This window comes from Camarhynchus parvulus, chromosome 1A (genome assembly GCF_901933205.1).
Source record: "Camarhynchus parvulus chromosome 1A, STF_HiC, whole genome shotgun sequence".
Lineage (NCBI taxonomy): Eukaryota > Metazoa > Chordata > Aves > Passeriformes > Thraupidae > Camarhynchus > Camarhynchus parvulus.
This window is the reverse complement of record NC_044586.1, coordinates 18,400,625-18,462,350: the sequence shown is the minus strand read 5'-3', so window position 1 is coordinate 18,462,350 and position 61,726 is coordinate 18,400,625. Positions and strand designations below refer to the sequence as shown.

The 61,726-nt window shown below is 40.9% G+C and overlaps 4 protein-coding genes across 8 annotated transcripts; 2 read left to right on the top strand and 2 right to left on the bottom strand.

The window, feature by feature from the left end:
- Positions 1-1,081: 1,081 nt before the first annotated feature.
- Positions 1,082-26,371, top strand: GLT8D2 (glycosyltransferase 8 domain containing 2). Of its 2 annotated transcripts, XM_030960992.1 has the most exons (12): positions 1,082-1,366; positions 2,304-2,580; positions 4,476-4,530; positions 5,950-6,045; positions 7,636-7,804; positions 9,463-9,580; positions 10,954-11,038; positions 21,989-22,117; positions 23,859-23,971; positions 24,410-24,576; positions 25,011-25,123; positions 25,667-26,371. In XM_030960992.1, the coding sequence occupies exons 3-12, from the start codon at positions 4,512-4,514 to the stop codon at positions 25,837-25,839; spliced, it is 1,182 nt and encodes a 393-aa protein (XP_030816852.1). In that variant the 5' UTR covers positions 1,082-1,366; positions 2,304-2,580; positions 4,476-4,511; the 3' UTR covers positions 25,840-26,371. The 2 variants fall into 2 exon arrangements, with proteins under 2 accessions (XP_030816852.1, XP_030816853.1); XM_030960993.1 differs by lacking the exons at positions 1,082-1,366; positions 21,989-22,117 and having other exon boundaries at positions 1,977-2,580.
- Positions 26,372-28,266: 1,895 nt separating this feature from the next.
- Positions 28,267-35,995, bottom strand: TDG (thymine DNA glycosylase). Of its 4 annotated transcripts, none has more exons than XM_030960990.1 (10): positions 35,928-35,995; positions 33,329-33,477; positions 32,303-32,532; positions 31,760-31,829; positions 31,044-31,179; positions 30,882-30,964; positions 30,705-30,799; positions 29,048-29,219; positions 28,643-28,771; positions 28,267-28,543 (listed from the first exon to the last, which is right to left on the bottom strand). In XM_030960990.1, exons 2-10 carry the CDS (start codon positions 33,420-33,422, stop codon positions 28,404-28,406), a joined length of 1,149 nt encoding a protein of 382 aa, XP_030816850.1. In that variant the 5' UTR covers positions 33,423-33,477; positions 35,928-35,995; the 3' UTR covers positions 28,267-28,403. The 4 variants fall into 4 exon arrangements, with proteins under 4 accessions (XP_030816850.1, XP_030816848.1, XP_030816847.1 ...); XM_030960988.1 differs by lacking the exon at positions 35,928-35,995 and adding an exon at positions 35,699-35,843 and having other exon boundaries at positions 28,267-28,540; XM_030960987.1 differs by lacking the exon at positions 35,928-35,995 and adding an exon at positions 35,699-35,842.
- Positions 35,869-38,660, top strand: C1AH12orf73 (chromosome 1A C12orf73 homolog). The gene is made up of 2 exons (XM_030960994.1): positions 35,869-36,166; positions 37,794-38,660. The coding sequence occupies exons 1-2, from the start codon at positions 36,011-36,013 to the stop codon at positions 37,887-37,889; spliced, it is 252 nt and encodes an 83-aa protein (XP_030816854.1). The 5' UTR covers positions 35,869-36,010; the 3' UTR covers positions 37,890-38,660.
- A 2,589-nt stretch (positions 38,661-41,249) lies between these two features.
- Positions 41,250-51,205, bottom strand: HSP90B1 (heat shock protein 90 beta family member 1). The gene is made up of 18 exons (XM_030960986.1): positions 51,053-51,205; positions 50,495-50,594; positions 49,779-49,920; positions 49,574-49,690; positions 48,870-49,201; positions 47,810-47,921; positions 46,990-47,109; positions 46,286-46,402; positions 45,434-45,571; positions 45,275-45,352; positions 45,127-45,192; positions 44,607-44,876; positions 44,151-44,396; positions 43,729-43,865; positions 43,264-43,342; positions 43,013-43,168; positions 42,379-42,477; positions 41,250-41,519 (listed from the first exon to the last, which is right to left on the bottom strand). The coding sequence occupies exons 1-18, from the start codon at positions 51,099-51,101 to the stop codon at positions 41,490-41,492; spliced, it is 2,388 nt and encodes a 795-aa protein (XP_030816846.1). The 5' UTR covers positions 51,102-51,205; the 3' UTR covers positions 41,250-41,489.
- Positions 51,206-61,726: the final 10,521 nt, after the last annotated feature.

Below are 61,726 nucleotides of genomic sequence, written 5' to 3'. Positions count from 1 at the left end.
TGAGGGGAGTGTTTTGTGAGAATACAAACGTATGATGCTGAGGGGAATCCAAAGAAGGTGTATCTAGTGCTAAAAGTCTCTTCTCATTGTTCAGTTCTACATGGTAAAAGATGATGCTGAGATGTGTAATTGAGGTTGGATATTAGGAGGAATTTCCTCATGGAAAGAGTAATTAGACATTAGAATGGGCTGCCCAGGGATGTGGAGGAGGTGTTTAAGGAAGAACTGGATGTGGCACTTACTGCCATGGTCTAGTTGACAAGGTGGTGCTTGGTTGTAGTTTGGACTTGATGGTTTCAAAATGCTTTTCCAACCTGATTCTGTGAAGGTGTTACTGCATTGCCAGCAATCCCGAGGGTTCTGCCAGGTGAAGCAGCCAGTCCCAGTTCTGCAGGCTCATATGACTGCGTGCTGCTTAGCTCTGTTCAGATTCACGTAGAAATGGAAGGGAAGGTGAAAAAAACATGGGTGGATTTTGGTGAACATGAGCTTAATACAACTTAAATAGCACAACAAAATACTAATAGTTGTGGCCATCTGCACAAAGCATATATCTGTATGCATAACTCTTCATTTAATTTTTGTTCAAGCAGAAGATAACAAAATCAGACACAGATAATACAGTTTGGGCATGTTTGAGGCACATAGTTGAAATCCTACATTTTTTGCTCCTGCAAATGGAGCAATTGTCATTTAAAACAGTTAAGATTTTTAAGACCTTTATTGACTACTACTCATAAATCTGGCACTGTCTCACGATAAAAATACAAAAAAACAGTTTAGAGTTGAAGATGTTTGTTGTTATTCCTTTCAGTAGTCATGAAAGTCTTGATCCAAAACAGTGGTTTATCATTTAGAAAGTTCTTTCCTAGAAGAGAGGTACAGAATTCAAATAAAAGAAGTGCTGTAGAAAGAAAACTGCAAAAGCATTCCAGAAGAGCTTAGGAGGCAGGATATCACCATGTTCTGGTTACCTTGATCTGAGATCCTTTTGAATCTAAATCAAACTTGTGGATTAAATGCTAAAAGATTAGGAAATGAGATGATTCAAGTCAAAATGCATGTTTAGAGTTGACTTTTGCAAGTTTCCCTTAGCTTTTAACTCTCAAGAACTCTGCCAACAGTTGGCTGTGGCTCTCCTGCAGTCACGGAGCATTGGAATGCCGGCTAGGAAGCTCCCTAAGTGACCGGAGGGACACACAAGAGAGGCTGCCCCTGAGCTTCTGCCGAGGCCTTTCAGGTGGCAGTGGGTGTAGTGGCGTGGGTGACACTGCAACAGGATACCACTAGGATCTCGAGGTAAAGAGACGAAGGAGAGGATACTCGTATGCAGTCCAATGAAGCTTTTTTTCAGAGGACGGGTCAGGTACGAGTGACAAGGGAGTAGTGGTCTGGCGAGGCTTTTTAGAGGAGGCTATTTTAGGGGATGAGAGCATCACCTAACCAATGGGAGAACACTTGGGGAGGAGCATGGGATCTAACAAGATCAATTGTATTAACATAGGGGAGGGAGAAGCCTCTAGGACAAATCAACTTTTAGAACCAGGGTAATTGACATTGAACATTCGGGAACAAAAGGGGTGGATCTAGGTTGATGGATTGTCTCTGGCCCTCTGGGAGCCTATCAGGAACCCCCGGCCCGTCCCGAGTCGGCAGACACGGCGGGGGGGCAACCCCGACACGGCCGACAGCGGGGAGACACTCTCCCGTGCCCCGAGGGTACTGAGGGCACCTAGGCTAGTTGCCTTTGCAGCAGAAGAGACACTACAGACGTCGGTAGATGATAAAGGGCCGATTCTTAGCAGGGGTTAATACAAGGTTTTATTCAGGGGCGCTGGGGAGCTCCTGCACCTTAGGGGGCCTCCTGCTAAGAGCCCTGGAAGATGTGCCAAGGTTACATTTCAAGGGAGGTGGAAACCGAAAGTAGATAACATTTACACTAACCATGAATTAACATTGAACCACTAACTGTTGCAATTGAAATAACTATAGAACTCATAAAACACACTGCCACATTTGGCTTTCTGTTAGACTTCGGCATGTTGTAGTCTGGCTCTGGCACACTAGTTGCCTGTTCACATTTACCATAAATAATGACTAAAAACATAACTTGCAGCTGGATTTTGGAAGTGACTTCTGGAAGGGTTTGTTTCCTTCTCTTTCCCTCACTCCTTTAAGGCTTTTTGTCTTATGGAATTTGTTTGCAATCTGCTAGCTGAATCTCAGAGGCAAGTTTGTCAGATCTGGGGCTGTATCATCACTCTGCACATCTGGAAGTGGTTTATGTGCTCTCATTCCTTCAGCGCAGCGTCTGGACTCTGCACTATTCCTCAGCAGCAGAGAAAGGAAAGAAAACCAGCACAACTCCAAAGGAAACTTTGAAGAGCTTGAAAAAGGAATCAAATCGTAAAACTGTTACTGTGCCCTGTAAGGCCCTTGTGTGGGTGACTTCAAAGGAGGATGGTGGTCGAGGACGCTTTGGCAAGAGTGCTTACGGCTGTGGGCTATCTAGGATCCAAGTAAATAACTCCACAGCGCTTCAGGAGAGGAGACTCCCAAATACTGTGCTGCTTTGAAGAGGTAAAAAGACTAATTAAGCAGGAAATATCTGATCAGTAATGTCACTGTTTTTGAGCTTTCCCTTCTGCAGCCCCTCATTTTGTTGCAGGATTTGGCAGCTGAGTTAGGGACTGCCAGGTTCCAGGAAATAATGTCTACAGTAAATGAGTACATATTTGCAGGGGAACAAATATACCTCTCTCCTTAAAAATCAGTAGGTAATCAATTAGTGTTTCAGGGGCTTAGGAATGCTGTAGTTGTAGAACTCAGACTTGTGTGAGAGTCTGTCTTTGGATTTTAAAGTTTAAAACATGGTTCAGTTTATGTGGATTTAATAGTTTCTGGAGATAACATGAAGCTGTGGCTGTGCAGCTTTCATCTTGCAGTGATCATCAGGATTATTTGTGGCTATTGTTACAAATGCTAATTCAAAGATAGCTCCGTGGAAATCAGGGGAAGAGTGTGATTAGCTAAAGTGGGGTTAGAAAATTAGTCCAAGAGCATAGCAGGTTCTGTTGTCCCTCTGCTTACCTAAATGAATAAAGTTTTTAAGTGTAAAAGAAAGTAATACTTCTGTGTAATGCATGAGAGAAAGGCTTTCTCAGCTGCTTTTTTCTGACAGATAAACTTGATTTCCTCTGTGTAAATTAATGCCACATGAAGAGAATGGTCTCCTGGAATGTAGATAAGTAGCGCAGATGTGGAAGAAATTCCAGAGTACTCCTTTCTCACTGCAATTTAGCCATTAGCTGACTTAAATAAATTTGAATATAAGTGGTTTGTAAACAATGCCACATCTTAAATTTCATATATATATTTTTGTTGTTATTGTTGTTGTCATTTAACTTGTTGGTCAAAGTAAAGACTAATTTAATATTCTGCCTGAAGTTGCGCACTAACCAATGGGAGGTGGTCAGTTTTGTGACTCAGATTTCAAGAATTCTTGCTGTTCTGTCTGATTTGTCAAGGAGCTGGAATAAACTTCACTTTTGTGTGTGCCTAGAACCTATCTTATATCTTAATCTGTGCTGTAATGTGTCCATATCTCTAGGTGTGGAAGCAGGAAAAATTGTTTTCTGTTCTATCCCTACATAGTGTAAATGTTGGATCACACAATTGGATTTTTCTCTCCCATCCAACTTCTGGTGCTGTTTTTTACTGTTGGTTGTTGTTGTTTTGGTTATGTGCTTTGTGTTTTCTTTCATAAACAGTAGTTTTGGGTCCAGAATTCAAACGAATGTTGTATTTCTCATAATCCTGTACTTTAGGGATTATGTTCTGTCTTCTCAGACATGGCTGTTCTCAGGCCTGGACTAGAAGCACAGTTTTAGGGAAGGCTACCTCCTTTTCTTCAGTATCACAAAAAATGTGCATAAATACAAGCCCACTACACCCACTGGAAGAATACAGCTGTAAGAAATATTTCCACTATTGCTCTGAAATTTTTTGAGGGTCTAGAAGACACTGTCCTGGTATAAGGTTCCCATATGTTTGGGAATGCATACTCCAGCAAGACATTAGTATTTGCTATAGTTACTATGTTGGAGGTGAAATCAGAGATAAATATATTTATAAATTGCATTAGTGGATGTTTTAATACTTCTTTGCACAGTATCTTAAAATGTACTAAAAATCACCTACTGATGTAGATGATCAGATGGGATTTATGAAAATGTTTTTCAAAACGTATTAGTTGCTAAATTATTAATAAAAATATTTCAAACCCATAAAGCTAGTATTTGTTCAAAAACAAAAGGTATTTACAGAGATTAATTGCAGTTTTACTTTTACCAGTTCTGTAGTAAAATTTGATAATCCATACCCTAGACCTTTATATAACTAACAAGAATACGCTTCTGGCATTAATGATATTTCTTAGTTTTATTTTTTTTATTTTAATTTTTTTTTAATTTTAGTTTACCATAGATCACAGTTCTCATCCAACAGGACACATGGCTCTTTTAAAGAAAGGTAAGAGAGATTAAAAACATTTGAAAGATCTATTTTTTAAAAGAGGACGGAAATACCAAATCCAATTTCTCATGTAACTGTTTTCAGAGTTGCGTACAAATTTATAGTTCTGGTATTGCTAAATTATGCTTAACTTTAAGTATGCAGATAAGCCTTTTGCTGTTAACTGTGTCAGATAAGTACTGCCATAATTCACATTAATTTAAAATTAGTTACTGCTTTACTTCATGAGACTGGAGATTGTGAAATTTCCCACCAATACTGCAAGTAGCTGCTGTTTTCATGTGAATTGTGCCCAGGGCACTGAAGCTGAATTTTACAGAGTCTGCACATTAATGCTGTTCATACTCAATATTGAGGTGTGGCCCCAAGAATTTTGGGGTTCTTATCAGCTGTAAGGGTCAGTGATTGAAAATGGACTTCTGCATTTATTTATGTGCCTGAAATTTCTCAGAAGTCAGTGGGCTTTTTCCTCAGCTGGTTTAAATTAGTGCAGGTTTGGTTTACTAATTTCAATCTAGTCTTGTGCCCAGTTGTGGCCAGTTGGCCATTTTAATTAAAATAGATCAAAACTCTGTTTCCTTTGCTCTTTTGAACACCTTAAATACATTTTATGCTGGTACAAAAGTAACAAAGTAGTCTGAAACAAAGAACACCCATTTTGATGAGGGCAGTGTATTCCTTCCCTATTGTGCTTGGTGAACTGTCCCAACACCTACACATGCCTGGTTTGTGTTGAATGACTTAAACTTGTACAAGACAGTCTTCTAGAAACTATGAATCAGAATATACAGTCAGGTATTTGCCTTGCTTTGATTTTACTGATTTAAATTACCCTGTTGAAATAAGTATTTTCAAATATTTTGAAACATTCCTGGTTTCACTAGCATGGTGGTTTTTTTTTTTCTAGAATTTTTAGGGTTTTGCTCAAATACGCCTTCAGGATCTGAATATTGAAATAGATATAAAATTTCTCCTGTGTCTGAAGTTTCATCAGGGAAGCATAACAGAATGGAAGGGCTACGTAAAAAGAATTCACTCATCAAGTGAGCGTAAACAGACAACAGACTAGCCAGGAAAAAAAACTGTTCTGATCTCCTGGTTAAATTCAGAAATAGGTGAATTTTCTAGTATGGATAACCCAAATATATTGTGACTCTTATGATTTAGTGAGCAAATTAACCATGAAAATCAGATTGTTGGGGATTATTTTAATAAGGGAGAATTACTGTTATGTTTCTAATGTTTCAAGTTTTTAGGTTGATCAAATAACATGAGAAAAACACAACTGATACAGGTTATCAAAATTTTCTATCACCTGTACTGGGTCCAAATTGTTTGGTTTTTTTTTTTCCTTAGTCAGATACTTGGGAATTAGCTGTTATAGTGATTGTTAACACATTCTCCCTCTTGTTTCAGTTAACCAGATCTTACTGTTACTTCTTGTCTTAACCGTGTGTGCTATTCTGTATAGCAAAGTTCACCAAGTGCCCTTGGCATTAAGAAATGAAACAGGTAAGTGACTCTCACTTCAGTTTCATTTATGTTCCTGTTTTGTATTCCTCATGTGTCATAGACATTTCTTTTATGAAAAATCCTCTCTTAGGATTTTCCTGCTGAAGCTGAGAAGTTCAGCAACTAGACATAAACAATAAGTTATCTGCTGCTGTAGAATGTGGCAGGTCTGCCTAGACTGGCCCAGTTTAGATGTTTGAAGTTGGTAGCCAATGCAGGATGGAGCTCTCTTGGAGACAGTCTGAGAGAGCGAAGTTTGTTATCATTCTTTACTTTTCTTAGCTTAGCTTTAGCAGCTTCTGGAAACTCTCCTTTCTTTTTCTTTTTAGTATAGTATAGTATAGTATATGTATATATCATAAAATAATAAATCAAGCCTTCTGATCATAGAGCCCATCTCGTCTCTTCCTTCACCCCAAGACCCTTGTGACAACCGTCAACACTCATGTCTTAACTTGAACAGCACTTTTCACCTTACTGAATGTCCTGCAGTAGATGAACTACTCACACTGTTGCTTATAGTCTGTGATGAAAAGCATTTTGCTTCTGAATTACTTGAATAAAATTATAGGAGATTGATATTGATGACTAAGAGTTGTAATTCTGATTAGGTTTTTATCCAGATGTCACTGATGTAAATGGATGCTGGAGTATATCCTTACTTGAGCTGAACAGATTGGAGTTGTCAAGTGGTAATAAACTTTGATCATGACCTGCCTCCTTGGGAATGTTCTTGGCTTGATTATTCATTTCAGATAGGCCATAAAATCTTCATATTTACAGCAGAAGTTTTAGCTGAAATTTTTATAGTGACAGAAACCTGCTAGGTTAATTAGGTTGGACTAGTATTAAATGTAGTAAGCTATTTATATAGTATCTATATAAAGAGCTGACTCACTGCTGCCAAGGTAAACAAACTCTATCTTGATATAAATCATTTATTTTCAATGTATTTTTGTTGGGGTTGTTATGACTGTAATTGTTATGTTTTAACCAGTACAGTTATATCTGTTTTAGTTCTGTAAGTTAATCAGTGCTAATCAAGGATATAAATCTTTAGCAGGAATGTGACCTGATTCAGTGTAGTTTAGGGTTTTTTCCCTTATATCACTAGCAACTTCCTGCTGGTATAAATTTTTGCACTCCTCCTTTCAAGCCATCTTGCCAAAGAAGTGGAGCTCATGCAATTGAACTGTCTTTTTGACTTACCTCCTTCCTTTGATAATTTTGGAACCTATTGTTCAATTTGCACTAAATATAACTGGGAAGTAGAAGTCTCAAAGGTATTCAAACCTCTCCAGATTACATTTGAATAAGCAGCTACATAAGACAGGCTAAATTGTGCCCCTGCTGAGTAGAAGATTCTGAGAACTCTCTTATTTATTCTATTTGGAGGCATCCAACAGTCCAGTCAACCTGCAAGTAGTTCTGGATTAGCAACAGCTCAAGCTGTGTGCCTTGCGAGATGGGAATGTGTGTAGGATGTGGTAAGGAAAAATGGAGTGGTGATAGAATGATTCCACTGCTTATGGTAGTACTTACTCATTTTTGTGACCCAGATCTGATGTAAAATGGGTTTGTTTCTTGTAGTGGATTTGGAGAACCCTGAAGAAATGGAGGAAGAAATCCCAGTGGTGATCTGTGCTGCTGCGGGCAGGATGGGTGCAGCTGTAGCAGCAATCAGCAGCATCTACAGCAACACAGAGGCCAATGTTTTATTCTACATCATTGGGCTGAAGACAACCATCCCACACATTCGGTACACACCAGCCTTGCTTTGTTTTGGGCTGTAGTTAGAGCCATGTTGTTGTTCCTCCTAGCACAGGCATAACCACTTTTGGACTTCAGAGGACTTTTCAGGGAAATCTAGTAGTATTGGGAGCAATCCCCAGGATTCTGTATGTGATGGAAAAAGGACCACTTTGTCCTCCACAAGGCACTGACTCATGCAAAGAGGTGTGAAATAACCAGACCATGCCATGCCTGTTCTTACATTTTGATAGTTAGGCTGCAGAAGAATCTGTAATGAGGTAAGGATACACTGCCGGCTTGTCACAATCCCACTTTGTGCCACTGCACTTACCTCTCTTCTGGTGCTGAGTCTTCATCTTCAGAGTAGAAAAAACTTGCTGTTTAAAGCTAATTTCTATTGGTGATGTATTAAAGTTCTAAAAAGAGGCCCAAATGTGATTACTTTCTTTCCATTTCACCTCGTTCCTTAATTTCTCATGTCATTTCCTATAATGAAATAAGAATTCTTCATTTCATGACTGGAAATGAAATCTCAGTATTTCAATGAATATTCATCTCATTAAATTTCAGTTCATTTCACAGCACTTCATTCCATTCAATTTAATTGTTTTAGCTTAATTTCAGAATTTTCTTCTTCTCAATTTTACTGCAGTATATTTTCCTTTCCTTTCTATCCTTTTTGCTTTAATCCATCTTTTCTCATTTTATTTCCCTTCCTGAAATGAAAATTCCATGTTTCATGAAAGGAAATGAAATCTCAATATTTTAATGAATATAATTTCTTGAAGTTTCATCTCATTTCAATGCACTTCATTCTATTCCCTTTCACTTGTTTCACTTCATTACATAGTTTTCTTCTTTTTTAATTTCATTATATTTCATGTCTCTTCATTTCACTTCATTCCTTGATTTGTTATTTGTTTTCCTTCATGAATGAGAATTCTTCATTTCATAAAAGGAAATTATATCCTGACATTTCAATAAATGTAATTTCATGAAGTTTCAGTTCATTTTGTTTCAGTGTTCAAATTTGCAAACATTGTCTTGAAGAGGACCAAGTTATGAATGCAAACTAAAACATTTCTTAGCAGTTCTCACCTCTGGCTACTTCACTTCTGTAGCCTTTGTACCTGCAATTTGTGTCAGGAGAGAAAATAAACAGTGGTGATAAAAAATCTGACAAAAAGTTGAAAAGAAAATTAGTTTAGTCTAAAGAAAACATAATTAGGAGGTGATGTAGAAGTCATCTGGAAGAACATAAAGCTGTGAAAGGGTGAAGACTAACCTCAGCTTCAAAAGCACTGTAGATAGGGTAAGAAATTATAATCTTTAATTATAGCAAAAAAGCTTAAAAGAATATAGTTTATTGGAAGTAATGGGGAACGATTAGTTGTTTGGGCTACATATGGAGTCTCTGGTTTGGGTAGTGGTATGGGGTGTTTGTTTTATTGAGGTTTTGTGGGGATTTTTTGTATTTTAAGAACAAGTTTAACAAAGGACTATGTGCAATAGCTGTAGACATAAGGGATTCTGTCTTGGGACAGAATAGATCAAGTGAGATTTTAAGGTCTCTTATTATTCTCCTAAGTGTCTGTGAATTTCATGCTGGAAGTACTTGACATGTACTTGATATTTCTTTTATTACTTATTTTCTTTCCATCACAGAAAATGGATTGAAAATTCTAAACTGAAAGAAATAAAATTTAAGGTTGTGGAATTCAATCCTATGGTACTAAAAGGAAAAATCAGACAAGATGCATCACGTCCTGAGCTACTGCAGCCTGTGAGTCAATGAACACCACGTAATAAATTATTGAGGTTTTTAATACTTATTATGGGCTTAAAAATGTCCTAGATCTGTTCCATTTCATGGAGGAGGTGTGCATATATGTCTCTTCCAATGCCAGAGCCAATGACTATGAGATGAAATTAGTCAGAGTGACAGCATAAACAGGAGATGTTGCATACTTTTCATGCAATGAGTACTGCATCTCTAGAATTCCTTGCTGAAAGGTCTTGTGGATGTAAAAATGTACAGGGGTTCAGTTAGGATCGAAGTTCATATTTAGATCACATCTAGATCAGAAAATCCCTTGAGCTGAAAATAGTTGAAAGCTAGGAGAATACATGGAGCAACTGTTCTGCATGCTTGCTCTATTTTTATTTTTCACTGAGCATTCAGTTAGGACCACTCTGAAGGCAGGGGCTGGGTAAAATTATCTGAATTCTTATGGTTGTTTTTACATTCTCAGTCCCCTTTCCCTCTGCTCTGTTCTTCATTGCTGTTGTAGAAGTTATCCCATGTCTGTGTCACTAGTCAAATAATTCCTTTAGAGTGGATTGATGGTACTATTACATTTTTAAATGTTTGGTGTGATGTATGCTGTAAAAATGCACTAGGAAGAGCATTGGCAGCAGGTCCAGAAAGGTGCCTTCCACTCTGCTCTGCACTGGTGAGGCTGCATCTGAAAGTGCCGTGCCCAGTTCTGAGTCCGCCAGTATAAGAAAGATATGGGCTTACTGGGGCGAGTCTGACAGGGGCTACAAAGATGATTAAGAGGCTGAAGCATCTTTTATATGGGAGGCTGAAAGAGTTGAGGCTGTTTCAGTCCGGAGAAGACAAGATTCAGGAGGGTCTTATCAATGCATGTAAATACTTGAGGGGAGCAACAAGAGACAATAGGCACAAATAACATGAAATTCCCTCTGAGCTAAAGAAAAGGCTTTTTAAAGCATGAGTTTAAAAGTCTCATGTTGCCCAGAGAGACTGTTGGGTCTCCATCTGTGGACATATTCAGAACCCAACTGGGTATGGTCCCTGTCAGCCTGCTTGAGTGGGCTCTGCTGCGGCTGAGCCCACTCAAGGGGGTTGAACAAGAGGATCTCAAAAGGCCCCTTGCAGCCTAAAGGATTCTGTGAGGAAGCAACATATTTAAGTTGCATGGTTAGGGCCATAGTGGATAAGTAGTAACAGCAATAATAGTAATAATAGCAGATTTGAAATAGCAATAAAGCTATGGGGGAAGAAGCAAATGGTCGCTGATTAGTGCTCAATAAAGAGAGAAATTCCAACTGACTTAATAGAGACAGAAGCCTGAGACTGCTGTGATAAACAGCTTTACCATTTAGTCTTTACCTTTTCTTTCTCTTTAATAGCTGAACTTTGTTCGATTTTATCTTCCTTCGCTTATCCAGAAGCATGAGAAAGTAATATATTTGGATGATGATGTCATTGTTCAAGGTAAGCTGTTAAAAACCAGTTTCTAACAGAATTAAAATCCAAGTTATTGCAGCTTTTACAGCCATTTGGAATTATGAGATAGAAACTGAGGTAGCTGCTAGGAGTGTTGGGGAAACTACAAATAATCTTCTTGTTTAAATGAAAGTTGGAGGAAGAACTTACCTGCATATATTGTGAATAATTTTGATCAAAATTGTATGTGAGTTTCATTTTAATTGATTCTGGTCAATTGCTAAAAGATACCATAGATTTCACTCAGAAGCTGCAATGTCTATTAAGTGTGTGACATGCATTTCCTTCTGATATTTAAATTCCCACAAATGCTACCAATTCCTTATCCAGAATTAGTGTTCTTGAGAGCAAGAGAAATTTAGTCAAAAAAGTGGATGGAAGCTTCAAACACTCAAAATATGGTTTTGAGCATCTTCAGCTCAGAATGTAAAGCAATTTGCAGAATCACAAAGATTTCAGACTTCCTAGTCAAATAGGAGCACTTAGAAGGCATTCAAATCCTGAAAAAATATTTTATTTTTTTCTTATCATCTAAGTGATCTCTTTTGATCTCTTTTTAAAGATTAATTTCCTGTGAGTTTTTTTTGTTCTGTTTCCAAGTCGTTGGGGTTTTTTCTCTGTAGAGCTGTTGTCTTCATATTTGTTTTATCATATTTTCTTGTTACTTTAAAGCACTTTTTAACCAGAGTGTTGTGCTTTAACCCTGGTGGGCAACTCAGCAAAATTTCCTTTGGAAGGAATGAGTATAACTACAATAAATTTTTGGGCCTTTATTAGTCTTTGCTGTAAGAACACTAAGACCAGTGAATTTGCACATGACAAAAGTATAATTCTCCACTGCTTTTCTGCACCTTTTTATAGTTTTGTCTCTCTAGAGGCAGATTTCAGACATCCTGCACTTAAAGGGGTCACTATTTGCTGCTTTGTAAAAGACAACTAATCTGTTCTGTCTCATTTTAATTTGCCATAGACTTCCTATCACAGTTCTCCAATACAGGTGTTTCCAGTGGCAGTCTCTGCTTTTTTTTTTGTTTTGTTGTTCTGTCTGTCATCAATGGGCAGCAGCAATATTTAACTCTTTGAAAGGTGCTAGGTCTTCATTTAGACTCCAATTTCAGGAGCAGCTCAAACTGAGCCTGCCACTCCCCTGTCACCACTCCCTGCACTTGTGTTCACCAGCACAGGGCTCTCCCCTTTCCTGGGGGTGTCAGCTGATGATAATTGTGGAGCTGCAGGACGAAGGTGTAGTTTCACATCAAACCTCATGGTGGGCTGCTGCTGACCAAGTGGCCGTTCCTGTCCCCAGACAGCTCCTTTTATGTGTGTAAGCTGCAGTTGTGCAGCTGCAGAAGCAGCTGATTCAGCTGTTTGACCTGGCAGAAGACCAGCAGTACAAAAAGTGAAAGAGATAAAAGCAAAAGTAAAACTGGAAGCTGTCAGGGGTTGGGATGCAGGCTCACTTGATTGCTGTGGGAGTGTTCGGCTTCCCACCTGCCTTGAAACTATCCTGGCATATCTTGGGTACCTGACAGTCATGTTAGGAATATGAACCAGGCCAAACTTTCTCCGGAGAAAGAGGTTCTCATTTATTAAAATAGCTACAAGGAACGGAGTACCCAGGATAAGCCCAGGCACCCACACAGCGAGCCAAAAACCAAAACAGTGCGCTAACCCCAAGTGCACTGGGTTCTTCCCAAAAACAAACCAGTATCCAAAAAGAAGAACCCCCAACCCGATCGAATTTCCTCCATTTATAGCCCCCTTTGAGTCCAGGATTGGTCCATTTTGGATCCGCATGATGATTGGTCCATTTCCAGGCTTCTCATTGGTCTTTAACGCCATTCATTCTGGACCAATCGTTTCTGCAGGGCTTCGAATGATTGGTCAGGTCTTCCATCCAATCCCTCTTTGACCTCGCCTTGCCCCGCCAGACCACTGTTCCACCAAATCCTGGACCCTTCTCCTAGCACATTCTAATAAGCCCCCCCTTTAACATAATACAATTAATATAACATAATTAATACAATAATTGAACTATATACCCTAATTTAACTTAACTTTTACCTATAACAACTCCCCCCTCTAAAACTTTGATCGGGCTTTAGCCCGCATCAACCTCTTAACAGTCTCTTGACAGTTATTTAATTAGTTTCTTAACCAGTCTTTTAATCAGTTCTTTAACATATTTCCTCTTCAATCGTGTGTAGTTGTCTAAATGTCTGGTAAATCTGGTCCATAAGCTGCATGTCTTACTTCTCCTTTTAATCAGTTTTCTTTCTGAACAGATCCATTTTTCTTTCATAGGACATTCCCCCAACAATTTCTGTTTAAAAATTCCCTATATTTTTGAACAGCCAATACACTTTGCCGTCCTCTATACAGGTGGTTAACGATAAAAAAAGTTGATACAATTGGGGCTCGGATTCCAGTGTGTTCTGAGGACAGCAGTCCGAGACTCTCCTGCATACAGAGAATGATAGCATTTTCACACGGTTTTATCTCCCCCTTATTGATGCTGATAAGTAGGAGGATCAATAGAACTGGGGGTCCGGTACAGGCTACTCTCTCATTCATGTCTCCCCTCCGCAGAGGACCAGCGATTCTTTTTGGCAAGAGTATATCCTGATCCGGTCTTGCCCCCCCTTCTCTTCTCTTTCCTTACTACTTGTGCTGTTCTTACCAGTTACTGTTGCAGGAGTCTACTTCCCCTTTTGTATCAACCTGTTCTTTCTTTCTTTTAAGGCCAGATTGCTAGGTGCGTGGGAGAATGCTCTATCGCTTCTCAGATCACAGGATCTGTAACAGGGAATACCAGAGATTAAAACATGTTTTTTATAATTCATATAATCTCACTTCATATATAAATACCATTTCCTTAAGTTAAAAGAATGTTAAAAACTTTTCAGTTAAATATCTTACAATAAATCTAACAGAGTTCTTATTATAACTTATAGCTTATGTGGTTCTGTGGTGTTCCTGATGTCTTCTTAACTTATCTGTAGTGGGAGATCATCTCTCAGGAGCAGAAACAGGCCCTTTTACTCTGGTGACATGTGTCCATCCTCATTCTTGCGTCCTAATGGCTGTTTCTGTGATGAGTAAAACTTGAAATGGACCTTCCCATTTTGGAGTTAGTGGTTGTTTTTTCCAGGTCTTAATTAACACCCAGTCACCAGGCTGGAATTTGTGGATTTTAAAATCAATAGGAGTAGTTTGGGGAAGGTATCCCTTGTTTCTTAACTCCTCTAAAGTGCAGGTTATGGTCTTTATATATTTTCTCACGCCTAATTCTCCTTCTTCATACGTTCCCATATTACCTGGAGTAGTTAAGAAAGGTAAGCCAAACATCATCTCATATGGAGAAACCCCTATATCTGCCCTTGGTTTAGTCCTTATTCTCAATAATGCCAGAGGGAGACATCTTAACCAATTCATTTTTGTTTCTTCTGTTAATTTTGTGAGAGTTATCTTAAGAGTCTGGTTCATTCTCTCTACTCTTCCACAACTTTGAGGTCTCCATGGGGTATGAAATCTCCAGATGATATTTAAGGCCTCTGTTATTTGTTGTAATATCTTGGCGGTAAAATGAGGACCTCTATCAGAGTCAATAGTATTAATCATTCCATATCGGGGTATGATTTGCTCTAATAAAATTTTACTTACAGTCTCGGCCGTTGCTCTTGTGGTTGGGTATGCCTCCACCCAATGAGTTAGATGATCTATTATCACCAGTAAATATTTATATCTCTGTAGTTGTGGTAATTCTGTAAAGTCTATCTGTACACATTGAAATGGCCTTTTCGCTAATTCTCTACCTCCTTGAGGTAATTTTCTTATTACTTTTCTATTTATCTTCTGACATACCATGCATTCTCGAGTTATTATCTTGGCAATTTCCCACACCCCAATACACACGTAAGTTCTCATAAAGTGATCATGTAAAGCTTGAGTACCCCAATGGGTTGAGGCATGTAGGTCTTCTAATATCTTTCTGGTTAATGTCTTGTTTAATACTTGTCTACCATCTGGCATCCTCCATTCTCCTTTTCTGTTTTGAACTGCACCATGTTTTAGTAATTCCTCTTGTTATTTTTCATTAAATATAGGGATCTCCTCCTTTTCTTGATCTTTCTCATTCCCATCTCCTACTTCATTTAACCTGAAGATCTTTTCAGAATCTTCTAGAGCAGCCCTTTTTGCAGTTACATCTGCCAAGTTGTTCCCTTTTATTTCTCTAGTATCACCTTTTTGATGTCCCTTTATATGTACCACAGCAATTTCTTTTGGTCCTTTCAAGGCTTCTAACACTGCTTTTATGAGGCCTTCATGAATTAGGGTTTTTCCCTTTGAGTTGACAACTCCTCTCTCTGCCCAGATCTTCCCAAAAGTATGTACTACCCCATAGGCATATTTAGAGTCAGTGAATATGGTACCACTTCTTTGATCAAGCCATTTTAGCCCTTTTAATAATGCATATAGTTCACAGCATTGTGCAGACCAACTATTGGGAAGCTTTCCTTTTTCTATGACTGTCATCGTGTGCCCATTTACAATAGCATACCCTGATACTCGCTTACCATCTACTACCCGTGATGAACCATCTATAAACAGTATATCTCCTTCAGGTCAAGGTAGTTCTAATAAATCTTCTCTAACTTTTATCTGCAAATCTATGGTTTAAAGGCGGTGATGTTCCAATTCTTCTTTTGGTTCTCCATATAAAAATTGTGCAGGATTTTGGATCCTTGTTGTTGTCAATTCTATATTTTCACTTTTGTTTAATATCAATTCATATTTTAAAAGTCTGCTATCTGAAATCCATTGACAGGCTTTCTTACTTAGTATACTTTTTATATCATGGGGAGTATACACCTTGATCTTGTTTCCTAATGTCAACTTGTAACCTTCCTCCACAAGAGTTACAGTTCCAGCCACTGCCTGGAGACAAGTGGGCCAGCCTCTAACTACGGGATCCAGCAATTTGGAGAGATAAGCAATCGGTTTTCGCACCCCACACCGTTCTTGTACAATAACTCCATAAGCTATTCCCTCTTCTACATTGACAAATAGTTCAAACAGTCTATTTAAATCTGGTAAACTTAGAACTGGAGCATTTGCCAACCTTTCTTTTAGGTCTTCTAACTTTTTCTCATCATTTTCATCCCAATTTATGGGCCCATGTTCAACTAATTTATCATATAGAAATTTAACTAATTTTGTGTGTCCATCTATCCATAATTTACAATACCCAATTAATCCTAGTAATTTTCTCACATCTGTTTTTGGTTTTGGGGCTGGCAATGATAGTATTCCCTGAATTCGGTCAGCATCTAATCTCTTATATCCTCTCCCAATTATATGACCTAGATACTTTACTTCTGGTTCCACAAATTGTAACTTTCTTTTAGATACTTTTAACCCCTTTTCCCCTAGGAAGTTCAGTAAATTAACAGTTGTTGTTTGTACTTCTTCTTTCTGTTCCCCAGAAATTAAGAGATCATCTACATACTGTAGGATTTGAAATCCTTTTTCAGGTATAAACTGTTTAATTAGTTCTTCTAGAGTTTGGCCGAATAGGTTTGGTGACTCTGTGAATCCCTGAGGCAATCTTGTCCATTGTAATTGTTGTTTTCTCCTGGTTTCCTCATCTTCCCATTCAAACGCGAACCATTTTCTACTTTCTTTCTCAAGTGGACAGGACCAAAAAGCATCTTTTAAATCTATAACACTAAACCATGCATGTCTCAATGGTACTTTGCTCAATAAATTATATGGGTTGGCTACTACTGGGTGTCGAGTAACAGTTTGCTTATTTACTTCTTGTAAATCTTGGACTAATCGGTATGTACCATCGGGTTTCTTTATGGGTAATATTGGGATGTTATGTGGAGACATGCATGGTTCTAAAATTCCTTCTTTAATTAAGTCTTTAATTACAGGTGTTAATCCCCGTTTCCCTTCTATGGAAATTGGATGTTGTTTAACTCTTATTGGGGGAATGTTAGGTTTCATTTTGATTTCTATGGGTGGAATTTCCAACAGTCCACGACCCCCTCCTTCTGCCCACACTCTCGGATCTATTTCTCTCTCATCTTCTTCTTTTAAAACCATCATTCTCACTACCAAACGTTTTCCTTCAGGGACTACCCCTATTCTTAACTGAACTTGTAAATCCCGGCCTAAGACGTTAGAGTCTAATTCAGGCATATACAGCAGGTCAGCACAGCCTTCTCTGAAACTTCCTTTTACAGGTACTTCTTCAATAGTGGGTACTTCAAAAGGGTTATTCTCAGCACCTTTAACTTTACAGGTTTGGTTACTTAATTTACAGCTCTTGGGAATCTTTGAAATACTTGAACGATCTGCTCCAGTATCCACTAAAAATTCCATTTCCTTGCTCTGAGGGCCAATTTCTAGGTTTACCAGGGGCTCCTTTTGATGTCCAATATCATCCCTCAGAGCGTAGAGCCCCTGACACCCCTAGTCCTCTCCTTCCAGCCTTCTCCCTAAGGTGTCTTGTTCCTGAGCAATAGTCTCATCCATCTTTCTTTTTCTGCAGAAATTTCTGGTATGTCCTTTCTTACCACAATAAAAGCATATGACTTCTGCCCTGGGTGGTCTTCTCTTGGGCCAAGGTGACTTATTATCTCTGTCTGGCTCATACCTTCTACTTGGCTGATCTTTAAACCCACTTATTCTTGGACCTGTGTACTCGCTTTTTCCATCACCTGGTGACTCACTATTCCCAAATCTAGCAGTCTCTCTAGCTACTGCTACCATCATTTTTGCTTTTGTCTTGGTCTTCTCCTCATCCCTCCTTAGATATACTTTTTGCGCCTCTCTTAATAACTCGTTCATTCCTCTTTCCTGCCAATCATCTAACTTGTCCAATTTCCTTTGTATATCCACCCAGGCCTTAGTTACAAATTGAATTTTAACTAAAGCTTGTCCTTCTGGACTATCTGGATCCACACTTGAGTATAACTGAAAGTTTCATTTTAATCTTTCTAACCAGGCGCTTGGTGATTCATCTCGCTCTTGGTGACTATCAAATGCCAATCTTGCGTTATTTGTTCCTGCGACTGCCTCTCTTATCCCTCTTACAATTAGCGTCCTATATTGCCTCATGCTTGCTCTTCCCTCTTCCTGGTTTGGATCCCAATTAGGTGGGTTAATAGGCATTTTATCTTCTCCTCTAGGACCCCCTCTATTTTCTCTTTCCCAAATCCTCATACCCGCAGTACGAATCATTTGTATCTCTTCGGAAGAGAACAGTATTTTTAGGATAGAATTTAATTCCTCCCACATAAAGATGTTAGGCTCTAAGAATTGGTCTAATTGTTGGGAGATGCCTATTGGGTCTTCTAATAAAGTCTTAATTTCTTTCTTAAAATTTCTAACTTCAGAGGTGGTTAATGGGGCATTCACAAAACCAATACCGCCTCTGCCCCCCCCCGCATAGGCACTTCCCTTAGAGGAATCAACTTTTCAGTTCTCCCACATTCATCTTGAATTTTCTTTGCTTGGAACCTTGTATTATATTGATGGCTTGCTACATGCTCATCTGGTTCAATTAACTTCTTTTCCTCTATACCTTTACAACAACAGGCCTTTTTCACTCCCTGACCTTTTGCTTGCAAACTTTCCTCTTGCATGGGACTCTCGGTATTTTGGGGTACAGGGGATAAATAAAAAGGAATGTTTTGTGATGTTCCAGGAATAAGAATAGAGGACGAGGTACTTTGGGTTATGGGTTGAAGTATGGGTGTAAAATAAAGAGGGGTATTTTGGAAAGTTTTGGGAGCCAAGATTGGGGTATGGACACTCTGAGTGGTACTAGAGACCAGTGTCTGGGTACTTGAGGAACTGGAGGCAATCTGCCAAACTGAAGTACTAGAATGGGCAGGTTCTGGTATATTTGGGAAGAGAGGTGATACAGAAGAGGGGATGCTGGGAGCAGGACAACTTGAATTAAAAGGTTGAGGTGATTTTGAAACTCCTGTAGGAGTAGATACTGAAACTGCATCCACCTCGTGAGATGGTACCAAAGGGTACAAGGTTGGAGGGGGAGGAGGAAGGTGGGCTATAGGAGGAGATGGAGGAGGAGGTAACGGGAGGAAATCTAAGGGATCAGGAGGGGAAGGCAGAGGAAGATTATCTAAAAGATCCCACCTCCTTTCTGGTAGCTTAGTTTCTTCTTTTTCTTTATCTCTGGATACTTTATATAATTTTATTTCCTCTTCCTGTTTCTCCCTTTCTAACCAACACTTAGCATATCTAATCTCTTCATCACAAGGTTCTATTTGGGTATTGACATATCTAATTAAAGCTATACATAGCCATCGTTCTTTTGTCCCATACCAGGGCCAATAAATAGGTCGTCCAGCAATAATCTCTTTAGGCCACATTTCTGTACAGTATCTTATCATTTTTATCTTATCTAGATCCTTCATTCCCTCATTAGTGTCCCAGTTTATTAAAAGTTCACCTAAAGGACTACTAGGAGGGATTTTCTTAAAAACATCCTTCCCTTTTCTCTTCCTGCTGGCACTTTTCCCAGCACACTGTCCCATCTTTACCTAGCAATTGAGCAATTGGTATCCAAATACAAGGTTTTTTTGGTGTTTTTTTTGCTTTTTTTTTTCCTAATAAGGGATATGTATTAGTTATAAATGAGGAAGGGAAAATAAATATTAATTATTGTGGAAAATGTAATAATTATGATTACTTTAAAAAGTTCCTTATCATAAGAGATAACACAAAGATGGCAACTTTAAAGAAATGTTTGACGTGGGAAATTAAATAAATATGGCATCTTTGGTGGGAAACAAAAAAAAAAAAAAAAAGGCTACTTAAATATTTAGCATGGGAAACAAAATAAATATGCCAGTTTAACAAGGGTTTCGGAATAATAATGTCAATTCAAATGAACTTTTATAACCTAAGAATAGTAAAATGTTGAAATTAATTCCAAAAAGAAATATAATATCTATCGTTTTAGTGGGGAAACTAAACAATAATGATAGCCATTTCAAGAAATGAAACAACTTACAACCACCTGCTCAACTAAATACAAAATAGATGCAGTAAGCCACTTACTCTTCACAAATGGCCTCTACACACCACACTCAACCATGTACAAAATGGCCTCAATGAGCCGCTTACTCAAAACAGCTGTTTCTCAGCTCGCCTCACCAAACTCAAAATGACAGCTTCTCGGCTTGCCTCACGCAAACTCAAAATGGCCGCTTCTTGGCCCATCTCACAGAAAACTCAAAATTCCTACGGAGTGGTTGAAGGACTTTTGGCCTGCCCTCACCTCCAAACCTCACTCCTTAGGGGCTCTGACTCTTAACATACAAGAAAAAAATTCTCCCTAACAGAAACCGGTTCTAACCTCCCCTTCAGCCCTAGTGACTGAAAGAGCCCTTCCATAGCCGGCGGCCCACCTTCCCCTGCAGGTCACCGTCCCTGTGGAGTATACTTTCAGCCACCCCTACGACCCCCTTTAGCTGGGATCCTAGCTCAGGGTGAGCCTACTTCCCCTCTATGACCCCCTTCCCACTGGGGTCCTAGTTCGAGGGGACCCTACTCCCCTTGGGTTGGGCACCCTCCCCTTTCCCGGCTTCAGAAAAGGGGCACTTCCCTACATGGTGGCCACTTTATTCAGTGGTCTCCATATAGGAGTATTTTCTCCCACCCCCAAGGTCCTAGTTCCTCAGGGACTAGACTCCCCCGGTCTATCCCTGAGGAACAGCCCTCCAGGTGGTTTGAGCTAGTGGTTGGAGCTCTACCCCTCACTGGGCAAGTCTGCCCCACTAACCCCCCTCGGGTACCCCTATGACCCCCCAATGGGATCCTAGTTTGGGATACCGACTGTGTCCCCCTCTATGACCCCCAAAGGGGATCCTAGTTCGAGGGGTACAACTCAGGCCAATGGCTCAAACCACCCCTAGGAGCCTCCAATCACTGGAGGAACGGGAGCCTGAGCAGGTAAGGGCAACTATAGGTGGGTACTCCCCGTATCCCCTACTCCCGGGGGTCCATAGGGGTACAGGCACTCCACAACAACACTCGCCTCCCTCTGTTACTGGGAGGACTGCGCTCGCTTTGGGGGTCTGTACTCACAGCCCCCGTCTCATTCACACACATACACTTCGCACCCCCTATTGCCTTCAACCCCACTCACGTTGCCTCAGAGCTCCGCTCCCTCTCGGAGGGCTCTCACCTTTTGGGTCGCTGTGTTCCTTGCAGCCTTGTATAGGTGCAATCCCTTCTGCAGTCCGACGTAGTCCAATCTCTGGCAGCCAAAAATGTGGCTGGATGCGTCTCCCAGGTCCTGGGCTACCCCGGACTGTTTCGGGGCGTGGCCTATCCCGGATGAGTCCCCAAAAAAGCTGTTATGAATATGAACAAGGCCAAATTTCTCCGGAGAAAGAGGTTCTCATTTATTAAAATAGCTACAAGGAACGGAGTACCCAGGATAAGCCCAGGCACCCACACAGCGAGCCAAAAACCAAAACAGTGCACTAACCCCATGTGCACTGGGTTCTTCCCAAAAACAAACCAGTATCCAAAAAGAAGAACCCCCAACCCGATCGAATTTCCTCCATTTATAGCCCCCTTTGGGTCCAGGATTGGTCCATTTTAGATCCGCATGATGATTGGTCCATTTCCAGGCTTCTCATTGGTCTTTAACGCCATTCATTCTGGACCAATCCTTTCTGCAGGGCTTCGAATGTTTGGTCAGGTCTTCCGTCCAATCCCTCTTTGACCTCGCCTTGCCCCGCCAGACCACTGTTCCACCAGATCCTGGACTCTTCTCCTAGCACATTCTAACAAGCCCCCCCCTTTAACATAATACAACTAATATAACATAATTAATACAATATAATTGAACTATATACCCTAATTTCACTTAACTTTTATCTATAACAGTCAGGTCACGAGTGAGGTGCCAGGCATTGCAATGTTTCCCTCCACCAAGAAGGAGTTGGGTGGGCCGTGAAGCCAGCAGGGATGGTCAAGTGACAGGCACATCTCAATCAGCCATTGCTGGGAATCCAGGTATCTTCCTAGGAGATAAATACACCATAACAACAGGAAAAACCTCATCTGTGCAAAACACTGAAGTGGAACTTTTGTGGGACTTGAAGAGGCTCAGAAAAATTGCCTGTGCCTTCCCTCTCCATAGACAAGCTCTATGAATGCATACGTTTGTAACCAGGATTTTTAACAGTACTGTTGACTTCTGCTGTAGCTGATTTTGGACAACAATATGAATGTATTGAATACCAATGATACCAGCTTGCTGTAGCGCTTAGAAAAAACCCGGCTAGTACCACGTGCTACCAGCAGCAGTCAGATGCAGCGGTGTAAGGGGATAGGCTGCCTCAGTCCGGACTGAAGTGACGCCTTCTGGCACCAGCTGATGAGAGTCGCATAATGATGGACAGGAGGCAGGCAGGTCTCGGCAGCGGGGGGTTTATTGAAGGGGAAGGGTGAGGGGTACAGACATGTAGGAAAGCTGCGGAGATCTGCCGAAAAGGGCGGGGACTGAAGCAACTTATACAGGGTGGCCAGGGGGAGGCATCAACCCGCTCCTAGACCAATAACAGAATATTATAATATAATAAACAAAATATAATAACAAATCGCGGCAGAGCATGGGTGGAGACTTGGGGATTTTGCCCAATCACCCTCGGCCCCAGATGGAAGGTTCTGGGGCTAGGGCAGTAGGGTGAGGGTGACGGACAGGGGGGTTGGCCTAGCAACATAGGAGGGGTTAAAAGATTGATATAAAATTTGTAACAAAAAGGTGGGAGTAACTAAGCAACTGCAAGACTGACAGGGGTGGCTGAGGAAAAATAGGGGAGGGGGGGCCCAGGACAGGGGCCATCTTGGGTATATAGAATTTAATATAAAATAAGCTAAAAACGTATAAAACATTTAACATTTAACATTGAACTAAGGAAACCCTTGAACCCTCGACCAAACAGCACACGCACCACAACAACTATCTAAAGATAGACCTTAGATATCCAAGTGCAAATTTGGAAATGGTCCCATATGTCCTGGTTTAGAGCAAATTTGTGAGAAAACCTTCAAAGGGGGCCCCTCCCCCCAGCCGGTTTGGGCAGGATTCCTCAGAGAGAACTGGAAAGAACCTGTTTCTTTAACAGGCAAAGCACTCTCCAGCACACAAAATGAACAATACCGGATGACAAAACTCATTCACTGCTCTGAAGAGACTACAAATTCAGAAAGTCTCTCCGGTGGGTGTTTGCTCTGTTATCAGTCCCTCTGGTGCTGGAAAAGGCTGCAGAGTGGGTCCCGGCAGGTTGGAAAGTGTTCTTGGTGTTTCCCCGGGTCCTGGTCTGGAACAGGTTCAGACGGTTCCAAGAAGAGGGAAAGAAAAACAGTCCAGGGAAAGCTCAGACTGCCTCAGCTAGCTAAACTAACTAACTAAATACAAAAGGAGCACTATGTTCTGCCCCATCCGTGCCCAGATATCAACAGTCCAGCTGAATGTGGAGGAGTGAGTGAGTGAGGCTGATGACAAAAACTTTGCACTTCTTCTCCCCGCCTTTGCTCTGAGAGCCAGTTTTGAAGACACAGAAGCATGAACAGAACACATGATTTGTGATAAAAGCATCATAAAGTCACCCTAGGACACCATATTACAAAATTCAATAGGGGCTATCCTTAAAAGTGATGTGTTTATAAGATATGAGAGCTGATGTTATCCTATCAGCTCTGCAGCAGTGCAGTAGATGTTGCCTCATGCTTGTGACCTTTCTGTAATCAGGTGACATCCAGGAACTCTACGATACTAAGTTAGCTCCTGGACATGCAGCAGCTTTTTCAGATGACTGTGATCTGCCTTCTACACATGAAATGGTTAGAAGTGTAGGGATGCAGGTAAGATGCCATTCTGGAATTCTAATACAGAATTTGTTTGCCCATAAAGGTAAGATGATTTTATGTGTTTTCCCCAAAGTGAGTGTTTTATATATATATAGATATAGATAGCTTTGTAATAGTACAGGTAATTAAGGACTTTTTATACTGGTACAATTGTGAAGCTGCATGATTTAACGTGGGCTACCAAAAGACAAACATAGCAAGAGAAAAGGCTTATCAAACTTCCATGGTACAATATTGTGGAAAAAGTAATTTAATAGCTGGACGTATCCTGCCTTATAGCCTTGTCATACAGAACTAATGACAGGTAACCACCATCTAGAAACTTATCTTGGGAAGAGCATATTTAATCTCCTTCTCAGTGAGAGTGAGGTGCATTTACATGTATCTTTAAGGAGATTCATAGGGGATAAACATACTTTTTTTATTTCTTAGAACACATACATGGGATTCCTGGACTTCAGAAAGCAAGCCATTAGAGATCTTGGCATCAGCCCCAGCACCTGCTCTTTTAATCCTGGAGTAATTGTTGGTAACATGACTGAATGGAAACATCAGCGGATCACACAGCAATTGGAAAAGTGGATGCAAAGAAATGTAGAGTATGTGTAGAAATCTAGCTTCGTACTTTACTTTTAGTACTTGTTTTACAGTTTTACTTTCCATTTAAAAGCTCTTACAGGTTTTTTTAACTCCAAGCAGTCTTTCTTTTGAGATCTTGTCAAGTGAAGTAACTCGTGTTCCAGCATTTCCATCGGTTTAAATCTGACCAATTCTGTACCAGGAAATGGCCACTTGGAATTTTAGTCTTGCATTCAATCACAAACCACACTTAATCCTGAGGGACATTTAGAACATGTGGTTCTCATTTTGGGTGACCAACTCAGCCTGGGATGAAGCCACTGAATGATCTTCCCTTCCTGAGGCTAGCTTAAAGAAGAAGGAGTATTTCCTTCTTGCCAGATACTTATTTTTAATCTGCCTTTTGTACTAAAGATTCCTTGAGGTTTTGAACATATTATTTTTCCTTTTGCAGGGAAAACCTCTATAGCAGTACCCTTGGGGGAGGTGTGGTAACCTCCCCAATGCTGATTGTATTTCATGGAAAATATTCCTCTATTAATCCTATGTGGCACATAAGGCATCTTGGTAAGTTGAATTTCTCGCTGTTTGCAAGTTGGAACTAAGATGAGTTTTGTGAGATTCCAGTGCAAGACCTTAGGTGACTTTGCCTCACGTGCCACTTACATGGAAAGAACATATGAAATACCTGAATATAGTGAGACTGAAAAAAGTCAGGTGCAGTGGAAGAAAAGGGGAGACCTGGCAGTGTTTGTTGCCAACATTTTGGAGGATGTAGTTACCTTTCACCTGGGAGTGGTGAATTACCCTAGGAAAAACATAATGGCTTAGCTGGTATGGTAAAATGAATAGATTTTACTTTGTTTTTAATCCTAGCTATGCCAAGATGTTAAAAATGTTGAGAGAGAAAACTTGCTGAGAATTTTTGAGGATGTAGCATAAGAAGCATCAAGCTGAAAAAAGCTGCTGTATCATACAACTAGTTGTAAACTAACATGAAAGCGTACTAATCAGATTTCTGAAAAAAGTCACCTGAATTTGACTCACTCTACAGTGTCTTCCACTATCAAAAACTGCATTTTAGTTTTTTTTTTTAATCTACCCATGCAGGTTGGAGTCCTGATGCCCGTTACTCAGAGCAATTTCTTCAAGAAGCTAAATTACTTCACTGGAATGGGAGATACAAACCTTGGGACTACCCCAGTGTCCACACTGATCTCTGGGAAAACTGGTTTATTCCTGACCCCTCAGGGAAGTTCAAATTAACTCATCCTGACAGCTGATACTGAAATACTGCATAACATAGTGTATGGGACACATTTAATAGTTTGAGATGCAACATGTTGTATGATTGGTTGATTTTAGAAAAAAAAGTATTTGTTAAAAATATGAATAACTGACCATCAGTTTTGTGTGCTTATGGCAGCTGAGGGAGGCTGGAGTGACCAATACACAGTTCAGATTATCTTGACTTTTACATAAGGTGAGAAAACAAATGTATTTGACAATGAAGTATTTTCCTTAAACACTTACAGAGGTGAAATTCAGTGTCAGAAAGAGTGCTTTAATTTAAGGTCTTTCTAAGTAAGATTCCAGTGTCTAATAGGAAAAAATCTACACAGGAAATAGCTGCAGTGTTATGTACAGTAAGTGTTTAGTTATCTAGCCCACATTAAACAGCCTGAATTGAAAACCTGGGCAGATGTTACTGAGTTCTGTTGTGGGGTGACTGTTTTGGGGCATCTCTGCGTATAGCACATCCTGTAGTGCACTTGGCAAGATGCAAAATACATTCCAATACATTGAAGTACAATTCCCAATTTTATTGTGAAACATTGATAGATTTAAGACAAATTAAGAACTTCTGTATCATTGTAACAAAAAGAGCACCAGTTTTGAGGAAGGACACAGAACTGCAGTATTTAGTGGAATGGTCATTGTACACTCAACTGTATTTTATACTCAGATAACCAAGTGGGTGATTCCGTTAAGGAAGAGACCTTTCCCTTCCAATCAAACAGGATAGCCTTTCAGGAGTTACATCCTACTGTGCTACATACGTAGCAGTGCTAATTTCATGCTTCTAATTTTGTTGAAAATAAAACTAAACTTAAACAAATCCCTGATGCAAGATACTTCAAGCACCTGCAGGAAAACATCCATGTAAACAGCAATACATGATACAGTACACTTTAAATAACAGGCAAGACAAGTGCTGTACCTTTCGGACAATATGTGGAACAGCTTTTTGCTGCAGCTAATAAACACAATCAGAATAATAATGCACACTCACTCGATTGAAGATTCTCAGAATTAACCCACATAATTTGGGAAGAAACTGTAAACATGCCTGCCTCACAACAGGCTGACAGTGTGTGATCTCTGTAAGAGGTGTTACAGCAGGATTAGAACCTACATTAACCAGTTACACAGAACTGACAACTGTCACTAGCTGTGAAGAGAGGATAAATCACACTGGTACAGGAATCTCTGACCAGTATGGAGTGTGGAGATACTGTTTGTGTCTGTTTTCAAGTATGTGAAGCACCAAATGTCATAAGATCATCAAAACTTTAGTGTTTTGATCAGCTTATTGCTTTTACCTCATCTTTTCCTCACATGATAAAAGAGGGAAAGAAGATGAGAGTTAGGCACCAGGATGAAATTTTTTTTTTCTTAGTCACTAATATTGGCCAAAAATATGTATCATTTAGGCAACTTACTCAGAAGAGTTATAGATTTTACAGACAACTTCTTATTCATGGAACAGCTGTCCCTGTATTCAACTCAGTGTTTTTAAGTGGAATAAAGGGAACACCCTCTAAGGTGGTACAGATTGGAGAGAGCTTAATGTTAAAAACTGCTAAACTGCAAATCTATTTCACCCAGTGCTAATTGTACATGATGTAAATAACATAGCTGTACATGACTTTTAAAGAGAAAGCAGTCTTCCAGTTCTCTGTCTCATTCAACAGGATTATCTCCTGCTAAAGGTCAGGCAAAGGGACTAACTTTATGGAAATGATGGAGTTTAAATACCACAGAATTCAAGAACTACCAGCGCTCTTTGTTTTGCTTTTTTTAAAAAGCAATTCTAGTGCCTTACATTGGAATATAAGGGGGAAAGAGATGGAGTGGTAGAGAAACCTTATCCTAAGAGAGCTCAGCTAGAATATTTAGGCCCTGTCCTGTGTGACACAAGTTTTCCTCCCCAGTGTTGTGACTTGAGATGATGTCTTCACCCTCCCTTCATCCTCAATTATGGTACACTCACTGAACAGACAGAGCACTCTCGTCCCACCCAGAAGACAGTACCCATAGCTGCAGAACACAACTTTCTACACTTTTTAAGACGGTAAAAGGCAGGCTTAAAAAGCACTATTTCCTTAACTGTGCATGATTAAAAACACTGCTTCACACAAGGTAAGGGTACATTTTCCATTTTCCCCTCTGGATATAAAAGTATTAAGAGATATCCAAATATTGAGGCATCAGTAAAAAGTATACTGCTGCTGTTTCTACCACGTTGCCATTTATGGAATAAAATTAACACTCCAAAGAAATCTTCACAAATGAGAAAGCAATTTGTCAAAACTGGAAGAAATTGTATATGTTAAATATAAAACTCATATACAAAAAAGGGCTAACTTTTAAAAAAAGTTTGGACAGTTCCTTAAAATTATGTAGTTCATTGATTTCAGCCTACCACACACTTACTTTGGACTACAATAAAATAACTAGGGGAGATAAAATACTATACAGATGCTTCAGTTGGAGAACTGAGGTACCAATCTTGATCACTGCATTAAAACTGCAGCATGTGTGCATAGCCGAGAAGAAACAGCTCCTACACGCTGCTTCCCTCCTCTTCCTGTGTCATGCCAGCATTGAACTCTGGAATCTGGTCTGCAAAGGACTGTGTCATCCACTGTCCGTTAGGAACCTCACTGAAGGACGACCCTTTGCAGTACTGTGGATTGCTTCCTGCTGAACAAACAAAAATCACACAATTTTTAAAGGCAGTTAAGACCACAGGCTCTTTGTTCCCCAGCAATGGCTGCAGACTGAATGCCCCAAGCCCTTTACCAGCTCCATTTGAAGACAAGCTGCACTGGTCAGTGACATACAGCGCACGGTCACAGTAAGCTCCTCCATACGCTGCTTCATAGCCTGGGTCATACTTTTCTTCTTTGACAGCCATCTTTTTAGCATCCTCTGCACAAACAGAACAGCTCAAGCATTAATATTTAGAATAAAAATTATCAAAGAGGACTTTTATCAGAAAAGACGCAAATTCTACAAGATTCTACCTGCTCCCCTTAAAAAATGTAGGCTGTACTACAGAGAACAGAATCTATAATTCTATAGCACACAGTTTAGTGAATCACATCTACCCATTAAAAAATTCTTTATTTCTTTCTGCTTGGGAACCTGCTAGTATTGTACACTACAGTACATTTTAATGAAGTGTTAACAAAATAAAAACAATACCTTGTGCAAGTTGCAAGTCAAATGTGTACTGCACCTCCTGGACCTCCATGTTGGGTGCGATGCCTTTCAGTTGATCCCTTAAGTCTTTCAGCTTAATGTAATAATGAACTTTATCTTGTGCCCGAGGAAACTGAGCACATCTTGCACTGGAAGATGGCATAACATAGCAGAGCTTGAGACAAAGACCAAGAAAAAAAGCATTACTGATCCCCGAGCTATGAGTTAATAGTTAGTGCATTCAGAGCAACTTAACTGTTTTAACTATTTGTACAAACTTCAGCTAATGCCAGAGGTGATTGTGAAAGGGGCTAAAATGAGTTTTCATTTTTCTTGGCCAGCCATCTGTCTTGCCCTGAAGACAGGGCTGATTACCAGCTGCTAAGTGAGCACAATTTTCACCAGTTATTTATGTGCTGCAGGAGAAGCAACAACATGTGTGTTACAAGAGAGCAGAGCACACTCCAAAACTCCCTGAACAAGCAGCGCTCTGAGCCAGGGCATAGAGGAGTACATGATAGCATGCAAAGATCCCAAAGCAGCGAGGGAAGCAGCACAGGTTAATTAGCCTAGCTTATTGGCGAAGCGCATCTGCATGATGTATGCCAGGGTGTGAAATTGTTGTTAGTGTGGTTGGAGCCAGCTTCAGTGTTTCTACCTCTGCCAACAGCCCTAACTAAAGATATCAAGTTAGTTTAAGAAAAACGAACTGTATTCAATACTTCTATTACCATGCAGTCTTTATGAACAAGTACCAGTAAAGGGGATTATTTTTCTTACAAATACATCTACTGTAGAAGTCCTTAAGAGCTACCTAAGGAGCAAATACTTTATCCAATGATTCTTCAGGCTCTAATGGCAGCACTTCCACCTTTAGAGAAAGGCAGCTGAAACTTGCAGTACTAGTAATTGAGGATAGAAATAAGAAGAAAAACAATCCAAACTTTTGAACTGACAAGGTAATGAAGCTTTAGAATAAGTTACCTTGGCAAGCAGTGTAATCGCCTTTGCTTTAACTTGTTTATAAGAACACATTAAACAATCCAATTATTAATGATACGTAGCTGGTCTCTTGAGATATTTTCCAGCACTAGAGTTCGATGACTAATGCACTCTTCATCAAATTGCTTGTTTTATCTTAAGCATCCAATTTAACTTCAAACTGCAGATCAGCTTAAGGAGACCCAGTCAGACAGAAGAGCTTGGGCATGCCCAGATCCAGCAATGCTGAAGGGTCACGCGCAGTAGCATAAGGATGGACTTGCTGTTCTTTCTCCCCCACTGTGGCACTGCATGGTCACGGCCAGTATCAAAATCCAGTAATACAAATACCCAGGGAATTGGACACAGGGGATCAGATGAAAATTATCATAAAAGCAGGCACTCGTTACTTGTATTTTACGCAGTCCTCAGAGAATGCACCAACCTATGAACCATAACATACCATTTCTCAAAAGAAGTCTGCAAGGCTGAAGAAGCTGCATTAAAGATGTGTCCAAAAACTGCACTACTCCCCTTTCTCTAACTAAAAACCTTTCACACCTCTTGTACTCCGGTCAAACTGGTGTAATCCTAAGTGTGTGCAAAGCCTGAGATTTCCTTAATTTTTAAATAATCAATGTGGAGTGCCCTAGTTTTGTTTCTCAGTCTCAATACTTACAGTTTCTGTATCTGGCACTTTGTGTGGCTGCAGCCCAAATTCCAAGTTCTTAACTTTAATTCCAAAAACTTCTTTACTAAAAATTTCATAAATACCTAAAATGAAAATATAGGGTAAGTGAAAAAAAGATAAAGCTACCGGCAGAAAAAAATTAATTTAAAAGTATAAGTTCCTCACATTTTCCATTAAAAGCTGCTATACGAGGTTTATACTTTTGTAGCTTCTGCATCAGAATTCGCCCTCCTTCCCGAAACTCTTTGCTAAAAGACAAAATACTCAAAATTATAATCACAACTATTAATTCATTAACAAGCCTGATATTTCCTTTTATTGTCTTACCTGGAGAGGTCTTTGCTTCCAGGTGTTGTCCTTTCAACCATGTTTGTAAATCCAATCCCATATTTATGTGGCAAGGTGTGGTCATCCATGTGGTTCAGCTGTTCATTACTTAGACCAGACATGAACAGACACTTCCCTGTGAAGTAGGAAGACAGATATGCATTTACCTTTTTCCAAGGAAAAGAAAACAGAGCCAAAAAATTCCACTTGACTACCGCAGTACTGGAATGCTAAAGGAAGAATCTATTTTAACAAAGTATCAGTTAATTTGGGAAGACTACTGACCTATCCAGAAAGTTTTAAAATAGCCAATATTACTTTACCTCCTCCAAAGGCCCCAGTGAACAGGAATTCTTTATCATGATCAGGCAAAGTAGTCTTTTATTCTAGAAGCTCAGTACAGAGCTTTAGATTTTGTGATTAATTTTAGCAGTGATCAATATGGATTTGGGGGGAAAGAGTGTGGCAAATACTATGTGTCAGCTTTCTTTGAAAATTTGCCATTGCTTCTCTTTTCACTGGGCCTCTCTGACAGAACTCACTGTCTTGAACTCATATTTAGCATATAAAAATCCCTCTCTGAAGAAAAAAATACCCAAAAAACAACAAACCAAAACCCAGGTGAAAAACAAAAACCAAACTAGTTTAATTAAAATGCCACAAGTTCTAACAAAGTTCTGCAGATGCTAAAAGAAGAAAGAAAAACAAAAACATACAAAAATGGTTTCCAGGTCCTGGGTAATGATGTCCTTTGTAAGCTGCCATCAGGCCAGGGTTTATGCCAATCTACAAAGATACCAGTCCATTTTTACAATGACAACATGGCTTGTAGTCAAGAATTTAATCAAGTTACAGTAAGGATGCTTATTCAATTCTCACAAAGTTACTGTTAATAAACAAAAATGTATTCATGGCACCTTCCATCATCATTTAAAAAACCTGACAATTTTGCAGCAGTGCCTCATTTAGATGTGCAAGGTCAAAAGAGCAGCTCAGAGGGTGCAGAGCTTCCAGGATATAAAGCACTGAGTAATGGGCTCTCATGAATCTGTACTAAACATGAGCCTTAGATTCCTCTGAAATTAGGACTAAGTTTTAACAGAAAATGCAAAGCAGCTCTACACACAGGAAACAGTTTATGTACTTTATCTTGCAAGATTTTGCCATATAAGCAATATAGATGAGTAAGCAGAAAGAATGTAAATCATAACAAGTAAATACAAGACTTTTCTACCTAATCTTGAAATTTAATTACTCACTATCACAATATCCAGATCAAAGGTCAAAATATCAGGCAAAGTCTTGGTCAGAAGTTCAGCTTCAGATACACCATTAAAACGGTCCACTTTTCTTTTGACTTTAAAAGTATCTGTGATCTTTTCTTGTTTGCCTTTTGACTTGGTTGGTTTTTCTTTTTTAGCAGCAGGCTTTTTGGGTTGCTTTGGCTCAGTTGCTTTGGCTTTTCTTTTCCTTCCCCCTTTTTTAACTTCTGAAACACACAACAAATACTCTTTTTGTACATTTCCCAAGTTGTAGTGTGGATATTCAAATTGACTCAGCTAAATGTATGGACACAGAGACAAAGCAAAGAGGTAAATTTACCTTCAAAATTCATTAATTTAAGCAACACACCTGAAGCTTTCTCATCTTCTGGCTCTTAAAAGTTTAGAGATTCAGGCAGCATAGGCACAAGCCATGACATGATCACCCAGAGACTGCTCTCTCTCTCTCTCTCTCTCAATGTTCATTAATAATGTTGAGCTGTAGAACAGTGTCACTTTCCAACAGTTAGTCTTTGTTTAAATAAGCCACACTATACAAAACAATTCTTAGTAACCAATTCCCTACCTGTGATTACTACACAAACTAAGCAATCATTCAAACAAAAATATTTCAAATAAATTATATTGTACTTCTCTTGCAGAAAGTTAAAAAAATTAGGTATTTTGAAGCCAGAATCTTAAAAAATCCTTCTCTAACACAATGCTAAAACCCATTACTTCAGCTAAGATAATGCATTTACCTATTGAAAAAAAAATCTGCTTTTCTTGGAACAAGATAATTATGTGAGACTGAACAATGTGCATACATTCACGTGCATTTACTTCCTGTCTTTGTAATTATCTGTTAGAACATGTTTCTTAAAGAATGCAATTAATCAATACTTCTGCAGTGACCATCAAGGAAAGGAAATCCAATAGGTCCAAGGAAGCAATTTAAGAGCAATATTTTTTCCCAATCAATCACTCTCACTTCAGCTCACTCACACAGCCCAGTCAAGCTACCTTTTGGAGGCTCCTGAGCAATGTTTGGCTCTGGAATGCCCTCTAGAGTTGGCTGTTCAGTCATCATTTCCATGTTGGGCACTGCAGTCATCATCTGATGGAATGGAAACGAGTAAAATGCTTGAGCTTGCTGAAGATATGCGTAGTATCTTAGAGAGGAAGAAAGAAAGAAAGAATTTATCAACAATTTAGAAACTTACCGATGTACCAAACAGAATGTAAACGTCAAACTTTATCAAGGCTGGCATGTACTGCACTTACATTCTCTGATGACTCTGTTAACAAGGCACTAAATTATCCACAACATCAAAGCAGTCTGGCTGCTCAGCTGGTATCAGTTAACCCCAACATTAACAGCACAGTTCTCTTGTAATTGCTATGATGTGGAATTAGGAATTAACACAGCATTTGTAAGGGAAGAATAGAGCTTTTATCTTTTTTTTTTTTTTGGTCAAATCACTGTAGCACACATTTCCAAAGCAAACTGTCTATCAAACAGACCAACAATTTATAACGCATGTTGAGCTAAAGCTCTCTGGGCTTCCAGAAGTTCCCTAAATTTTAGATCTTTTTTATACGGTGTCAGTTGCTTGATCTGATAAGATGGATGAACCATTCAGGGCTATAAAGCATTAAGAATACACACAGGATTTGTCACTATGCAGATTATTAAACAGCTTTAACAAGTCGTGTGGCAGATGTTGTCCTGCTATCACACACTGGATCCCAACACAAGTATTGCACTTATTCCACATGGCAGTGCTCACACATACAGAGATCCTATGCATAAAGACATTTTTCCATAGACAGTTCTCTCTCTCCTCACATTTATTAGTCATATACCACCCTCACACCCATTTCTACTTTATTCTGTCACTCCCTTCTACCTACACAGCCACCTTCTTGTTCATGGCTTCTACTGCCTCACAACTACATAGCAAGGACTTGGTGAACAGTAGATTTTCAGGAAATAATTTTATCATCTCAGAGCTATAATTAAAAACACCAAGTAATTTTTAGATATAGAGATATTTGTCCAAGAAGGCCAATGGCATGCTGTGTTAGCAATAGTGTGGCCACTGGGACCAAGGCAGGGATTGTCCCCCTGGAATTGGCACTGCTGAGGCCACATCTTGAGCCCTGTGCTCAGTTTTGGGCCTTTCACTACAGGAAGGTGCTGGAGCATGCCCAGAGAAAGGCAACAGATCTGGGGAAAGGTCTGGAGCAGCTGAGGGAGCTGGGGGTGTTTACTCTGAAGAAAAGGAAATTCAGGGGTGACCTTATCACTGTCCACAACCACCTGAAAAGAGGTTGAAGCTGGGTTGGTCTCAAGCAACAAGTGACAAGGGGAAATAACCTCATATTGTGCCAGGGGAGGTTTAGATTGGATATTAGGACAAATTACTTCATGGAAAGGCTTGTCAACTATTGGAATAGGCTGCCCAGGGAACTGCCCAGAGTCACCACACTGGAGGTATTTAAAATATGTTGTAGATGTGTAAATTTATGGACAGGGTTTAGTGGTGGGCTTGGCAGTGCTGTGTTAATGGCTGGATTTGACGATTTTAGAGGTCTTATCCAACCTAAATGATTCTGATTTTAAATTTCTCAAAAGAAGGGATCATTCCCTACTATACACTGGGTTTTTAAGAAACCCACAGTCTTGTGATCAAGACACTAATTTTAACCCAGGTATCTATCCTGAAACAAGGAGAATAAATATGAACATACATCTGTCACATTCCAGAGAAGTTGTCTAACGAAGCTATAGGAGATTTTCTGAGTACAGGGAATACTTTAAACCCACTGCTAGAAGAGTTCCATTTTATGTAAAGTACTTGTACAGTTAACGAACCAAAAAAACCTGATTTTCAGATCTGTATATACTTTAGGCCAGATTTCTTGCGTGGGTTCAGAAATATTTTTTTTATTGATGCATACATATTACAGAACATTTAATTAAGTCCTTTTAGTATCACGATGAAAAGGTAGTGATTTGTTCCTCTCCCCTTCCTTCAGTTCATTATTTTTTCCTCTCCCCGCCCCCCCCGCTTCCGTTCACGCTAAAAACAAAGGAAAAAAAATGAAAAAGGTAAAAGAAAAATATATGCTCACTGCAACAAAACCAGGTATTAAGTAATTTTCAAATCCCCTTCGGGGCAGAGACACGATCGCGCCCACGCTCCCTAGGGCCGCCGTGCTCCCCCAGCCGCGGCCCCGGGAGCACCTTCCCTCCCTCTTTGTGCCCAGGGAGGGAGGCGGCCGCCACAGCGAGGCCCCGGCTTCCCGTGGGATGCGGGGAAGGAGGAGAAGGACAATGGGTGATCCCCACCGCGAGGCCCGAGAGCGGCTGCGGGCGCTCGCCGATACCTGCCCAGCTCCGGGCCCTCCATGCCGGGCGCGCCCGCCAGGCCCGTCGCCGTCGCCACGGCCGTCGCCGCCGGCCGCCCCCACGATCCCACTGACCCGCAGGGTGCCCCCGCTCACGTGACCACGCCGGCCAATGGGGGCGCAGGGCGGGGCCGCGGCCGCCCCGGGCGGGGGGGCGTGAGGGCGGGGGGCGGCCGAGCCGAGGTGCGGGCGGTGTGTCGCGACTCACCCCGCCTGACGCGATGCTCCCCGGTAAGGGCGGGCCTTCGCACCCTCTTCCTTGTTCCCTTCCCCCTCCCGGCGGCAGCGAGGATGACGCACGTCCGGCGCGGTCCGTGCACAGGGCCCGCCCCCGCAGCCATGCCCGCTGGCGCGCCGTGGCCCACCTACCTGCGGGCGCTGGCGGCCAGCATGCTGGCCATGTTCGCCGGGGCTGAAGTCGTGCACAGGTACTACAGGCCTGACCTTGTAAGTGCTGGGAGGGTCCCGGTCGCTGGTAGCGTGTGTGCGGGATGGAGGGTCTGCTGGACAGGCTGTGCCTCGGGAAGGTCTCTGGCCTGGCGGTGGGCAGAGATCAGCCTCTACAGAGGCATTGGCCAGGCCGCCAGGATTTCATTGTGGCCGGTTCTGGGCTCCTCAGTACAAGAAAGACAAGGAGCTGCTGGAGCGGATCCAGTGAAGGGTCACGAAGATTATGCAGGGTCTGCAGCGTCTCTTGGGAGAAACGATTGAGAGGGAATCTCATTAATGCTTATAAATACCTCAGAGGTGGGTGCCAAGAGGGTGGTGCCAGACTGTTTTCAGTGGTGACCAGCGACAGGATGAGGAGCAAGGGCCATAAACTAAACCATAAGGCGTTCCACCTTAGTATGAGGAGGAACTTCTTTCCATTGAGGATAGTAGAGCACTGAACAGCCTGCCCACGGAGGTCATGGAGTTCTCCCTCCCTAGACACATTCCAACCCACCTGAACACATTCGTATGTGATCTGCTCTTGGTGACCCTGCTTGAAAGGGGGCTAGGACTGGATGATCTCCACAGGATGATCTTCCAGCTCTTAACAATTCTGTGACTGTGACTCCTCTGGGGAGTCGCCTCCACTGTGGACATAATACCATGTGTCGAGGAGGGGTCTCTGCTGTGGGAAGCTGGGTTTTGAAAAGAGTGTGCAAAAGTGGCAAGAAGGGGCTGTACTAGATTTAAAACAAACTTTATTTCCTCCAGTAATGGAAATGAAGGTGACCAAAAGTTAGACCATTAGAAATTATGACAGATGAGGATGTAAAAATGGCAGTCACAGAATTAAACTCCAAATGAGATCATCCACTAGGAATAGTAGTGGTTTAGTTTAGCCTCTTGGAGGTCTGACTTGAAAGCTTTCTCTCATCCTCCTGCTCACGTATTCTTCTTGGGTTTTTTAATTCTCTGGGCTACTTTCAAATGGGAAATAAGTTTTAAAAAATTACCATGCTTGAGCTGTCAGCTCAAAATTGAAGCAATGATGCTTCAGTCATTGATAAATACATCAGAATTTCAGTGTTTTAGTAGTCTCTGCTGTAGCCTTCATTACTGGCAAATCGACATATTTATTCAGAGTGATCAAATGATCTATATCTCCTAAGTAGCATGAATTTTGAGGAGGTGCAGTTCTTGAAATGTCATGTTATCTGGTACCTTTTTAAAATTTTAACTCCAGTTTCAGTGCCTTATTTCTAAATCAGGGTAGTAGAAGCAGTGAAACATTTTCTTCTATCACCAAGAGTATGTGAGGAAACTTCAGCTGTGCTAGAACATCTTTACCAAACTCACTTTAATGGCAAAAATAAGCTTTGCTCCTTTAAAACAAGCTGTCGGTTTTTCCTTTTATCATGTTTTTTTTTTCCATATTGTATTTTGCTACTATAAAATAAGTCAAGTTTCAAAAAGGTAATAATTCTTAAGGTGTTTTGCATGTAGGAATTACATTCTGCTCAGAAAAGAGGGTGGTAAAATCACAGTTTAGCTGTCATGCTCTTCCAGAGTAAGCTCATTTACTGTTTTGGGAGTTTAGTTTTTCCTCTGTCACAACACTGATGTCTTTCTCTGTTTTTAATAGAGCATACCTGAAATACCTCCTAAGCCTGGAGAACTGAGAACTGAACTGTTGGGTCTAAAAGAAAGATCAAGCAAAGTTCAGACTTCACAACACTGACCAGAGTTTATTTTTGTTGTGAAAACTAGAACTGATAAAATATTTATCCAACTGTTTAAGTTCCAGAAATACATATGTGAAATACTGTGCTCTTGTCATGTGTCTTTGCTTTCCTTTGAGCAGAGTTGCAGGCAGCATTAAAAACAAACATACAGTGAATGTTGTTGGTAAAAGTCCCATCAGTTGTGTGCCAAAATGCTTGTGAGTTCATAAATCTGGATTACATTTTAAGTATACTTCAGAATAAGGCGTCAAACAATGACACAGATGTATCACTGACAGGAAATCTGCTTTGGTCCACTGTAAGGCTGGAATCTTACCGTTTGGTCATCTCAGTTAAAATGGGGCAGATTACACTGAAATCAGATTTGTTTGTGCTCCATTTGGGCATCTTCATCTGTCTATGGCTGCTTTTGATAGCTGTAAATACGCAAAACTCTGAAAGTGCCAGTTTACCTTTCAGTTTGGAAATAGAATCACCACAACACACTTGCACCAGGAACTTGAAGATTCGGTCATCATCCTGGGAAGGTGGCTCAACAACCCAGTTTTGAATGGTACATAGAGCTTGGGAAGTTTGGGATTGTTTTACTTGAGAAAGGTGCCAGGACAAAGCACAGGCTTCATCCTCAGTTGTCACTTAAGTTTAACTTGTAAAAACACAGTCTGACACATTGCCCGGTAAGGAAACAAAAAGCTCCCTAATTCCTACTGCCAAAACACTTGGAAGTCTTGTAACAGCAGAGGGATCCAGAAATTATCACAGTAAGTGCTACATTTACATCAGTTCTCGCTATGAAGCTATTATTTTATTTATGCCTACATAAGCTGGAGTGGTTTTCCTAGGAAAAAAGGTTTATAGTTCTTATGCATGTGTAGGTGTCTGCTCTCACCAAGTTTTACAGCTATTGGTGGGATGAGCTCCTCTCCTGCTCTTGTGTGCCCATGTGTGCACCTTTTATATAACTAAATCACATCCTCTCAGGCATCTTTATTAATGACAGCAAGCAGTGAGAGGGAGGCTCTGGTAAAACACAGATGTTAAGCCCAAACAAAATCTATCAGTGAAAAAATCTTAATAGATCGACTTCCAGTGGAAAGACTTTTTCCTTTACTGCACCTAAACAAAGCTGAGATTGTCAGCCTTCTAGTGCAGCAGAAGATAAAGTTTATTGAAGAGAAAATGGGACAGTTCAGTATTTTGTTTCTGTTCTAACTAGGGCATGAACAGCAGTTTTTTGATGATCCCTTTAACATGCTGGCTTTGTCAGATTATCACCTCTTATGTTGTTGATTTCTGACATGCAAGATGCATTTTTCTCTATTTTCTAAAGGTTTTTTAGATCTTAAGGCTGCAAGAGGGAAGCTTCTACTAATTAGGCTTAGATTTCTAAGTGTATCCTGCTGCTACTAGAAACTGAGCAACAGGGAGCTCTGCCTTTTCTAGCATTGAGGGAAATGTCCTCATTAGTGCCCATCTCAGAATAGCAAAGCTGACAGTGCACCAAGTTTTAACAGCAGAGGTGACAGCCCCAGAATCAGCATAACTGCAGCACTGAAAGAAACAGTGCTGACTGACACTTCCACTACTGCCACCATTTTGCTTCAGAGCTGACAAAAAAAAGGCAACTTATAAGTGCATTTCGTGCTTATTAATAGCAAACACTTGTCACAGCAGGGTGTAGAGAAAGCCGCTGGACCACAGCTATGTTACACATGGTATTCTCAGCTGAAGTATATGAAGAAGCAGAAAGCATAACTCTCAAGTGTGCTCTTTATTATTTCTGAAATTTAATCAGTTTTGTCACCCTCAAACCAACCAAAGCAATGAGAATTTCAGCTACACAACAGAACTAGGTTTGCTTAAATCTACAAGTAACTTACAGATTTAAATACTGGATGAGGCCACCCTTCCCCTTTAGTTTGTTAGGCAAACAAACTAAACTTCCGAATCATATAGGAGGTGGGAGTAACCTTTGTTAACTCAGAAGTCAAATGGAGAGATGGGGGTAGTAATGATACATTTCTGAGTGTATCACTGAAAATAAGTGATACTTTAGGAGGTTGATTGCTACAGAGCACAAAGTTTCACTGCTAAAGTAAGGGGATATGCCCTTTCTGCCGTTTAGTAACTTAGTGCCAAAGGCTGCTTCTAAAACTGACAGTGCCAGCTGCTGAAACTCGTGTTAGACCACTCAGCCTGGGCCAGTAACAAAAGGCTTTTCTCTAGGGTACCACTGCAGTGAGCAGAAACCAGAGCCCCCCACCCCCCCCAGACTCCCTTGAGAACCCCCCAAACTAAGCTCCCTTTCCTTGACATCTCAGACTTCAATCCCACTCTAAAATCCTGACACAACGATCACACTCATACATGGCATATTTTGGGGAATGTAGAAGCCTAGTAAATGGAAAGCAAGTGCTTCAGGTCAGTGTTTAGTGCCCTCACCTAGTAAGAAAGCTTTTTTTGCTTCAGACTGCAGAAGCTTGTAACTTCTAAGAAGTTCTGTTAACAAAACAGAAAAGATTGGTTCTTAAGTAGAATCACTATGCAGAAGCACCACTCCTACATCCTTCTTCCACAGAGGAAGAAAAAAAAATCCCCCAAATCCTCACCATAAACACTTTCTACCAAGTCTGTGAAGATGTTTTCAAATAGAGGCACTAGTGAAAAAATGTAGTGGAAGCTCAACATGTCTAAAACTAACCAGATTTAGCTTCAGTAACATTAAGTAACTACAGTGCTTTGCCATAAGAGACCAAGAACAAGAGTGAAAACATTTAGGAGTAACACCATTAAGAACATGTGAAAAGAACTTCCACCTTTAAAAAAGCTTGTAGAAAACAGAACTGCTGTAGCTACACAAGTCAAAGACAGGCTTTCCAAGTGCCATGCAGGATGGTACCAGCTCATAGGTAGTAAGACAGTTCTGGTGGCAGTTGTCCACATAGTAAGTGAAAGGAAATGTTTTTTCCTCCCCTCATCTGTAAAGCTCCTGCTGCCTATCCTATGGAGTCAAGACAGAGTCCAGCACATGCTGTCAGCTTCATTTCCAATGCTATTTTTAAACACCCAATCTCCTCTTTCTCAGGCTTGCAGGAGATACCTAACTCAAGGTCTTATTTCAATTAGCAAGTTCAGTACAACTGTCAGCTACCAGGTATATTTGGCTAAGCAGCACAGCAGGTTTGTAAATGTAAATCCCAGCCACAGGAAGATGCTACAAGTAGGTGTGGCTGTGCCAGCATGGGAAGGCCCAAGGATTGCCAACAAACAGCACAGAGGACCTGAACACCCAGGACCATACCTTCATTTCTTTCTGCCAGCCCACAAGATGAGCTTGCTATGTATGAATTTTAGAGTTGGTGGTGTTTGGGAACATTTTATTTTGTACATGACAAGATTTTACACCACGTCAGTTAAATAATACAAATTTACATTCATGAGGAATGTTTTTAGAAAAGTGAACTTAAAAAAAAAAGACCTCCTTTACCCTTAAAACCCCATACCACCCCTCAACATTTTACAGTGGAAAAAACCAAAACAATCTAATTCACATTGCCTCCTAACCCCCCCAATGCAGGACAGTAGTTGAGTGCAATTTACAATTCATCTTTCACATCTGTGGATTCCTGTGAAGACAAAAAAGAGAATCAGAATATTACTTTTGGAAAGTGGAAAAAGGTTACAAGAACTGCCCCAGAAGAACAGAAATTTGTATTACTGTCACTGCACATTATATTATCCTGCTATGCAAACATAACAGCAGTGGCATCAAAATTAAGTAAGTATAGTACAATAAATACTGTTTCTCAAATTTATTCTTACCTAATCTGACATTTTACAGTAGGAAATTACATTGCTGTAAGCTATACATTTGCACTATTCACAGGATATCATCTTGCAGGTCTCTTCCAAAAGCAACCCAAGAAAGCAGGCCCAGTTGGGACCTCATAGCAACTTTACAAGTTAGTACTATCAAGAAGCTATGGTATTAGAAGAGTTTAGCATATCATCAAGACATAATTAAAACTGCAGCCATGAGCTAAGTGAAGGCTGACTTCACATGACAGGTGAACTGTTGAGAAGCAATGGTGTTGTCCGGAATGTTGTTCCAAGCCTGTATTATAAGCATTTAAAATTACACAATTACAAACAATTGTTCATGTTTTTGCCCACAAGCTGTGGAAATACCATGGATAATTATCTTTACTAGAGGATTTGCTGCTCTTCTCTTGCCACAGGGCACTGTTACAATCTCTAAAGCTTAACTCAGCTCCAGCTTTGAACATACCTCAGTGTCATCTTTTCAAAATACAGTTTAATAATAAATTTGTTCTGCAGTTTTTTTCCCCCTCCAAGAAAAGCCTGGAACACCTGACACTAAAATCTAGTGTCATGAAAGGCAAAGTGAACTTTATTGCCAGGTAGCACCCACAGATGAAGGTGCACATAAATACTGGCAAGAAAGCATCAAACCTGAGACCCTACCTTCTGTGTATCATTGTCCTCAGCATCAGCATCCAGTTCCTCTTCATCCTGCTCTGCCTCCTCAGCTGCATCTTCAGGCTCTTCAGGTTCCTCATCCACCTGTACACAAAGGTCACAAGCAATATGCTTTACTTGCTTAGGTTGTTTAACTAGTTGTGCACTAGCTAAATACAGGCTATGGAAGTATTCACTATTATTTCCTAACATTTGCCACCAGAAAGAAAAAGTAAAATCTGTTTAGCACTGCTCCACTCCAGCACAACAGCCAGCAGAAGTTCTTGCACAGCGTTATGAGAACTTGTATTACTTGTATCCACTTAGGAATTTCTCCATTAGAGAGACAGGAGCCAAAGGCCTGTGTGCCTAGTTTACTCCTGTAGAGCCAGCACATAACTAAGGACAGGAATATGCTTAAGAAGCATAATGAAACAGCAGAATCTCAAGCAGCTACAAAGAAGAGCGAGGAAAGGAGAACATGAGCTTTAAGTAGAGATTCATGGCTGGACTTTTGGTGGCCCACTTAACTACAGGAAGCTGGATACATTTCATTTTATGCAAGTGAATGAAGCAGCTGCACTTTTTAAGACGGAGCAACAGTAGGTCAATTATCAGTCCAAGTGGAAGACAAACTAACCTTTGCATCCAGGTCAATGTTTAAACTCAAACGAAGCATCCTTTCTATTCTGTCCCCATATTCCTTAGTGTCTGGCAACATATATCCTGATCTCAGAGTTGCAGTTTCAAACAATACCACTGCAAGATCTGAAAGAGTTTTGTCATCTTCATTTTCCTAACATGGAAGAACACCAGAAAATCAAGAGAGAGCTGTTAAAGCAAGTTGTATGCAGCCAAGTCAGCCAATGTTTCACTACTGTATTTATTTACCTTGACCCTCCTCAGCATGTCCTTGATCAGTGGATGCCTGGGGTTAATTTCAAATGTCTTCTTTTGGCTAGCGTAATAACTGAGAAGAGAAATTACAGCACTAATTACTAAATTTCAAAGTACAGGACCCAATGATATCTTTAAATCTACATACACTGGTTACAGTCACAGTAACAAGTGAAATCCCCCCCTCCTTTAATACTGGTGCAACTATAAAAAGTGTTCAAGTTACTAAGTTCATCTTCTTTTGCCAACAAATGGCAGATACCAAATGCCACCAATGAGCCTTACTCACCAGGCAGTTTTACATACTGGGCTTGAAAATAACAATTTAAGGCTATAATGGAGAATAACTTGGTTGTAAAATGACCTTAAAAACACCCAGGATCCTTTGAACTGGGCAGAAGCTTGTTACTGGGCACACCAAGCAATTTCATGTCTGCTGCTACAGCACTGGAAGCTTACTTTGTAGATATATCCTTCCCAGTCTGGTAAGCTTGAGCCTTCATGATTCTCTCCATGTTACCAGACCATCCATACTGACTAGCCACAAGAGCACATGGAGATTGGGTTAAACGTTGAGATAGCACAGCTTTCTCAATCTGTAAAGAAAAAACCCCAAAACACCCTAATGTTAGTTCCCAGAGCTAATAACTTATACTTATTAAAGTAAGCAACTCGCACTTCCCTGTCAATCCAAGAATCTCTGAAAAATGTCTAAGGTGACATTCTAACTCATTATCTTCCTGAATAAAGATGTTATCTGTAAAGATTCACCCATGAAGACAGAGAAACTACTGTCAAGTCTGTCCTCAAATAATCTGCAAGGTATGTTGTAACACGTACAACAAAGAAAAACAATCACTACATATAACACAGTATTTTACCTTGTCTTTGAGAGCTTTGTCTTTCATCCAGTTTAAGAGGGGCTCAAATTCCTTTTCCAAGGCTTCCCGACTCTCTTTAGACTTTTCACTTTCTTCAAACTTAACTCCCTCTTTTGCTACATTCTGAAACCTCTTGCCATCGAACTCTGGCAAAGCCTGAATACAGTATTCATCTACAGGTTCAGTCAGATAGATCACTTCATAGCCCTTTTTCAGCAGACGCTCGACAAATGGTGAGGACTCAGCCTAGGATAAAAACATTTAAGACATCAGTTTAATTGCATTTGTAATAGCAGCTACGAAAACCTGTACAACTATCTGGCAAATACTGCAGTAGTAACATAAACGTGGAGTCTCCACATTTACAGTAAATACACAATTCACAACACCTATGGTACTGAAATGACAAGCTATAATATACTGTACTCCTTCCCTCTTTCTTTCACTCTTACACACCTCCTTTCTGCTGGCACCAGCCATGAAATAGATTTTGTCTTGCTTCTCTTTCATTCTTTCCACATACTGATCGAGGCTTGTGAGGTTACTTTCATGATGAGACGACTGGAAGCGCAGAAGTTTAGCAAGCCGGGTACGATTGGAGTGATCCTCAATAACACCAAGCTTCACATTAGTGCCAAACTCTTTCCAGAATGTGTCGTTGTATTTTTCCTCTGCAATCTTCTTGATCATATCAAGAGTTTTGCGAACAAGTTTCTTTCTGATCACCTAAAAAAAAGCAGTAATACTGAGTTACAACAATAAGTATTTTGGATAGCCCTCAATGCAACCTTACTTCAATACAAATTCCACTTTGTATCCCTGATCTGAAGTAGACAAGTAATCTGTAAACAGCAATAACTGAGTTTCCTTCACATTAATTTAAGAGCCATGCCACAAAATTCATCAAGCTATTAAGTCTCCTAAACCTTGCTGCTGTTGTGCTTACAATGAAGGAATTTAAAACCAATTAGCTTACCTTTAACAATTTATGCTGCTGAAGTGTTTCACGGGATACATTCAAAGGAAGATCATCAGAATCCACCTAATTAAGAAACAAAATTTTCAGTATATCTGGCAGTATCTGAAGCTAAAAAATAAATTAAAGTAATATTTATAATACTTACAACACCCTTAACAAAGTTAAGATACTTGGGCATCATGTCATGGAAGTCATCAGTGATGAACACTCTTCGAACATACAGCTAAATTACAAGAGCACCCAAGTTACTTTAGGGGTTTTTTCCTTTTCCACAAAACCATACCCACACACTTTTCTGTCCTACCTTAATGAAATCGCTTTTTTTGGATCCATATTCATCAAACAGTCCACGTGGAGCAGAGTTAGGAACAAACAAGATGGATTTGAAAGTTACTTCCCCTTCAGCAGTGAAGTGGATGTATGCCATCGGGTCATCATGTTCCTGTGAAGAGAGAACATTTTCAATTAACATGGGGAAAATACCAGTGTGTTAATAGGTTTCCAATAGTAAGAAAGAGTTTGGTAAAAAAGTGCAATTATTTTACAGCTAATCCATGTAGCCATGCTTTGCTAGAGTCTATCATGGAGACAGAAGTTTAAGTTACAAGAGCAGAATTACTCATGTAAAAATAACTTTCCTAAGGAACCCTCCTGGAGACCTCCCAAGTTTTGCGAGATTTTAATAAGCTAGTCACTAAAGCGTTACCAACAGGACAATAACCAGTAGTGTTATCATCACACCACAGTTAAGATACTCTCGAGTTACACATTACACTGTATGATACAAAGACAACACTTCTAAGAAACTGTCTCCTTCTTTCTTCCACCACATGCAACAAACACCACAACTCTCAGACTAAATACAAATTTCCCTGTAACGTTTAAACACATCAGTAAGCTCCCCATGAGCTGCAACATAATACTTTCCAAATCTAGACTAATCAATACTTGGATGGCAGTATCTTCTCTCTGGAAAAAAGATTAATTCCTGACTGAGATGTTATACCTTCCAAGCTCTCTGCAGTTCCATCTACTGATGACAACTAATTAATTCTTCTGAAATAACCCATTCTATAAGCACTTTGTTTTATTTACATAGCAAGAGATACTATAGCAAGCCTCTTGCTTCGGAATTATCTTGAGGCCCAGAGCTTACCTTGGAAAAGGTTTTGTAAAAAGCTTTGTATTCATCTTCTTCAACTTCTTTAGATGGTCTCTGCCAGATTGGTTTTATGTCATTCATGAGCTCCCAATCCCAGACAGTCTTTTCAACCTAGGTAAATAAACACAATAGTATTAAAAAGACTCATTCTTTACTTCAGGTTAGGCCAATTAAAGGCACTCCACTGAAGCAAAACATAAAATAGCATGTAAAAATCCCAAACATGCTCTCATTTACAAAATTATGCAATGACCTGGACATTCTCATTTTAAGCATACACACTAGTGCAATACATGGGAAGAGAATTTTAGTCTACAATGTAGTGCGTTCCATGTTCATTTAACACATTCACTAAGCACCAGCACTTCTGTTCTAATGTCACTCTGAAAAAATCTTCCCAGCAGAGTATGTTAAATTTAAACTCATCAACAGCATCAGGTTACAGAATTCCACTACCATTTCCAGTGGTTCATGCAAGTACTTATAATTAGCTGCAACCACAGCTTCACAAGGCTACTGCCAATCATCTGCCTGACTTCTACCTAGGCTGTTTCATTTAAAACCTTCTCTCCTACCATCTCACTTTAAAAAGATTTGCTCCTTGAAAGCACACACTACTGAAATGCACTTCTGCAAGACTACCTAGGAAAAGTGCTATCTGACATGAGTTACAAGACACCAAGGCTAACAAAGCTCACCTTCTTAGTTTTTGGTTTCTTCTCTTCCTCCTCTTCTTCAACTGCTGCTTCATCATCTGTTTCTTCTTCTTCTTTCTCCTTTACTTCCTCCTCTTCAATGGGTTCTTCAACAGTCTCTGTCTAAAGGGACAACCACAGGTGGAGATTTGAAGACCTTGACTTCCAACCAGGTATGTTGTAGTATTCTCTCAAACAGTTTAATCTTTCGCAGCACTAGCCTGATTTCTGCTATTTGTCTGTAGCAAACTTTTCTACAGCTAGTATTTCTCAGTTACTTTTTCATTAACACATACTTTCCTTCAATACACTGGGAGATCACCACACTCAAATTTAAGTTTCTCAATGCTTTACACATAATGCTTATCAGAGACTTGGTGGATTTTAAGTTGGTGCTGCACTAAGAAAACATCACAACAGGCTTAAAATGTAAGACACTGCCCTGTTTCTTACAGAAGGGTATCTAGCTATGGCTCTGCTTGAAAACTTAACAGAGCTTCCATCTACCAAAGCCAATGGAACAAAGATCCTTATTATTAATTAGCAGTGTTTTTTCTTTGGTAAAGTTCTTTGAGTCAGAATAAAACCAAGTTCCTTTCCAGTTTGTGATTTTAGCAACAGACCAGCATTTGAAAAAAGAAAACAAAACAAAACAAAAGAAAACCCCCTAGTAAAACAGTAGCCAAAAGAGTCAGGAACAGAAGAGTTTTAGAAACTGGACAAGAAGCAGCTCTATGGCAGGCCCTCAGCCTTCATGAAAGATCTGGCCATGAAGATCTTAACCAAACCTTGTACCGAACAATGCTCAGTTAAATACACTTACCTTGCTGCTCCACACATATATGGGGAAGTTTATGAACTGGGAGTATTTCTTCACTAGATTTTTAACAGTGTCCAGCTCAAGGTAATCAGATGCTTCCTCCTTCAAGACAAGGCTTAAGAAAAAAAAAAAACCAAACAAAACCAAACCTTTTTAAGTGCTGGACAAGTATTTGACAGTTTTATAGCAGAATATACATTTCTTATGCCTCTGAGATTGATCAACTGAGCCAGAGCATGGTGCTAATAACCAAGAGTGAGGGTTGATCCACATATGGGATCATTCATTTAAGAGTTGGACTTGATGATCCTTGTGGGTCTCAGCTCAGAACAATCTGTGATCTTTGCTGCAGCTGTAGCAATTCAGATTTATTCAAGTGAGCTTTTTTATTAGTTCAGCTCCAAGTAGCTCTTAAACACAATTCTTACTCAACCAGCAATTGCTTTCACTGACTGAGGCAGAACACAATATTCAAAAGTTTAAATGAAAACATCAAATCATATTGGTACTTATCAGGATCTTGATGCACCCTCATGGGCTTTACTTCAAACTAGAGCATCAAGATCAACTTTTTTACACTGAGTGCCTCCTCCAGAAAGACATCCTCTAAATCCAGACCAAATAAATTTACCTACTCATGAAAGCAATGAGAATAGGACTAGCAAACTACCTCCAGTTTGAACTTTGCATCAGACCAGCCTCACTGATATATAAACAGCAGCCAGATTCCAAGCAAAGCTCTACAGCCCCTGTATAGGTTTTGCCAGGCCAGAATTGTGCTGAGTGACTGAATGAGCCTGAAGGGAGCTTAACTGTCTGGAATTACTTGCTGACACTTGTAAAGACATTCATAGTTTTGTTAGCTCATCTAACAGAACATAAACTACGTTACTACGTTTATTTTTGGATGCAGTTTGTATTTTGCATATTTCTATTAAACTGAATAAAGCTGTATTACAAGAAGTAAATCAGTCACAAAGCTAAAGTCACTCACATATTCCAATAAGCAAAGTGTACCCACACAACCTTTTTTATTTTAAGACTAAAGAAACTTAATACTTACGTTATGGTTGTGCCACGTCCTAAGGTGTTCCCTCTTGGGTCATTGATCACAGAGAATTCATTTGAATCTGACTCCCAAATATGCTGAGTATCATTGTTGTGTTTTGATGTGACAATAACTCTGTCTGCTACTAAGAAAGCAGAATAAAAGCCAACACCAAACTGGCCAATTAACTCAGATGTTGACTGGCTATCATCCTGCATTTCAGTCATCTTGTTTAAGAATTCACTCGTACCAGACTTTGCAATGGTACCCAGGTTTTTAACTAACTCCTCTTTTGTCATGCCAATACCCGTGTCTGTAACATGAAGCATGTTCTTCTCTTTATCACACTGAAAAAAATAAAGACAAAAATGCAGTTTGACTTCACTGTGATTCTTAATACATGCCAAGGAAAAGTGGTACATAGTAGCTATTCAAACGTGCCAAGCTACAATAAATTGAATCTGCAGTAACTATAGAAATGAGGAAGACCTTCCTTCAAAGCAGTCCAATACTTCAGCTGCTCTTTATAAAACCAGAAAAATATCTTTATCATTATAAGAGGAGTAGTCTTTGGTAGAGTTAATTGCAAGGGTCCTCATGTGGTCCTAGTTTGTATTTGCATCAGTATTAAGCCAAAAAAAGAAATTTAACGACGGAGTGTATTTTTACATTCCTCCACCACTTCTTTAAAACGTATGTTTGTATCTAATCATTCTTACCTTGATTTTGACCGTAAGTTCCTCATTGCCAGCAAGAGCATTTTCATCAGTTAACGATATCAACCGTATCTTATCTAAAGCATCTGACGCATTTGAAATAAGTTCCCGCAGGAAAATCTGAAATAGGAACCAGTAGTCAGGAATGGCAGGAAACAGACACACACCTCCCAAAATTGCAACATGATATGAAGATGACGGCACTAACCTCCTTATTTTTATATAAAGAATTGATAATTAGCTTCATCATTCTGTTCACTTCTGCTTGAAATGCAAACTTCTCAGATTTTTCTCTGATTTCTTTGATCTGGGATGCATTTAGGCCGTCTAGCTGGATAGCTTCTTCCTCTCTGTTAGGACAGTGAAAAACCTATCAAGGAGTCTCGTCCACAAACAGCAAGACTAATTTAATCACAAAGCAGCAGCAATAACACTTAATCATTGATGCAGTACATGATCACATGAGTCAAGTGCAAGAGCAGCAATCCTCAACTAGATTACCATAATCCAAAAATTTGACTGAAAATTCATGCTTGCAAGTAAGACTTTTTTAATAAAAAATTCAGGGAATAATACTGGTAGTCTTAAAGCTACTGCAATCCTCAGCATGTGGTGCACCTCACAGGGGTGAGGCATTTCATGGGCACAGAGCTATTTCATCCACAGGCACTAAACTGACATGATTATGGTGTGCACGAGTAAACCCAAATTAACAGTTATTGATACTCGATAAAAACAAGTTGAACTTTTCTGAATCCAAGTTCTCAAGCTCATTTTTGTTTAGAAGGAAACAGTCTTGACAGGAACGTTTTATTTCCCCCAGCTGACTGGATCTCTCTTTTGAACAGCGTTCACCCCTTACTTCTGAGGCATTACTGGTGCTCAAACTGACCCTTTCAAAATCAGAGCTCCCCGGGTACCAACCTCTGAACAACTTCATCATCCGTTCGAGACCCTTCTCTGCTTTTGCCCAAGTCATCTTCCACAGTCCCATCCACATCCACCTCATCGGCTCTGACCGACACTGGGAAAACAAAGAAACCAGCGTTCGGAGCCCGATCCCCACACTACGCACTGCCCAACTTCTTCGCTTACCCCTCTCCACGCCTTCAGGCTCAGCGCTGCCCCTCGAATCCCCCTCCCTAGGAGAGTTCAGCCCAACCGGAGACACGGGAGATGGGCAGGGGGAAGCCCCCTCCTACCCTCCGCCCCCGCCCGTGATAGCGCATGAGCGGCTCAGCCCCCTCCCCCCGCCGCCCCATCCCCGGAGAGGGCCAGGCCCGGGCAGGGCATGCGAGGGCTCGAGCATCGCTTCCCCTCCCAGCGGGGCAGACTGAGGGGTCCCGCCGGAGACCCCGCCTCCCCTCGGCAGCCTCCGTCCCCCTCACCCCAGCAAACAGCGGGGGAAGGGGGGGCGGAGGCTGCTGGCCGGGACTCGGACACCCCTCCGCCAGAACCTTCTAGAAACCCGCAGGCGCTCACCGGCCAGGAGCAGCACACACGCCAGAGCGAGCCCCCAGACGGACTTCATGGCGGCCGCAGTGACAAGAGAAGAGCCCCCGGCGCCGCCGCCGCCCCGTAATCCGAAACCCGTCCCGCGCCGCCACCGATTCCGCTAGAGCGACCGCGGCCCTCCCCCTCCGCCTTATCAACCCCAGGGTGGGGGGGACCGCGCCACTCGGCCCAATAGCAGCGCACCACGCCAAACACGCAGCCAATGGAGAGCTTTGAAAGGCGGGGCCTTCGACTGTCGCCGCCAATCGTAACTTTCCATGTGCGGTTTCCTGCGATCGGAGCGTGGCCGGCGCCCATTGGCGGGCGGAGCGGCGCTCGGCCAATGGCTTGCGCGGGGGTCGTGGCCAGCGTGGCCCGCGCGGCGCTGCAATGAACGATGCGCGGTGTTTAACGGCGGCACCACGCGCGAAACACCGCCTTCGACCACTTCCGGGGACACCCGGGATGCTCATCGGGGAGACGAGGAGCTATGCACTTCCGGTCGCGGCGGCACTCGCGAGTGCCGAGAAGAGCTAAAAGTCATGATTTGACACATAACGAGCTGGGCCGAGCGGCGGGAGCAGAGCCAGGCCTGGGGCGCCATAGCTGCCGGCAGGGGCAAGGAGGCGCTGACGAGTCCTGCTGTCCACCCCACCGAATAGAGGCGGGAACGCGGAGGGCCGCATGCGCTGTTCTGCGCATTGCATGTCGGGAGCTGTAGTTCGCGCTGTCGGTGTTCCGTGGCGCCTCCTGCCATGGCTGGGTCCTGCCCGCCATCTGTTCAGGGCTTCACGGCCTCGCTGTTGCCCTTGTGCCCCTGCCCTTGGCGCTCTCTGCGCGTCTAGTGCCTCACACCGCCTTGAGAGAAACCGGCTGGTCTCTGCCGAGCCTCTCTGGGGACTCTCGGTACTGCTGGAGGAAAAGTCAAGCCGGTTGGCAGGTTTCTGTCTTCTGGTTTCCATCACTCGTCAGGGCAGCCATTCTCCCGGGAGCTCATTAGCGCTCCTTAGTCTACCTTGGAGGCCTTTGTTTATCCACCCGCGGCCCTCCCTTCTCTCTGGGGAGTGGCGGCTCCAGCAGCTGCCTGTGATGTGAGGGGACTCGGAACCTGCCGCCCCAGTGCCACCCTGCCGGGCAGGGTCAGTGTGAGGGCAATTGCGATCTGTGGCACGCTAAAAGGGAGCCCTGCTGCTCCAGAGACCTTTCCCATGCATTTCCAATGTCTCTGCCAGGGGTTGCAGCTTGGGACATGAAATGCAGCCTGTGCAATTTCTGCAATGCACCGCATAACAGGTTATGTTAATAAGCGACTTGAAGTAACTTACAACCCCCCTCACCATCCTGACAAAGTCTGCCCAGGCTTGCATGTGCCAGTCACCTGTTTCATCTTACACGTTTAACTCTAGACTGAGGGAAAAAACCACCGAATACCAAAAAAGCAAACTTGCAAGCAATGAACTTTGTACTTGGAGAGGAATGTATTTGAAAGAGATTGACTGGCAATGTTCAAGGCAAAAAATAAAAGCCCTCGCTGTGTTGACAATTTCACAAACAGAGCTTAGTGTATCAGTAGCTGAAAGTCTTGGCAAAAATATGTTTATCATCTTTAGTTATACAATGGGCCAGATAGATTTCTTTTTCTAACTTTAAAACTCAATGTTGTACCTTTCTGTTCTCCTGATAACTAATGTTTATGGAACTGAAGGAGCCTTTGTGGTAAAGAATTGGAGTAAAGAATGGCTATCTTCGGGTTCTTCTTAATGAAATGTTGTGCTTTAACCCCACCTGGCAACAAAGTCCTGTGCAGCTGCTTCCTCTCTCCTCCCCTTGGGCTGAGGGAGAGAATCAGAAGAGTAAAAGTGGGAAAACTCATGGGATGAGATAAAAGTTTAATAGGTAAGCAAAAGCCATGCACGCAAGCAAAGCAATACGGGGAATTAATTCACCATTCCCCAAGGGCAAGCAGGTGTTCAGCCACCTCCAGGACAGCAGGGCCCGAGCACACAGAGCAGTGACTTGGGAAGACAAGCACCATCACTCCCAACATCCTCTCCTTCCTCCCCCTTCCCCCAGCTCTCTACACTGAGCATGGCACCATATGGCACGGAAGGTTCTTTGGGTCAGTTGGGCTCAGCTGTTCTGGCTGTGTCCCCTCCCAGCTTCTTGTGCACCTCCAACCTCCTTGATGCTGGGGTGGTGTGAGGGGCAGAAAAGGCCTTGACTCTGTGCAAGCACTGCTCAGCAATAACCAAAAATCCCTGAGTTATCAACACTGTTTCCATCCCAAATCCACAACAAAGCCGTGTGCTAGCTACTGTGAAAAAAATTAACTCTAGCCCAGCCAATACCAGCACAAGAAGGCAAAATTCAATTGCACCATCTTTAAAAGACTCGTGAAACTTTTCTATATGATTTGCAGTTTTAATCTGTTCCTCACAGATCACAAATTATATGAGAAATAAAAAGGACGGTTACTCTTCCAACATGTATGTGAGAATGACTGTGAAAAATAAATATGAGAGGTCAATATCAGGGTTGTAAGTAAAAAAAATCTGTCAGGTTTTTGTGAAGATTTGTGTGAAGTTAAAGAATTATTTTCTGAAGAGTAGTCTTGTTTGAAAATGCAATTTCATTATTCAGGAGTATAAGCCCAGAAAGTTTATTTTTTCTAAGACTCACCTACAAGCAGTTCAGGATTTGATTTCCTAATTGTGCCTCTGTGATTCCCAGAGCAACATATGTTGCTTTATGACTGTGAATAGGCATTTGAAGGACTCAGAGATAAACAGAGTAGTTATCTCTGTCTTGCAGAATTCCTGCATTAGAAGATTTTTCTGGCATTTCTGTTTTAGCAGTCATTTCGCTGGCAGCAGGAAAATGTAATGCTTTGTGGCAATCATTTTGAATAGTGGTAGCTGGAGTAGTAAGAATGCAAACCAATTCTGTTATTGATTGTGCTAAACCAACACAGATTTTCGATTAAGTTTTGTGGAATTCAAATTTTATTGGTTACTTTGTCCTTATGATTATGCAGTGTAGAATGTTGCTTTTGAAGGAAATACAAAACCAGATAAATGTGTGTTTGTCTGTTGAATTTAAAGGCTAGACTAGTAAGAATTGTAATGAGTTTACCAGCATTGATTGCTTGGTGTAGATTATACTGTTTGCTTTCACGAATGCCAATTTGGATTACCCAGGACAAAACTGATAGGCAAGAATGAGGCAGCTGAGTACTTATGCTCTCAGAAAGAAAGTTTATTCTCTCTACAAGGAGGCTATAAACTAGAGAAAATTTCAGCTTAATTTCTGCTTTAAAAACTTAAGAGAGCTTTTAAGCTCTTAGTTGCACTGGCTACTGCTGCCATTCAAAAGAAGTCTGAATATCACCTTTCAGGAATTAATACCAAAGAGGAGATGTAACTGTCAAGTGGTGATAGTTCTTCAGCAACTTAGGTGCATTACAGAGATCTATAAAGCAATTAGAAATGTTTTGATAATTGTGTGCATAACAATTGAAATAGTCTATTTTAGCACGGTGCTTTTCCATGTTAAATAAAAATCCAGGGTCCTGTGGTGATAAAAGGAATGGAATACAGGCAGCATTTTCTCCCATGCAAACAGCAGAGACAGCCCCTTTCCAGTCCATTGAAAGCAACTTGGTCAGGTCATCCCCGTGTCAGTGTGGAAGTCACCTCTCTGAAGCAGGTCATGGGATTCCAACGCGATGTTGGAACTAGCAAGAAGCATAACCTTTACAGAAACAGCTGTGGAGATAAACTGAGAGGAGTCCTTAAGATCTGACTGTGGATATTGGACTTAACCAGTTTAATTAGCCAGCTAATCTTTCTGGGCTCCATCTGTAACAGTGAGCCAGTCCTCCTTTCACTGCCCTACTTTGGTTCTGTCAGATTTTTCCTGAGCTGATTTAACTCTCTAGCCCAGCAAAATACTTGGTAATTAAATCAGCTTATATCAGGTGCAGGCTGAACCAGACACAGTAAAGAGCAGGAGTTTGTGGCTAAGAGAAGGTGATATTCTGGTTTTTGTGGTGGTGAGCTGAGCCTGGGATGTGAATTACATAGGACAAAGATATTGTACATAGGTGCAAGCATAAGGAAGCCATAAAACTAAACAGTGAGTTTGCAATTTCAGAATATCACCTCTCTTAGTACACAGTTAACTTGAAATCTGCTACTAACGCAAGTTACATTTTTGTTCATGGATAATTAAAATGCTTTAATTCATGTCACTGCTAATCAGCCATTTATGGCCATACTGTATTTGAAAAAGATATGTGAGTGATTTTTTGTGAGAATAATTAATACGGTCTGAAGTTTGTACCACCAAATGGAGCCTTATCTTTCCTACATGATAATGCATTGGAAATATGAAGAACTACTTATCTACATTCTCTATGACTTAAGATTAAGTGGTATCTTTTAAAACAATACATTGAGAGTTTATATTCCCCCCCTCTGCAGTCTGCATCAGGGACTAAAAACTGTGTGTACAGCATGAACTGAAGACAAAGCCACTTACATAAGATGTCTGCAACATCTGGGACTGAGTGTGAATATGAAACAAAAAATATGCTGCCAGTAGCTAGCTTTTCAGGCTGATTATCCAAATATTAGAAAATTTTAACAGTAACTACATACAACCAGGATTAAACTACTAATGTTTGAAGTTTGGAGGAAAGTATTTGTTCTTCAGGTATAATTTGGCTTTTGGTTGTCTTTATCCCATTTCTCTGGAGGCTGATGATTTCATTGCTGGCACTGTTGAAAAGTCTGTAATCTGTGGTGTGTCCCCTTCATCAAATATTTTTGAAATTTGCAAGGTGTTCATTGATGTTTAATGGTCTATATCTTTATAGTAGAAGAATTCACAGAAGAGAATGGATTTTAAGGAGCCCACCACTTAAGGGCAAAAATTAGTTAAGATGAATATTTTTATTTGTAGAAGAATATTTGTACAGATAAAACAACCGTGTTTTGATCATTAGGAAACTCTCCTTGAGTCTTCAAATGCTGAAACCTCTGTAAGTTTCAGTATCACTAGAAATCTGCATCTGCAGCAGTATATTTCTGTGGCTAATACCATTTCTGCCCACTGCCACTCTTTTAGCTCAAGAGCAGAGGCATGAAGGTATAAAAGGTTTCGAAGAGAAGATATTAAGCTTTAAAAAGTGTGTTTTCTTTTTTGCCCTCCGCTGCCTGACAGCACGGGAGGAGGAAAGAACCAGAGTGGTGGAGCTGCAGGGCTGGGGCTGGATTTGCTGGGTGAGAGCTTGTTCTGGTGGTCTGTTGAGGGATCAGCCGTGCCAGGTTCATAACATGCACACAGCTGCATTGGATTTGTTGTTCCTCCTCCTTTTAGGAAATATTTCATCATCATATTCTCCCTTTGGCACTGCCTTTATATGTTTATTCCCGTATAGAGACAGAACAAGGCATTTCTCAAATATTTCAGCTATTCTTTGCACATATGTATGCACGCATGTATTTAAAATATTTCTCTGTTTAATAGGGAGAATATGTTTCTTTGTGGTTAAACAAACTGCCATCTTCTTGAAAATGTGTCATGATTTCTCTCTTCTTGTGTCCCAGGAAGGCTCTTTGCAGTACTGCTAAAGAAAGTTAATAGTCAACCTTTCAGGAGCACTCATTTATGTCAGGAAAAAAGTGCCTTTATTCCTCCATTCAAAGGAGTAAACGGCAGTAGCATGGGAACTTCAGACCTGTTAAACGTACAGAAAGGAGCACCAGGATCTCTGTGAATAGCTGGAGGTGTACTTTAGTTATGTTTGAGTTTTGTTACTTATATGTTAAGTCAAATGTAATGTACCTGGAAACAGAAGGAGCCAGGACAGAAATGTCTTGCTGGACTATACCTCCCCATGGTGCCTTATCAGCTCCCCTACCAACATTGCCACCATATCTTTAACTTCCCAGGGAAAAACACTTCAAATCATTTGGCTTTGCCTTGCCTCCAGTACCGTGCCTAGTTTTCCTAGCCTACCCTTGCTTTGCATGTTTGCCTATGTCTGCCTTGCCTAGCCCTACAAATAACTTCCTGGCTTTGCTTTGCCTTGCCTACCACTCTTTGCCTTGCCTTCCATGCAGGTAAGGCAATGCAAAGCAAGTGTAGGCAATTGTAGGCAAGTCAAGGGAGAGGTCGGCAAGGCTGGAGCCGTGAGAGGAAAGCAAATAGAGTGGGAGATGAGAGAAGTCCCAGAAGTTAGAGGCAAGGCTGAACCTAGGAAGTAATGGTAACAGGAAGGGCTAGGCAAGACAGAGCCCTGTAGGAAAACTGTAGGCAGGTCAAATGTGGGGCATGGGCACACAAGGGAATACAAAGCAATAGAGGATCAGCAGGGCAAGGCAAGGAAACAGTTGGGTTGCCAAAGCAAGGCAACTGGCAGGTCCATTCAAAGATTGCTGGTACACAAAAGTGACCAGGACAGACCACTCTGTCCAGTCTTGATCTTGTATGGGCCATCTCTAATCTGCACCTAAGACACTTGGGTTGCCTGCTTTCCTTTGTATGCAAAAGAACTGTCATTCTGCTCCTGAAGCCCAAGGGCGAAAGATGAATTTTGTGTCCAAAATTCAAGACATGTAAGGATAGATGTCAGAAGAAAGCTGTCAGGACAGATAGGTGTGCTTGCATGTGACCTCCTCCAGGCTTCTTCTCATATGCTCCTGAAACACTGGGGCCTTGAGAAAAAAAAGCCAGTGGAAGCCTGAAGAATCCTAGGAGAAGCAGTCAGGGCAATGCAAGTTGAAGAAATTCCACAAAAAGGGAGGTGTTGAATTCTAGGTGGGGGACAGGTGAGCAGGGGGTTCAAGGGCAAGGCAAGACAAGTGGTGGCTTTGCAAGGCAACACAAAGGAGAGGGAGGCAAGGCAATAAGAGTCCTAGAAGGAGAAGGAAATGAAAGATTAGAGCTGGACAACTGGGAAGGAAAAGAAGGATAGGTGAGCAAGTGAGTGCAAGGCACTGGGTTGGTATGAAGGGCAAGGGAAGGACATGCATGAGTCAGGAAGGCAAAGGAAAGGAAAGGAATGGTCAGGAATGACAAGGAAATGCAAGGTTGGGTAGGAAAGGCAAGGCAATGTGGGGAGGGATAGGCAACACAATGGGTATCTTAACAGGAAATGTGCATGCACAGCAAGACCAAGAGAAAAGTGGTAGAGAGGTCAAGATGGGAAATAGGTGAGTGCAGCTAAGAAAGAAAGTGCATAGCTCTCTCATGTGTGTGTCTGTGTGTGTGTGTGAAGTCTTCAGGATGTAAAGCAAAGAAAGCTCTCTCTTGATTGTGGAGTGAATGGATGTTTTCAAATGTAAATGGCAAGGTCCAATCAACCTTTTCATCCTGGCACATCTGTGTGTGTGAGACATAGCCAGAAACTTCTCCATTTGGATTCAGATGGCAAGCAGGACACAGAATGTGATGGTGTGAATAGCTGAGCAGGAAAGCACATCACATCAGCATGTTTCAACAGAAGCAGTTTGTGCAAGAGGGAGATGGACGCGTGGGACTCCAGCAATATGGCAATGCACTCAGCTGAGAAGCAAAGTGCAATGCCTCAGTGTGTGCTCTGAAAATGAAAGGCTGCAAGGAAAAGGCAAGGGGACAGGTCACTGAAAGCTTTCTGTCCTGGCACACTGAGCTGTTTGAAGGTGAACCACTGTTTGGTTTCACTAAGGACTCGGCGACACGGAGAGGATGTGCTTGTCCATGTAGCTGAGAAGGAAAGTGAGAATCACCGGTACATTTGGCAGAGTTTGTAGGCTGCAAGGAGAAGGTGACGGCCAGGCCTGGCTTTTGGCTGGGGCACTTGTTGGAAGGAAGAAGCTGCTGGATGGTTTAAGCTTTTGGAGATCTGTTAGAGTGAAAGACTATGCTGGTACCTCATTAAACTAATGATTGTTGATCATGGCATAAACCAGAAGTGAAATTTATCCCTATTCACCCCAGTTTTTTCACCTTTTCGCCCAGCAGCCTGAGCCTTTTTGAGGCTGCCGTCAAACGCCTTGCTTTGAAAGCTAGAAGTGTCTCAGTTCACCCGCTAAGACACATGGAAAACAGCTAAAGTCAATTGCAGAATTGCCCTGAGCAGAGCTGGTTTTTCAGTAATTGAAATTACCATTGCGATTATTGCAAGAATCACCATTTTATTACTCAAACATTTGAAATACAGTAGCAATCTTCTTGTTGTTGCAGTCCTTAGAAGTTTTGCTATTTACTGAAACAGGACACAGATCAAACACGAGAAGCTTAAGAATCCAAGCTCCCTGGCCATTGTGCGAATAGCACTTGATGAATTCAAGGTACCATTTAACATACAGAATGGCTCTATGCAAGAAAATTGAAGTGTCATCCTTCATGGGGGCAGAAAACCTTTCTACCATGTGAACTCTGGGAGTAATCCATCATGCCTCAGTGTGCTGCAGCTGGTCAGAGAGTTACATGATGGGTCTCTGTGCCCATGGCACTCTCAGGGCTCAAAGCCACACATAAATTCCCCACCTTACAGACACGCAAGTAAAGCCCACCGAAAATGCAGTTCTCCAGACAGCTTACTGAAACCTGCTAGGAGTTCCCAGCATTACGCTGGGCACTTCTGTTCACAGATAGCTTTGCTTTTAATGAATCCAGAACAGAGTTTCATTTTTCTAGTCTTCAGCTCTACAAAGGTATTTTATGTAACATGGCGAGAAAAAATTTGTTTCGACAATGATAAATAACAGAGGGGATAATGTACCTTTTACTGCTCTCTTCTTTTGCTGCTCCATTTTGCTTGCTTTGCTATCGCTTTCTGTTAGATAAATACTAGCATAACACCTCATCAAGTCTTGCTGTACTGCCAGAAGGGTAGAGAAACTTTGAACCTTTACAAGACCCTTGTAGCATGTGTCTTGGTCAATTTGTATGCATTGAACTGAATCCAGAACAAAAGCAGTGAATAGAGGATCTGTTCTCTTTTCATTTGAATGGTGATAAAAATGCATATCAAATAGAAGCATTTTAGAGCAGCAGGAAGATTTTACATGTAGCTGCTAGCAAATCATACAAAAATGCATATTTACCGGTTGGGTTCCTTTCAGAATTTACAAGAATTCCAGACAAAAAACATAGCTTCGTATACTGCAAATCTAAATCACGGTATCTAGAAAGGTGACATGAAAAAGAGCAAGAGGAAGAAAACCGAAAAGAAAACCAAAGGAAACCAGAAATTAGGCACATCCTCTCCTCATTTTCTGCTTACTACAGTACCTTAGAAGTACCTTTGAGTATGCTCACAGTCATGTTAGAAAATTGTGCTAAGAACAGTTGTGGAAAACTGTGGAAAACCGTGCTATCCAAACAGAAACATAGGGTTTGCTTTCATGACGATTAAATCTGCATGCAATGTATACAGTAAGGGTATGTTTTGTATATTCAAAAACAATTTTAAAATATTTCCAAACTGAAGGGACTGCTTTTTATTTGTTTTGAATTACTTGGCTAAATATGGTGCACGTTAAAATACTGCAGACGTGTCATTCATTTTAGAATTACCAACTGCAAAGGAGGGAAGCATTTTGTGTGCTTATGAAAGTAAAGTATTCAAGAGTGCTTTTGTTACTTTTTTAGAAGGTTAGAACGTGCGTAAAAGATGCTAGCTGGGGACTTACAATTAATGAATTATTTGCTGTATGTAGGTCAAATGACATTAGCTTTCAAAAAGAAAAAGTAGCCATATTCTACGTGCCAATTCTGAAGTAGGTTAATAGCCCTAAAGCACAACATGGAAATGAAGAGGGATATAACATAAAAGGTTAAGTAACACTGGTGATGGCAAAAGGCTTACCTGCTTCACACAAATACAGGAGATAAAATACTATTTTTACACAAACATTGCTATTTGGAACTTTCCTTGAGAAGTTTTAAAGCCAATCATGACAGTAAAATTCTGAGTGACAGTAAAATTTACTCAATCATGAGTAAAATTCTTGTTGTGAGCTAAGTACCTTAAGCAAAGGGTAGCTCGAGCATAACTCGTATTTGATGTCAAAAAAGGCAACTTGGCCTGCGTTTGTCACATCTACTCCATTAAATGCTTACTCTGTCTCAGATTCCTTTTGAGGGATACCAACACAAGCCCTGAAACTGCATGAAAATGATGATATAAAGAAGGATATATGAGAAGAATGGAATAATGGTAGTGTTCTTTTCCTTCCAACTTCTTTGTTTGCCTTTTTTAATTTTTTAAGTCCTTTCTGTTATCACCATGATAGCACTGCAGCAAGTGTTCAGTTCTAAGCTGTCCATATTGCCAGCTTCTGGACTGCCTTCAGAAAACTTCCCACTGGTTTTGTATAGAAATCACAAGCAGTAGAGGTGACAAAGACTGCAGAAACCTTCTCATCTCCTTCTAGAGCCGGACCATGTCTTTGACCCACTCTTAACTAGAAAACTTTCATCAGTCATGAGGGAGTCTCATGTTCAAGAGCTAAGCAATGACAGCTGTAAATGGCAAAAAGCACACTGAAATTCTCTTAGGACTCTCACACATTGCAATGAAGGAGATTGAATTCACCTTCTTGGGAAGTTTTAAAATGCACATTAACTTTAGGACAGGAGCTAAGCCATCATAACCTTTGTCAAGTATGT

Excerpts from the sequence above, each read along its gene's own strand:
- C1AH12orf73 (XM_030960994.1), top strand. The coding sequence starts at position 36,011 with ATGACGCACGTCCGGCGCGGTCCGTGCACAGGGCCCGCCCCCGCAGCC. Across the intron at positions 36,167-37,793 it reads GGTACTACAGGCCTGACCTT|AGCATACCTGAAATACCTCC; the intron begins GTAAGTGCTGGG and ends TGTTTTTAATAG.
- GLT8D2 (XM_030960992.1), top strand. Across the intron at positions 6,046-7,635 it reads GGCATTAAGAAATGAAACAG|TGGATTTGGAGAACCCTGAA; the intron begins GTAAGTGACTCT and ends TGTTTCTTGTAG. Across the intron at positions 22,118-23,858 it reads AGCCATTGCTGGGAATCCAG|GTGACATCCAGGAACTCTAC; the intron begins GTATCTTCCTAG and ends TTCTGTAATCAG.
- HSP90B1 (XM_030960986.1), bottom strand. The coding sequence starts at position 51,101 with ATGAAGTCCGTCTGGGGGCTCGCTCTGGCGTGTGTGCTGCTCCTGGCC. Across the intron at positions 45,572-46,285 it reads TTTACAAAACCTTTTCCAAG|GAACATGATGACCCGATGGC; the intron begins GTAAGCTCTGGG and ends CTCTCTTCACAG. Across the intron at positions 43,866-44,150 it reads ACAAAGCTCTCAAAGACAAG|ATTGAGAAAGCTGTGCTATC; the intron begins GTAAAATACTGT and ends TTTTCTTTACAG.
- TDG (XM_030960987.1), bottom strand. The coding sequence starts at position 35,721 with ATGGAGGGCCCGGAGCTGGGCAG. Across the intron at positions 32,533-33,328 it reads TGCTCAGGAGCCTCCAAAAG|AAGTTAAAAAAGGGGGAAGG; the intron begins GTAGCTTGACTG and ends TGTGTGTTTCAG. Across the intron at positions 29,220-30,704 it reads AAGTGCCAGATACAGAAACT|CTCTGCTATGTTATGCCATC; the intron begins GTAAGTATTGAG and ends CTTTGTCTCAAG.